The 72,089-nt window shown below is 40.7% G+C and overlaps 1 protein-coding gene across 3 annotated transcripts; it reads left to right on the forward strand.

Annotated features, from left to right (window-relative positions):
* The first annotated feature begins 2,728 nt into the window (after positions 1-2,728).
* On the forward strand, positions 2,729-30,463 carry ZCCHC8 (zinc finger CCHC-type containing 8). Of its 3 annotated transcripts, XM_044673310.1 has the most exons (15): positions 2,729-3,031; positions 3,077-3,179; positions 11,023-11,065; positions 12,664-12,738; positions 13,405-13,510; positions 15,490-15,567; positions 17,284-17,387; positions 17,517-17,582; positions 18,534-18,594; positions 19,193-19,335; positions 19,523-19,665; positions 21,491-21,609; positions 23,921-24,007; positions 24,922-25,042; positions 28,995-30,463. In XM_044673310.1, exons 1-15 carry the CDS (start codon positions 2,936-2,938, stop codon positions 29,804-29,806), a joined length of 2,157 nt encoding a protein of 718 aa, XP_044529245.1. In that variant the 5' UTR covers positions 2,729-2,935; the 3' UTR covers positions 29,807-30,463. The 3 variants fall into 3 exon arrangements, with proteins under 3 accessions (XP_044529245.1, XP_044529237.1, XP_044529252.1); XM_044673302.1 differs by having other exon boundaries at positions 2,729-3,179; XM_044673317.1 differs by lacking the exons at positions 17,284-17,387; positions 17,517-17,582; positions 18,534-18,594 and having other exon boundaries at positions 2,731-3,031.
* Positions 30,464-72,089: the final 41,626 nt, after the last annotated feature.

Here is a 72,089-nt window from a genome sequence, read left to right on the forward strand (position 1 = left end):
CCGTCCCTAACTTTCTTTACCCTATCCTTCTTCAGCTTTCTTTTATGTTGTCTTCTTCATTAAAAGATAGGTTCCTTGAGGGCAGGGACTATTTTTCATATTTACATTTACTCCAGTTTTTAACACAGTAACTAGTTCATAATAGATACAATACATTTATTGACTGACATGCAGAAAAAGGTTCTTTGGTTCATCCCAAGAGCCAAGTGAGAACTTTGATTACTCCTATCTTCACAATGACCTCCAAAATCATAAAAGGTTTTGGACTAATTTTTCCAATTGTAAATATACTATGTTGTAGAATGTCAGCTTCTTAAGGTCAGGAACTATTTTGTTTTTAGCTTTGGATCTTGAGTACCCAGCAACATGCCTATATATGGTATATGTATATATAATAATGTATATAATAGAGAAAAAAAATTAATCTAGTCTTGTATTGGCAAACCTATGGCATGTGTGCCAGAGGGGGCTGCTCTCTTTCCCCTCTCCACCACACCTGAGGACATTTCTCATATCACCCACCTCTCTGCCCAGCCCTAATTTTTGGACATGGAATTCAGGTAATTTGACAATTCTTAATTTGTTTTCTTCTCAGTCTGTTTTCTAGGTAAGTTGTTTATGCTATGAGATGCCTTACATCTTTTTTTTTTTTGTGCAGTCTATAACTTTGGTTTATTATTTATTTTATCATGGAGTCATTGGCTTCTGGATGATTCATTCTAATTTTCAGGGAGTTGGTTGTTTGAGAAAGGTTTTATACCTCTTCTGGTAAACTGTCCATTCATTCGCTTTTCCATAATTCTCATTTCTTTTCCAATTTTTCCTTCTAGTGAGCTCATTGCATTGACAAAAACTTTTAACTTTTATTTAAAACTTGCTTCATCTCTTCCAAACTTCCTAATTGAATTTGTGCCTTTGTTGCACTTTTCTTTGAGGTTTTTGCTTGTAGATATTTTGGAGTCATTCTCTTCTGGGTTTCTGTCTTAAGCATCTCTGTCACCCTAACAGTTTTTTATGGTGAGACTCTTTCCTTTGTTCACTCTTCCAGCCTACTTCCTCATTTGACTTGAGGTTAGGACCAGGCTCTGTGCATTTCCATTGGGAAGGTCTGGATTGGTCCTTTTGTTGCTTTCTTAAGATACAAAATATTATCCTCCCCAGGCTGAGAATCTGGATGCTTTCAGTTCTCCTAAAGTGGTATGATTCAGAATAAAGGCTAATTGCTGTCCCACTGATTAGAGCTCTACAAGCTCTTGATTTGGGTTTGGGTCTAAGTAACAGTTGATAGTTGCTAGACTCTGTGACTATCAACAAGCTGAGGAACTCTGCTGTTCAGTAACAAAACTACAGACTCTCCTTGGTTCTGGAATTCCTATCCTTGTTCTATACAGCCCATGGCCTGTGCTAGAGGAGGTAGGTGTGGGACAGATCCCCTTCTGTCTCATCTAGATGCGTGACCCATAACTCTAGGCAACCAAGCTGTTCTGTTGGTACTTGTCCCTGCTGTTCCCTTGAAGGGAAGATTTCCTCTTCCTCCTTTACATAGCTTCTCAAGCTGAAATGCTCCCCATAGCTGGTGGATTCTATACCATATGTTATCCCCAAAGACCTGTGTTATCCTATGCAAGTCCAGGCTGGAAAAGTAAGTACATGACTTTGCCTGGGATTTCCCCATCAGGTGTGTTTTCTAAAACTGGAGGAACTGAGGAAGGGAAGGGGAGGGAGCTCACAGTACTACTTCCCTCTAGTGGGAAGATGACATATCACTTCTCTCACTTCTGTGTGAAGAGACCCACATGCTATTTGACAGGATTGGTACGTTTAGTTTTGCTCCTCTGCTTTTTTTTCTTCATTCTTCTTTTTGGAAGTGATGATTTTCTGGGAGGGCAAGGGGAAAATACTGGGAAATAAAGGGGATCTTTAAAAACCACATCAATAAAATTTCAAAATAAAGAAGCAGGTGTTGCCACCTCAAGCAAAAAATAAAATTGGGAATAAATACTAAACAAAACTTGCTTTACATTAAAAAAAAAAAAAACTCTTACCCTCTGTCTTAGAATTGATCCTAAGTATTGATTCAAAGGCAGAAGAACAAATAAGAACTAGGCAATGTGGGTTAAGTGACTCACCCAGGGTCACACAGTTAGTTAAGTGTCTGAGGCCATATTTGAAACCAGGGCCTCTGGTCTCCATGCCTGGGTCTCCCACTCTCCCAAGCTGCCCCTTATATTTACACTTAAATCAGAAATTCTTAACTTGTTCTGTGTCTCAGATCCCTCTGGAAATCTATGGTAGCAAACAGACCCTTTCTCAAAATCATATATTTAAATGCACATAATTTTATAAAATACATAGGACCCGAAAGGAAATCAATTACAATGAAATAGCCATTAAAATGTTTAAAAAACAACTTTACAGAGCCCAATTTAAGCCCTCCCCCGCCCCCCATTAAATTTCTTTTTCTGTCGCTCCCTCCCCCACTGTGCATTCTTTCTCCATCCCTTCTGCCGCTCCACGGTCGTGTTCCGCTGATGTTCTGAACTTTCTCCTCTTGCTTCACATTCCAAGAAGGCCTCTCCAGAGCTACGTTCCAAATGCGCCCCTGCGCATACGGTCCGGTTCCCGGGATTTCCGAGCCACCAGAGCCAATCCCAGCATGCAATGTGAACAATGGGCGCCCAGATTCTTTCCCACCCCTCCCAATCCCCTTGTACTGTGTCAAACCACAAGTCCCGGCATGCCTGGCGTCCCAACCATCCCGACTCCCGCCTTCGGCGGACTATTGTCTTCTGGGAGGTGTAGTCCAGCTAGCTAGTTTAAAAGCAGGTCTTCAGGAAGCTGGCCGTTCCGGGAAACCGTCCTCAGTGTCCCTGGTCGGAGGCGCCGCTCTTCCCCGTCGCCCCGCCCCTTCTCCCGTCTCTCCCAGAGCGCCAAGATGGCGGCCGAGGTGGACTTCGGTGACCGGGAGCTGTTCGAGGCGTTCGGTGGCGACGACGAAGCGCCCCGGGAGCCCGTTCACATCCGATTCGGGGCGGAGGAGAGCACTGAGGAGATGGCTGAAGGCGAGAGGGACGAGGACGACGAGATGCCTCAGGCGGAGGCGAATGGCGTCGAGGACGAGGAGCTGCGCGAGCGGCTGCGCCGCTATGAGGAGACCATCGAGCAGCTCCGAGCCGAGAATATCCTTCTGGCCCAGGGTCATTCTTTCTGTCTGTCAGTCCCGCTGCTCCGAGCGGCAGTAGCGAGGCTGGGCAGAAATCCACCCCGCCCGAGGAGGCCTCGGGGCCCGGTGACGTCAGGCCCGCCTTCCCGTCTGGGCGTCCCCCGGGGGCCGGCGGGAGGGGTGGGTTTGGGGGACCCCGCGCCTAGAGGCCGCGCCTCTGCCTGCTCGCCTTAATTAGGCGCCTGCTGTGTGCGTGCTCCCCGCTCTCCAGGCGCTCAAGTTGCGACAAGAGAGGAGACCACGTGTAAGCAGATGAGTTATAAATTAATCAGCCTGCTTTTATTAAGCGCCTGCTGGATGACAGGTACTGGGGGTGCCCCTCCTGCCCTCCAGCTGCTTAAGGTATGCGGGGTGGGGAGACCGCGGATAAGTAAATAAGTTAATCAGCGGGGAAAGCTAAGTGGCCCCGTTGGATAGAGGGCCAGGCCTGGAGACGGGAAATCCTAGGTTCAAATTTGATCTCAGACACTTCCTATCTGGGTGACCCAGGGCAAGTCACTTAACCCCCATTGCCCAGCCCTTACCGCTGTTCTGCCTTGGAACTAATTCACAGTACTGATACCAAGACGCAGGGTAAGGGCTTAAAAGCACATTGATTAATTTTTTAAAAAAATTTAAGCGCCTGCTGGGGATCTGACACTTGGGGTGGGTGTGGGGGTAGGGCTTGTCTTTCCTAGAAAGAGAAAATCGAGTTAGCTGACCAGTACTAGTTAATTCAATGCCTACTATAGGACCTGAGAATGTCCCCCTGACTTCTCACTCCTTACATCTGTGGGGTAGAGACAGAAAGAAGAACAATTGAGTGCCTCATAATCTGCAGATATTTACTCTTGATTATTCCCAGCTTTTTTCCATCTATAACTTGTTCTTGGATAGCTGTTTGCATGTTACCCCTATCTCCCCAAGGTCAGGGACTTTTTTTTTAAACCCTTACCTTTTATTTTAGAATTGATACTAAGTATCAGTTCCAAGGCAGAAGAGCAATAAGGGCCAGGCAGTTGGGTTTAAGTGACTTACCCAGGGTCTTACTTACAGCTAAGAAGTGTCTGAGGCCACAATTGAAATCCAGGGCCTCTCCATCTTTAGGCCTGGCTCACTGAGCCACCCAGTTGCCCCTTAGGGACTCTTTTTGCCTTTCTTTGTACTCTTAGGGTTTGCCTAGTGCTTGGCATGGAGTAGGCAAGTGATACATGTTTATTGATTGACTCTCAATTCCCTTATACTCCAGGAACCTGGGGAGTTGAGGGAAAGAGAGAAGAAAATACTGAAGCAGATGATTATTAGCTAATCCAAAAACATTTATTAAGCCCTTACTGTGCCAGGAATTGGGGACCCAGGGATGAAATTTGGCCCTTCCCTTCCAGTTCTACTGATGGGAAGACCATCTGTAGATATAAAGATAATTAGTTAACCCAACAAGCATTTTACTAAATTCTGAGGATGCAGAGACCAGAATAGTCCCTTCTTTCCTCGAACTTATGTGCTACTGGTGGATAGAAGGGGAGAAAATACTCCCAACAACAAAAGTATACCCAGATGGATGAGTATATCCTCCTGGTCATCCCATGAACAAGAGACTATTTCTTGTCTCTAGACATTTTCTCTGGTTGTCCCCCCATACCTGAAATGCTCTCCCTCCTCTTTCCCTGTTGACTTCCCTGGATTCCTTCAAGTCTCAATTAAAATCCCACCTTCTACTAGAAGCCTTTTCCAACCCTCCCCCCTTAATTCTAGAACTTTTCTTCTGTCATTTCTTTCCTATTGATCCTGCATATGCTTGATTTGTGTATATTTATTTGCTTGTTGTTTCTCCATTAGACTGTGAGCTCCTTGAGGGCAGAGCCTGTTTTGTTGTTGTTGTTTGTTCTCCCCCTCCCCCTTCTTTTTGTATCCCCAGTACTTAGCACAGTGACTGGAATAATTAAGGGCTTAATAAATGTTTGCTGAGTCAGCAAACTGGGGGTGCCCAGCCTGAAAGGATACACTAGATACACCTCCCTCCCCTCCCCCCCAAAAAAAGGTGTGTGTGTGTATTTACAAGCCCAGAGATATTCCTTTCATATCAAGGGATTAGGGGTATGGTGCCCTTGTGATTCAGAAAATCCACATAAAATTTTGCTGGTTTTTTAGTTCTTTTTGCAAATTTTAACTTTAAAAAAGAAATTGTTTACATTTATGGTATTAAAAGATAAAATGTGTTAATATTATACACTGCTATACATATGTCATGCATTTGAGTTTCTAAACTTTTTCTGTGTCGTCTGCAGCTTCCACAAAAATTCCTACTTAATTTTCTATGCCACAACCTTCAATATATTGAAACCCATAATAGGGAAAGGATAAATTTGTGTACTATTGTATTTGTCTGGTTATTTGTTTGGGGACACCTGGTAATTTTTCTCCCAAGCGGGAAAGTGCAACTAGGGTGGGTACTGTTTAGCCGAATCCAAATGACTTGATAATGAAGGTGGTTTGAAGATTTTCTTTTTCTATATGACTGGTATATAGTGGGCAGCCCAGTGCTCTGAACACACCAAGTTAGGTTTGTTTTCTACCTAATTAGAAGCTTAATGAGGATAGATAACAATCTTATCTAGATTTTATATTTTCTCTTGTAATTTTCCCACAAGTAGTCAATTCAGTTTTTCGAATGTTTAGTTAGTGTCTTCTATGTTCAAGTACTTTAAATACCAAACAGCATTTTATATTTGATTCTGGAAGTAATAGGGAACCATTGGAGTTCAATAAATAGCTGGGAATCACATGGTTAGACCTATGCTTTAGGAAAATTTGGTAGCTTAGTGGAAGAATGGATTGGAATGAGGAGAGACTTGAAACAGAAAGGTCAATTAGAAGATTTTTTTTTGTCACCATCCAAGTATGAAGTGATAAGAGTATAAACTAGGGTGTTGGCTTTGAGTGTAGAGAAGGGGACACAAACAAAAAATGTGACAGTAGTAATAAGAGTTGGATATGGATTAGACACATTGTGTGAGTAAAAAAGAGGAGCCTTGATAAGTAGAAAGAGTTTTGGCTATAAATATACTATATAAATATACTTTTGACTATAAATAAGAGAGAAAGGTTTGAGAGGAACCTGAGTTCTGTTTTGGATATGTTGCATTTCAGATTTTTACAGACAAAAGACAGTTGGTAGTGTGGGATTAGAGCTTCGGACTAGAAAGGTAGGCTCTAGGAATCATCCTCATAGAGATGTTAATTATGTGAATTGATGAGATTGACTATGGGTAATAGTTTAGAGGAAGACTGGGACCAGGACTGTCTTCAGGGACACCCATTTTTTGGGGGGAGGGGAGATGACTTGAATGAACTAAAATATTGAGAAAGCAGTTAGAGGGAAGAGAACCAGGAGAAAGCAGAGGGGACATTATTCAAGGGAAGATAGATGATCAAAAGTGTCAGAGACAGTAGAGAGATCAAGAAAGAAGAGGTTTGAGAAAAAGCCATTGAATTTGGTGGTTAGAGTACTGGTAACATTGGAGAGAATAGTTGAATGGTAAAGTTAAGAAGCCAGATTACCAAGGGTCTAAAATTGAGAGGAAAGGAAATGGAGGTCCTCTGGTTTAGCTGTGAAGAAGGGGGAGAGATATGGACTGATAGATAGTGGGGATGAACAGATCAAGTGAAGATTTTATATGGTTGAGGGAGAAAGGAGAGTGTTTGTAAGCCTTGGAAGCAGCCAGTATAGGGAAAAATAATAGAGCAGAGAATGTAGGAATAATGAGCTTGAATCTCACGGTTGCATAAGAGAAAGATTTGCCATAGTAAGTTGGGGGGGGGTGGAGACACCTCTTCATATGAGACAATAAAGGAAGGTGTCTAAGTGATGGGAAAGGAAAGAGCTCTCAATAAATGGTCTCAGTTGTTTGGTCAAATATGAGAATGAAGGGGTGATGCTGGAGAGGCTTGCAGAAAGATGAAAAAGTTTGCAACATCCTCTGTGGCTGGCAGATCCAATCAGAAATGTAAAAAGACTACCTTGCTGTGGTGAGGACCTACTTAGTAGTCTAGTAGCAAATTTATAGCAGACCCAGCTGGTCTAGTTTCATGATTTTTCTCCAGCTCTGAGCAATGTGAAGTGAAGGTAGACTGATGATGGAAGTAATCCCAGGCTACAGAAATGTAAAGGGTCATTTTTCCTGCACTTAGGAACTTAACTTGGGGAATAAGTGAGGGGGAGAAATGTGGGGACGTCAATAAATCAGTCAACATTTATAAAATTTCCACTATTTTCTAGGCAACTGTGCTAAACTCTAGGAAGATGGACAGGAAGGGTCTCTGAAATTACCAGTAACTTAATTCTTAATTCCAATAGATTTTTATCAGTCTTCCTCCTTTTTACAGTATTAGACATTTGATAAGTTAGCAAGTAATAAAACATTTTAAAATTACTTACTGTATGCCAAGCACTATGCTAGGCCTTGGGGATGCTAATGTAAACAAGCAAGACACTGTCTCTCCTTTCAATTTTTGAATGAAAAAGACATATAAAAAGAGTCTGGAAAGGGGGCAGGTAGGTGATAGATTTGGAAATAGGCAGGAGAACCTCATTCATCAGAGTCCTTGGATCCAGGCAAAAGGGATTGAGGAAGATAGACGGTCAGAGTGTAGGTGATATGGTCTGGAAATGACACTATCGGAGCATGTTTAGCCCATACTTGTAGTCTCTGAATCAGCAAGGGCTTGTGACTTGGGATCTAGCAGCCTATTAGTCTTAATCTCTTCCAGCCAGGAGCTTACTAGTTATCGGGTGTCCCCACTAAGTTTGCCTTTGATAGGGTGAGCCCCTGGGAGCAGGGGCAGGTGAACCTGTGCAGGTCAGAGTGCCATCAGGCCCTTGTGTGGCCTTTACGCTTGCAGCCCTGGTGAGCTAGAAGGACCCAATCTAAAAAACCAAACTCTCCCTCCCATCCTCTATAGTCTTATTAAACTGGGATTATTCTCCCTCTGGTCATCATGCCCCTCCTCCTTCTACCTCTTAGAACTACTGGCTTCCTTCAAGGCTCCCCTCAAGCTCCACTCCTCCAGGAAGTCTTTTGGATCCCGCTACTGTGGATCCACTGAAATGACTTGGTGTTTTCTTTGTATACATTTTGTATCTCTTATTTTTGTATTATTATTTGTATTATATTTGTATCCTTAAAGGTACTGTGTTCCCTCTTGATAGAATGCCATTTCCTTTTTGTCTTTGTTTCCCTGGTGCTCCTTCATCCAGCCCTCACTCAGCCCTTGTTGATGCCGTGATTAAAAACAGGGCCAACCTGCTGGTGACTTAGCACACTTGGGAGTCCCTGATGCCAGGTGCTCTCCGTGTAAGAAAAGAGGTGGTTGGCCCAGCCCTCCAGGAGCTTCTGCTCAGCCTTTGGTCCTTGTATACACAGACTCATATATTTCTATTACAAGTCAGGGGTGGTAGACCAAAGGGAGAGATGCAAATTCTGTAGGAAAATTCAGGAGGAAAAGGCTTCTTTTTCATGAGTGAGTCAGCCTCTGGTCCTGAGTCTTAAAGAGAAGAGAGCAAGGTCATGAGAGGCAGGGATGAAGGCCAGGCCAGTTTTTGTCTGCTGCATTGAAAGGAGAGTCCCAAGAATGCACTACACAAAGCTCAGGACAGAAGAGGGAAGTAAGTAGTGTGACCCAGACTGAGCATGCTGAGGAACTAGCGGGAGGGCACGAGTCAGGGAGGGAGGAGCAGATGAGGCTGACCTTGAAGAACTTCAAGAGATTTGAGTTCTCAGCAGTCTTTTAATTGATGATCCATTGTCTTTACTTTCTGACAAGCTGTAAGGGTTATGTGACCTGTAAGTAAATAGTAAGCACAGTAATATAAAAGAAAAACTTTGCAAGATATCTTCAGAAGGGGGCAGCTGGGTGGCTCAGTAGATTGAGAGACAGGCCTAGGAATGGGAGGTCCTAGGTTCAAATCTGATCTCAGATACTTTCCAGCTGTGTGACCCTGGGCAAGTCACTTGACCCCCATTGCCCAGCCCTTGCTACTTTTCTGCCTTGTAACCAATTCACAGTATCGATTCTAAGGTGGAGAGTAAGGGTTTAAAAAATAAATTAAAATTTAAAAAAAATATCTTCAGAGCCAGGCTTGGAGCTAGGAGGTCCTGGGTTCAAATGTGGCTTTAGATGCTTCCTAAGAGACACTGGGCAAGTCACTTAACCCCAGTTGCCTAGGCTTTGCTACTCTTCTCTTAGAAGTGATACTTAGTATCAACTCTAGAAGGAAAGGATTTAAAAAATAACAATGAAAGATATCTTCTAAACTGTCAAATCTCTTTTAGATAGTAAATTCCTTGAGAGCAGAGATTATTTTGTTTATTTGTATTTGTATCCCCAGCACTTAGCACTGTTCCTGGTGCATAGTAATGGTAGAAGTGCTCTGTCTGCCCATCAAGGCTGATGAGTGCAGTGATCAACCTTGTCTCGGAGGGGCTCTCTGTGAAACATCTCTCTCCTCTTAAAAGAGCAGTGGGGAACTCTGAGCCCTGAATGAGCTATGCACCGTCACATCTGTCTGTTGTGTTGGCTTGTTTTGCCTTTGGTAAGTGATAGTGATGTAAAAAGAAAGAAAAGCATCAATAAAACTTGTTTTTAAAAGAAATCTTGCAGAAGGAAGCATTCTTGCTGGGGTTTTTTGTTTGTGTGGGACGATGCCTAGCACTTTTCACCCAAGTCTTTAATAAATGTTTATTGAGGAGGATCCTGGTCTCCTGAAATATTTTTTAAGAGGACTAGAGATTTCATTTTGATAAATTTCAAAGAATAAACTTCTGCAATAAGCACTTATATATAACCTAATTAAGAGTTGAGATAAAATTTAAGGAGTTCTTCCTGTTTGGAAAAGATTCTTGACTCATGAAAGTGCATCTCCTGATTTTAAAAGGTGCTGAAGTGGAGCAGCAAGGTGACTGGATTGAGAGCCAGGCGGACCTGGGTTGAAATGTGGCCTCAAGAAATTTCCTTCCTGTAATCCTGAACAAGTAGTCACTTAACCCCAACTGCCTAGCCCTTGCCCTTCTGTCATAGAGCTGTTACCAAGAAAGTAAGGGTTAAAAATAAATAAAAATTAAGAGTGCTAAAGTGAATGGATATTTTTCTAAACTCTTAAGATACTAATTTTTCCTCTTGTGATATTTTTGAGGATATTAGTTCATGAAGGGGAGTATGTATGTATTGTGTCTTTGGGGGCAGGTGTGGCTATGTCTTCCTGGTCTCTTTGTGGTTCTCCTGTGGCTCTTGTAGGCTAGGTTCTTTTAAGTGATTGATTTGGGCTTAATTTTTATTAAAAATAACCAGTGCACTCACCCAGCATTTCATATTTTGCTTTCCATATGACATCTCACCAACACTGACCAAGCCCCTTTTGTGTATCTTCCCCACTTTATGTCATTTGTCTCTTTATGTGTATGATTTAGAATATATGTTGGAAGGGATTATCTCGAGGAGTGGCTCAGTAATGGTGTTCAAGATGAAGGGTTTTGTTGGATTCATTTTAAAGAATTCTTAGAGCACTTTGCCCTCATCATTTTCTACCCTGTCAGAATACGGATTAAATCTCCACTAATAGATGATAAGCTCCTGGAGGGTAAGGACTTCACTTTTTACCTTTTACCCCACTCCTTAAGGAAGTGAATGTCTTGGTCCCAGAAAGCACTTGGGGGAGGGGATGCCAGCCACGATATTCTAGCAAACCTTTGTGGATCTGTGGGCTTGTCAGACCTTCAAACTGTGAAGATTCTTCTATTTGAATTCCTTAACAAATAATTAACATCAAGAACTGAAAAGAAAGCTGAGTGTTCTGTCTCGACCAAGGTATGAAATCATGGAATCAAACCTTAACACCAGTGTCCTGTTTCTCATGTTGACAAGAGTGACTTGGTAGAAATAACGTTTTTTGGTTTATGCTTTTGTTTTTCCAGACTCTCTGGAATTTTAGAAAATTCAGTACAGTCCATCTGAATTGACCGATTTTCTCATTCCTCTGCCTTTACTTATATTCTTATTAAGCTTTGTTAGCAGCTTTTGGAAAACAACACTTGTTGAGCAAAAATGTTTGTCCAAGTTTCGTATCTTCCTCACCACCTAACCAGTTGTCAGCTCTCAGAAGGTGCCTAATAAATCCTTATTGAATTAAACAGCCCCTGTTTGGCTCATTTTAATTTACTTAAAATACATGCCTACTGCTTCTGAAAAGAGTACAAAGGCATACCAGTGCCTCAAGGTAGCTGGAGCGCTAAGTAAAGAAAGTAAAAAAGTAGTTTTGAACAAATCTTTTTAAGTCTCAGTCTCAGTTTCCCCATCAGTAAATGATAAGATGTAGACTACCTGCCTCAGAAAATTTGGAAAGGTTGGTGAATTTCTGCCCTTATTAAATTTGAACCTAAGAGACTTTCAGCATCATGATTTAACTGAAATCTTACTCTTACAGCTCAAAAAATACTTATATTCTCAGAAGCATTCAGTTTATTTCACAGTTTGACATCAAAGGTCTTATATGCAGCAATTGTTATGAATAGGTTTTTATGTACAACTTTAGCATAGTTTTTCTAAGTTATCTTAGGGGATTTAAAGGCCTAATTATAATATGAATGTTGGGTCTTAAACATTTCATTATTCACAAGAAATTTAATAACAATACTTTTTTTTGTCATAAAAAAAAATCCAGATTGTGAGGGTGAGTGGTTCATCAGGAGAGACATAGATTTCCTCAACTCCATTCCAAAAATAGTACATATTTACTGTTTGACAATGATAAAGGATTGTGCTAAGTGCAAATTTTCATTTATTTATTTATTTGCTGTTTTGCAATGCCTGTTAAGGAAACTACTGGCCTCCAAGCAAATAAATCTTTAAATTAGGAAGTGAAAATTAATGGAATTTAATTTGTTGATTGTTTTCTTGCTGTTGATAAGGTAATTAAGATAATCATACTGTTTTGAGTATTCTGGTCAATTGGTGAAACATCTTTTTCAAACATAATTCAAAATGATTTTCTGTGTTTTAAGCCAGTTTCACAATATCCTGGGCTTAATTTTTCCCCTATTGTAATATTTATTTTGTAAGTATTTTTAATTTATGCATAATATCAATAATTTTGTTCTTGTTGATTATATTAATTCTACAATTTTTATTTTATTTATTTTATAGTGGGAGTCAGTGGAAAATTTAGATTCACTTTTTTCTAGGAGTTCCCTATTTTAAGCAAGAATGCCTAGATGTGGAATACATGTACCAGCTAGAGTTGGCCAAAATGTAGGTTGTTATTTCTTTAGGTATGCAGAGATTAGTTGTATAAAATGAAGACTCGAGACCTAGCATATTAAACTGTAGCTGATTAAGTACATAGTATTATATATGTTGATAAATCCTATTGTATCTACTATAAAAGTGCATTCTAAATTTTCTTTTAGTGGAATTTTGGTGAACAATTCTAAATTAGATGGACCCTTGCTACAAATTTTATTTATGAACAATGTTATCTCGAAGTAAGTAACTTTTAAAAACATTTCATATATTTATTAAAGTAATACCTTTCCTTTGCTTCTGTGAATGTCATTCTCATGATAAAGTATTTTTTTAATCCCTGAAAATTCTCTGGATAGGAAATTGGTTAAATTGTATGGTTTCTCCTTTAACTCAGTTTTTTCCTCTTTGTGAAACAATTTATAAAAACTATCTAAAATGTGATTAACTTGAACAAAATATTTCATTCATAGAATACTTTTACTAGTCTCAAATCTTTTAGTACTAGATGGGTTTTTTTATTGTTTTTTTTTTTAAACCCTTGTACTTCGGTGTATTGTCTCATAGGTGGAAGATTGGTAAGGGTGGGCTATGGGGGTCAAGTGACTTGCCCAGGGTCACACAGCTGGGAAGTGGCTGAGGCCGGGTTTGAACCTAGGACCTCCTGTCTCTAGGCCTGACTCTCACTCCACTGAGCTACCCAACTGCCCCTAGTACTAGATGTTTTTTAGAAAGTGTTATCCATTCTTTACATTATCAGCAATTTTAAAAAATTTTCCAAATTTATACATAACTTTATGAAATCAGTATTTCAATAAACCTTTTTTAAAACCATGCAGAGTATTGTATTTTTGTTAAATATTTAATCCTTGAGATATTATGTTTATTTTGTTTGTTGTCTTATATAGGCAGTATCATCAAGAAATCGAGGAATTTGTTTCTAATTTAGTAAAACGATATGAGGAACAGAAGAAAATTGATATTGAGAGGACTGCCTTTAATGTGCTGCCCCAGGTATGTCACACGACAGAGGCTCTATAAATATTGAGTTCTGTAGGTTCAGATCTGGCCTCAGATCCTAGGTAAGTCATTTAACCCTCATTGCCTAGCCCCCTTACCTGTTCTTCTGCCTTGGAATCAATACCCAGTGTTTAAAAAAGAATATGTTGTTGATTTCAAATTTAGAGTCCTTTATGTTATCATTTGCTGACCTCTAATCAGGGACATCTGACCATTAAGCATCCACACGCTATCCAGACTTTTTAGTTTATCAAACTATCACTTTACAGAATAGGAAAATAGGACCTAATGGAGGACTGGGAGTAGGGAGGTGGGGCACTAAGGTGAACAAACTAGAGGAGAAAAGGGAATCCTATAACAGATACCTGGAAGGGAAAACATGCTTCTAAGATCAGGGATCTAAAAGGGGGAAGAACATCCAAGATCAAAGTCCTAAAAGGGGGAAAGACCATCTAAGATCAGGGTCTCCTGATTTTCCAACTACTCCTTTTCCTTGCTATGACAGGGACATCTAAGAGTGTGCAAAGTTGAATGAATGTAGGTATTTAGTTATATTCAGGGTCAAGTGGAAAGATGAACTGATTTGAAATTGAAGGGTTAATAGAATTTAACCTGGGTTTCACTTCTTGTTGTGTTACTACCTCTGTGATGTTCCATTGATGGCTCTATCCTCTCTGGCCTTATTTTCTTCATAACAGTATTTGATAGTATTTGAACTAGATGATACCTCTAAGGTGTCTTCCACCTCTAAATTTTTTCAGCCTGTAAATTGATCTTAGACTGCCAAGATATTTGGCCACAGTAGAGACTTTGGGTCAGGTAATAAATAGAGCTTATACTGGACAACTTCCCAGACCCCTTCCAAGTCCAATTCTATGATCCACTCAGCTAAGATTTTGAAAACAAATGGTTATGCATCAGGTTTCACTTTTCCCATATCCCCATTTAAGTGACTAGTTGATCACTCAGCTACTCCTGCTATGGCTGTTGAAGCCCAGAATTAAGTATTTGGTTTTTTGCTTTTGCCTCCTGCCTGTTAAGACAGGGCAGTACTACGGTGCTAGCTACCTTTTTATTTAAATTTTTTTTTAAAAGTGAAGTAGCACTCAATATACTGCACACATAAAGTGATCTGGTAAATTTTTTTTTTTTGTAAATGAGAGCTGTTGTCAAATGTGAAGATAAAAATGACTCCAGTTTAAATTATGCATTTAGCACTTTGTTTAGCTATTTTCCCTACTGTACTGCTTTAGGAAACGTCAGAAAAATACAAAATATAACCTCAAAGTAATAATAATTTGATGTTTCAGTGAGTCAGAAAGCACTTTGTAATTTGCAGCGACTCAGAGTCATCATTATGAAGTTCATTTCTCATTATATTTGGGTACAAATGATGGTTATTTTCATTTTCCTTGTTTGATTTCTGGAAAATGTATTCTACTTGTTTGAATTTTTGATCCATCCAAAGTCTCTAAATTACCACTTATTAAAATAAGATTCAAATACATTATTGTTTTCACTAAAGACTTGTGCTTTCTGTACCTGCTGTTTTCTTGTTAACCCATTGCTGCAGTCTGTCCTTTTGCACTAACATCCCAATCTATGTAAATAAGTAACATGTCAGAATTATTAATACACGTTGCATTGTATCCTTTTGAATAAAGGAATGTCTTCTTTAACACTTGGATTTTAGAATTTGGTACTCATTAAAATTGGGGATCTTAGGGGGCAGCTGGGTAACTCAGTGGATTGAGAGTCAGGCCTGGAGACGGGAAGTCCTAGGTTCAAATCTGGCCTCAAACACTTCCCAGCTGTGTGACCCTGGGCAAGTCACTTGACCCCCATTGCCTACCCTTACCACTCTTCTGCCTTGGAGCCAATACACAGTATTGACTCCAAGACGGAAGGTAAGGGTTTAAAAAAAAAAATGGGGATCTTACAGTGAGATTTGTTTTTTTTTTTTCCCCTTTTAGCCATCCAGTATTGTGTTGGAAGAGGATGGGAAAGTGAAGAAATCAAAAGCAGTAAAAAAAATTAAGGAAGCTTTTAGTGTAAGTTATTTTAAGTTTTTATATTTTATTTTTCTGCAAATAGGTTTTTCCATTCTGTTTTTCATGTGGAATTTAATGTAATAATATTTTTTGATAGTTGTGTCTCAGATTTCATAAAATGATTTAAAAAATATTTTCCAAGGTATAAAATCTTTCAAAGGGGAGACATGGTAGGTATCTGATTAATTTTTTATGACTATTAAGCTACATCTTTTAGGAAAGAGAGGTATTGATTACACTAGATTTTACCATTGAGTAGGTACCATATAAAGGGTTCAGGCCTCTTTTTGGCTAGGTAAGTGACTTGGTGAATACATATTAAAGTGTACTCAGGGGTATTAAAGTATGTTGCAGATGACATGACGTGAGAAAAGTGCAGTCAAGATTCAAAAAAGTATGACAGACAAATGGCAGGCCGACACAGTGACATTTAATAAGGATAAATGTAAATACCTGCATTCAGAGGCTTAAAAGTTAACTGGCCCAGTAGAGACATAAGCGAAAGAGAGCTTAAGAACAGTTCATATGAGGGGCAACTCTTCATAGGTAGCACAATGGATAGAGCACCAGACCTGGAGGTCCTTGGTTTAAATCTGGCTTCAAAAAACTCTTGTGTGACCCTGGGCAAATCACTTAACCCTAATTGCCTAGCCTTTGCTGCTCTGTTTTAGAACTGATACTAGGAGAGAAGGTAAGGGTTTCCTCCCAGAAAAGCAGTTTGGACAAAAAAAAAAATCTGTTGGCTTTACATGTTTGGAAGCTAAATCTGAGCTCGCTTTGTCCAATGAGAGCATAATGTCCAGACCATAAAAAGTTACTGTTCCATTGTACTCTACATTGTTCAGCCTGCAGTTGGAGTATTTTATTTGTTCTTCTATGCCAGGTTTTGAGAATGGCATTAATAAAACTAGAGGGGTATGTAGATGCTTACAATCAAAGTGGCAATGGGCCTGGGAATCTTGATATGGGAGTAGAATGATTGGAGTTATTTGTTTTGGAGAAGAAAAGAAAGATAGCAGCAGTCTTCAAAGATTGGAAAGACTATTGTGTTCTAAGTCAGAATAGACATTCTCTATTAGTAAAATAAAGATAGAACCAGGACTTCAGGTGGAAATTAGAGTGAGGCAGGATTCAGTCCTTTAAGGAAGAACTGTATAATATAGAGCTGTCCAGGAGGGATGCCTTCTGAAGTGCAAGTGAGATTATCATCACTACGAGTATTCAGGGAAAAGTTTGATGATAGCCTGGAAGTGACATTATCAAAGGAATTCTTGTGATCGTTGGGAAATTCTACCAATTTGATTCTCTAATATTATGTTTCCCAACCTAAGATTCACTGATTGTACCCATGAACACCCCTAAGTAGAGCTTTGAAACAGCACCCTCCAAGAAGGTAGGGGAATCTAGAGATTCGTATTTGTTTGTTTGTTTGTTTTTCCCCAAACCCTTACCTTCTGTCTTAGAGTGATACTTACATATCATTTCCAAGGCAGAAGAACAGTAAGGGCTAGGCAGTTGGGGTTATGTGTAGAGATTAACTTTAATTTACATAGCAAGATCTGATTCACTAAACAGGATTTATACTTCTGAACCTATTAGAAAAAAATAAAATGCATTTTTAAAGTTCAATTTAGTTATTCTTGTGTCATATTAATTCATCTATCTACTTTATATTTTTACTTAAATAGCACTATTTTTTGACTTGTTTTTCCACAGGTTGTAGGAAGTGTCCTATATTTTACCAATTTTTGCCTTGATAAATTGGGGCAACCTCTACTAAACGAAAACCCTCAGCTTACTGAAGGATGGGAAATACCCAAGTATCCTACACAATGAAATAAAAGAAGATTTATAACAACTTGCATTATTTACTTCTGCTTTAAGTGCGCCTTTGATTTAGAAATTAAAAATGTCGCCATATAACTATTCCTTAATAAAATCCACTAAAGATACCAGCAAGTCTTCAGCCAGATTGTTTCTCTAGAAGGGCAAGACATACAAGTAAAGGCAAAAAGGTTTGTGCCAAGAGCTCTTAGTTTTCATTGTTTATTGAACCCATAAAATCCTTTAGTTAGAAAAATATATACCTAGTGCTTTCATGTTGCTGGGTTATGAATGGCTAAGTCTTTATGAGGAATAGGGCAGCTAGGTGACTCCATGGATAGAGAGCCAGGCCTGGAGTTGAGAGGACTTGGATTCAAATCTTGGCCTCAGACACTTCCTAGCTTTGTGACCCTGGGCAAGTCACTTAACCCCAGCTGCCTAACTCTTGCACTTCTTTCTTAGAGTTGTTACTAAGGCAGAAGGTAAGGGTTTTAAAGAAAAAAAGTTGATCAGGAAGCAAATATCAGGGGGACCAAAGGTGACATGAATACCACTCTCAGTACACAGAGAGATCTACTGATTGTTGGAAATGTTTCATACCTAATTACTTGAGAGGTAGGGCTTAAAACTTTTTCATATTATCTTACTACTTTATAATGGAAAGTATCTGTTATTTGCCTTTTTCTGTGCTACTTATACTTAAACTGACTTTCGGAGACATCTTGTGTATTCTTCTGTTGGTCTCTGTGCAATGATTTTCTCCAAACTTTCCAAGGTCTGAGGTAGAAAGTAAAGAAAGAGCACCCAAATTCTTAGGCATTACAACATTGCAAAATGCTTTACATATTAACATTATTTTAAATATTTGGTTGTTTTTTTTAAGATTATCCTTTCATCATGTGATCTTTGGCAAGTCTCCTTCACCTCTTTTGGTCTGTTTCCTTGAAATCTGTGATGTGAGGTAGTTGGACTACATGATCTCCAAGGGCCTCTCTAGCTCTCATAGTTTATATTATACTCATTCTAGTAGGTTTATTCTTATTTTTTTGGTGCACAGACAGTGTTTTAAACACCACACAACCATTTTGTTATTTTTGTTCTGGTAGTTACATTATGTCTCTCTCTCTTTTTTCAACTTATAGACCAAAGGCTCACTGTTTCAATTGTGGTTCTGAAGAACATCAAATGAAAGATTGTCCAATGGTAAATTTCCTTTATATAAAGACATCTCTTTGATGCTCCAGTTTCTTGTTTTCAGTATTTTATAGGGGAACAGTACTCAATTACTTTTCAAGACATCAGTTTCAACTAATATAATCTGTTTCAATATAAATGTTGTATAAGAATTGAAATTTTAAAAGTCTTTTAGGAATTTGATGCATTTTAAAGATGAAGTTATACTGTAATTACCTTAGAGCAGTGGTTCCCAAACTTTTTTGGCCTACCACCCCCTTTCCAGAAAAAATATTACTTAGCCCCCTGGAAATTAATTTTTTTAAATTTTAATATCAATCAATAGGAAAGATAAATGCACCTGTGGCCATCACCACTCCCTGGATCGCTGCAGCACCCTCCAGGGGGCGGTGGCGCCCACTTTGGGAATCACTGCCTTAGAGCAAAATCACTTTCTTCCCCTTCTTCTCCTTCCTTTCCTTATTTTGTGCCTTTAAAAATCTGCACTCTGTTTTTCTCTAGAGAAAACATTTATTTGTCTGACCCAGCTCAATATGTTCATTATTTTCAGGTAATTTCTGAATTTCTGAACCAACTTTAAATTCTTTTCAAATACATTCTGTTGTAGCCTCGGAATGCTGCTCGTATAAGTGAGAAGAGGAAAGAGTTTATGGAAGCCTGTGGAGAGGCAAACAACCAAAACTATCAGCAGCGGTACCATGCAGAGGAAGTTGAAGAAAGATTTGGAAGATTCAAACCAGGAATTATTAGGTACATCTAATTATTCTACTTTTTATAGAGACGTTTATTTTTTTCCTTACTATATTATATTCAGAATAATTGAAATACTACATACAAATGTTATCCAGTAGTCACCGAATTGATGTATAAAAATGTAAGGAAAAATAAAATCTCACCATGTTAAATTATTCTTTTTATCTTTTTTTTTTTTTCATAGTGAGGAACTTCAGGATGCACTTGGAGTGACTGATAAGACCCTTCCCCCATTTATATATCGCATGAGACAATTGGGATATCCCCCAGGTTGGCTAAAAGAGGCTGAATTAGAGAATTCAGGACTTGCTCTCTATGATGGAAAAGGTAGAGGTTTTTAAGTTTAAAGAGCATTACAGTTATAGTCTTAGTGTTCTTTTGTTGAAGCAACAGCATATTAAGTACCTTGTAAGCATCTATGGAACCACTGGATGAATGTTATGATTTCACCAACTGGCAAATGGCCTTATATTACAAGAACCAGATAGAACCCAGGGAAGTAATTATACTGAAGCATCCAGAAATGCCAGCTTCTAGTCAGTGAATGACTCTTTAGTTACTTTGATTTTGATCTCCTGATAGCCAGTAAACACATCTATAGGGACACACAGATTCCTTCAGTCATTTGCAGAGTGCTTAATTTTGTGATGCTCTTATTACTCATGTTTTTGACAATGTTGACAAAAACTTAGCACCTTTCTGATGATTTCTTTTTTTTTTTTTAAACCTTTACCTTCTAATCAATACTGTGTATTGGTTTTAAGGTAGAAGAGCAGTAAAGGCTAGGCAATAGGGGTTAAGTGACTTACCCAGGGTCACACAGCTGGGAAGTATCTGAGGCCAGATTTGAACCTAGGACCTCCCATCCCTGGGCCTGGCTCTCAATCCACTGAGCCACCCAGCTCCCCACCCCCCCCACCCCCCATTTATTTATTTTAAACTCTTTACCTTCTACCTTAGAATCAATACTTGTATTGATTCCAAGGCAGAAGATTGGTATGGGCTAGACAATGGGGGTTAAGTGTTAAGTGACTTACCCAGGGTCACACAGCTTGGAAGTGTCTGGGACCAAATTTGAACCTAGGATTCCCATTTGTTTATTTATTCATTTGTTTTTAGGCCCTTATCTTCCATCTTAGAGTCAATACTGTGTATTGGCTCCAAGGCACAGCTGGGAAGTGTCTGAGGCTAGATTTGAACCTAGGACCTCCCGTCTCTAAGCCTGGCTCTCAATCCACTGAGCTACCCAGCTGTCACCGCCCCTCCCCCCCTTCCAATTTATTTTCAAGTTGGTCATCCTATGTAGATGGTCCTTCACTGTTACTCAGGTTCTCTGCCTTGTACATCAATGTGAAATCTTTATAAGGAAAAAACCAAGAAATAGAAGTACTTGTCTTAGGCACCAGAAGGTAGGAATCCTCGGTTCAATTCCTATCCGCTTTGCTCTTTTTTGTTATCTTTATCAAGCTGATGGCATAACTATTCCATGACCATCCTAGCCATAACATGAGTTAGTTGTTGGATTCATTTATACCAATGATTCCCAAAGTGGACACTACCACTCCCTGGTGGGTGCTGCAGCGATCCAGGAGGGTGGTGATGGCCACAGGCACATTTATCTTTCCTATTAATTGCTATTAAAATTTAAAAAAAATTGTAATTTCCAGGGGGCTAAGTAATATTTTTTCTGGAAAGGAGGCTGTAGGCCAAAAAATTTTGGGAACCACTGGTCTATACCACAGTGTTGATCAGCAGAGACCTGGAAATATCATCAATTGCATTGCTGAAAATAAAATAGCCTGATGGCAATATCGTGGAATGATCAGCTGATAGACTTAGCTATCATCGGCAAGAGTGATCCAGGACAATTCTGAGGGACTTTATGATAAGGAATGCTATCTACCTCCAGAGATCTGTTGGAGTCAGATGCAGATGAAAGCTTACCATTTTTTGATTGTTTATTTGTGTTTGTGTTTGGGGGTTTGTGTTTTATAAGATTACTTACAAAAATAAACATTAAAAAAAATAAAGCAGCTGATAATTAATTTGACCTAAAATTATGGTCAGAATAAATCTTGAAACACTTTTGTTGTCCTTAGTCTAACTACATTTGCTACCATCTGCCAACAACACTTTTGATGGTTTATAATAGATGCTGCTGATGGGGAAACAGAAGCAGGCGAGTTGCAAAGTAAATGTGTCACTTATGATCTCTCCAAATTGGTCAACTATCCAGGCTTTAACATATCTACTCCCAAAGGAATTTCAGATGTAAGTATATTTCTTTTTTATATATTATATTATCCCTTTAAAAATTGATACTGTTAAAATTTTAGTTTAATTCTTTTGGTAATTTCATATTTAAAAAATCTATTTTTTCAGAGGGAGAAAAAAAGTTACCAGTGTACATTTTGGGGTATTTTCTTGTTGTTTTAACCCTACCTTTTCTCTTACTAATACATTCTAAGACAGAAGAGCAACAAGGGTTAGGTAATCAGGGTGACTTATCCAGGGTCACCCAGCTAGGAAGTATCTGAGACCAGATTTGAATCCAGGTCCTACCACTTCCCAGCCTGGCCCTCTCTATCCACTGTGCTACCTAATTACCCCATGAATGTATTTTAAATCAATTGTCTCAGAACATAAGCTATATACAAAAAAAAATTCTAATTGGTGAGATGATGAGCATTTTATGTGAAATTTATCTTATACCAATATTTAGAAAGAGGCAACATAAACTGTATGGGTAAGTGAATGGGTGTCTCTGTAGTCACTGCTGCTGGGGAGGCTGAGGCTGAGGCTAAGGCTAATGCTGATGCTAATGTATTGCTTGCTTGCATTGATATGGTGCTGCAGTCAAGTTAAAGCCAGTGAGTTGTTTGCATTAATTCTCACTCTGATATCATGATCCCTTTGGTTTGGAAAATTGCTGAGCTGCACTGCCAAAAGAGGGGGAAGCGGTTTAGTCAGAAAAGTAGAATAAGTTCCATACCAGCTAAATCATATTGGGCTATCCTGAGTGGCTGCTGCACTTCCAGCCTGGGCAAGAAAGGGAAATCAAGTCTGGGCAGGTCAGGGATGAGGAGGGGTAGCAAGAGGCGATCAGACGTAGAAGTCCAGGACTTGTATTCAAGACCAGCCTCCACATGTACCTAGCCTAGGAAAAGATAGTTAGCCAACTCTTAAGATCCCTACTCTCACCTTTGAAATCAAACATTTCTATAATTTTCCTCTTTCTGCGTCATATTCCTTTAAAGAAATCAGTGAGTAGTAATAGCTGAATCTTTTTGAGAATCCTTGCGCTAAGGCCCAGTCTTCAGGAAGCTTCTGATCTTCTTGAAGAAACACAGGAGTGGGCAGCTGGGTGGCTCCATGCATTGAGAGCCATGCCCAGAGACAGAGATCTTGAGTTCAAATTTGGCCTCAGACACTTCCTAGCTGTGTGACCCTGGACAAGTCACTTATCTCCCATTGCCTAGCCCTTACCACTCCTCTGCCTTAGAATCAATACACAGTACGGACTCTAAAACAGAAAGTAAGGGTTTAAAAAACATATACAGAAAATAACAGCTTGTAGCCATTTAAGACACAAGCATATTAATTTCCCTTGGCCTGTATGCGCTACTCTGAGGCAATTACTCAGAGAAGGCTTCATGAAGGAAGTGGGGCTTGAGCTGATCTGGGAACAGTATGTTTAGTCTAGCATTGCAAAGGGAATATTGTACAGTGGGACAAATCCTAAATCTGGAGGTTCAAACTCTAATTTGGCTTCTCTCTAGCTGTATAAATTTGAGAAGTACTTCCTCTCAGGCTCCTTTTTAAAATTATCTTTAAGTGAAGATGCTTGGGCCTGATCTTTTCCGAAGTCCCTTACAGCTGTATGTCTTAGAGTCTTGGGAAGAGCCAAGAGAAACACACCTGCTATTCTGTGTGTCTGAGAGAACAATTAGTGAGCCAAGGAGCTAGAATGTTCTTCCTTGTGAGACAGTGAGAAGACCAGCCTTATCACGACACATTTGGAGGAGTGGGAGGTAAGGTGGGTGAGGTCAAATTGGGTAGGTCCTTCGTAAGTCAGAAGAGGCATTTGGTTTGAAAGCAGTATTAGCCTGTTATTAGTATGTGGGACGTGTTGAAGGTGTTGATGCTGAAGCTGGTCCAATTGAGAGGCTGCTACAGAACCTGGTGAGGAAGACCTGGATTTCTCCTGTATCCACAGACTTCTATTTGGCCAAATGAGAATGTCAGATGTTTCCTGGCATACAAGCTTTTTGTGGGATTCATTTTGGAAGCATCGTTGTGGTCCACATCACTTCTCTGTCACAGGAAATTGACACATAAGGAAGATTAATAATTTGAGTCTTCTGTTTGCCTCCTAATGATGCAGCAAATGATCAATAAATAACTTGTTAACAATTGAAAGAAAAAAGGCAGAAGCACATGTTCTATTCCCAGTGAGGCAGGAAATCTAGAGATTGTTTTTTTCTGGATTCATGGATGCAAGGGATGAAAATGTTTTCATCGTGATGGGAAGCAAATCACCAAGAACAATGTTCATTAAATATTCCTGTTTTTCATTATTTAGGACTGGAGGATATTTGGCTCTATACCAATGCAGGCATCTCAGCAAAAGGATGTTTTTGCAAGTTACCTATCTTCCAATTTCCAAGCAGTAAGTAGATATGGTGTGTTTTAATATGTTATGTGCCCATTCTGTGTCTTTTCTGAGTCCTACTTATGTATGCTCAGACCGCCTCTCAGGAGTGGCTCTTCTGCTGGCTGAGCATAAGAGTGAGGTTAGTTTTCAGGTGGGCCCTGGGGGTTCTTGACAGCCATCACTCCCTACCCTACCCCCACCTCCCGGTGATTTTTCTCTTCACTAGTTTCCATTTCATAGAACATAGATGATGGTATTGAGATATAATCACAAGGTTGTAAATTTACAAATATTAAAGTGCTCTACAATGAGTTAATTGATTATCCTAGATTATTTAGCTGGTTTAGAAATCCTCTACTCAGACTACCCTCTGATGCCTTCTCCTCATATTGAGGTGGCCCGAGGTTGTCTAAGGTCCTGTCAGTAGAGTGTGGACTCTGACTACTTAGACTTAAGGTGGGGTCCAGTGACCAACTGTCTGCCAGTCACCAATGGGCCAACCTGTGGCTAAATTGGGAGGGATGCTCCTTGAATGGGGATGATCTATCAGGAGACATGGGGTATAAAGAAAGACCGTTTACTAAGACAAATAGTACTTTCAGAGAAATCCAGCTCCAGGAAATTTAATTATTCAAGTTTTGAAAACTTGTGATAGTTATCTATAAAGCATGTCTTTTTTTTTCTTTTAATTTATATGATATAAAGAAGAAACAGTAGAAAAATCCACAAGAGATAGCTACCCTCAACTCAGTAGGCCTACAAGCACACTTCCTAGCATGTTCAGTTTAGAGCTGCCCCTCACTTGTTTTCTGAATGTTGTCGTTTATGGGACTGAGAAGTCAAGCCCAGCTTTTGTCAGCAAGGGGCTGGGGTTGGAGGATTCTGTGGTGCCTCACTGTTCTAAGAGCTGGCTTATGTTACCACTTTAGACAAGTCCTCAGTGTGGCAGCAAAAGGGCCGCATCTCAGTCTAGTCCTCGAAGCCCGAAGAAACAGAGGAGGGGGAGCAGTACAACAGCCTCCTCGGCCACGGACATGGACCTTGACTCAGGTAAGTCTGATTTCATTCCAAAACAGAAGTATCGGTCTATGTACTTGTTGGCTCCTCAAAGGCAGAGTCCTAGAACGATAGCAGGCCAATTCTCCTGAGAATCCTCTGCATGTTAGATAGCCCCAACACCTGAAGGCACTCCGCTCCCTTTGCTCTTCCTCCAGAAAATATTGTTATTAGCAAAAAAGATGTTTGGTTCCATGGGGACCTGAGTTGCATGCGACAAAAGTTCTATGCATTTTTATATGTGTTTGTGAATATGTATAATACAGATCTCTACAAATATATATTAAATTTATTGTACATGGGTTTCTGTAAAATCTAATGACCAAAAAAATTTTTTTCCTTCTTTCTTTTCCAACTCTTGATAGTTTGTGTTTCTGAACAGTTCTTCTATTAATGGACAGATGAAAACTTTGGTTAATCTCTTTAGTGGTTTAGTATTTTTAAAACTTTTATTGAGGGGCAGCTGGGTGGCTCAGTGGATTGAGAGCCAGACCTACAGACAGGGGGTCCTAGGTTCAAATGTGGCCTTAGTCTCTTCCTAGCTATGTGACCCTGGACAAGTCACTTAACCCCCATTGCCTAGCTCTTACCGCTCTTCTGCCTTGAAACCAATATACAGTATTGATTCTAAGACAGAAGGGTTAAAAACACACACACACACACACACACACACACACACACACACACACACACACACACACACACACTGCTTGTTTTTCTGTTGTCTTCAACAAATAGCCATTTCCTTCCTACCACCCAACAAGTCCTTCCTTAAAACTAAAATTTTGGGAGATAATCTAGTAATCTAGACTTCAAAACCTATAAACCCAAAACACACACATTAAAAAGAATGTGCTAGGGGCAGCTGGGTAGCTCAGTGGATTGAGAGCCAGGCCTAGAGACGGGAGGTCCTAGGTTCAAATTCGGCCTCAGACACTTCCCAGCTGTGTGACCCTGGGCAAGTCACTTGACCCCCATTGCCTATCCTTACCACTCTTCCACCTATAAGTCATTACACAGTAGTTAAGGGTTTAAAATGAAAAAAAAAAAATACAAAAAAAAAAAAAAAAGAATGTGCTGGCTCTTTCATTGAGAAAAAAGGAAACAAATGCTCTTTGCCATAGCAATTGATAGAAATGCTCTCTGGTTGGTGAGTTTTTGATATTTTCCAGTGGCTCAGAGGAGTGGGGCTGCTGTGGGGGTGCCTGGGTCCCACACGACTTGCATGAAATCCCATCACCAAGAAGCTCTTGGTCATGACTTTTCCAAACAGACACTTTTTATTCATAAAGAGCTTGGCAGATTCATTATTTTTGTGATTAGCTTGGAGTTGGGAGCAGCTGGAGAGGCGTGAGGTGGGGGCCATAGTGAAAGCAGACTGCTACTAGTCATGAACCTGGAGTCTGCCCCTTGCTGCCTCTGTCACCTAGGGCTAGCCACCTCCCCACTTTGGGCCTCAGGCTCCTCCATTTGTAAAACAAGATGTTGAGATTAGACAATGCCTACTACTCCTCTAGCTTGAGGGTGATGATTCTTAGTGGTGCAGTTATAGAAGGTACTGCTGACTTTGAAGACAGTTTAAAAAACACACATATTATGTTTTAGCCTTTGTTTGGATACCATGTCTAAGCTTTTTTTTTTTTTTTAAACCCTTACCTTCAGTATCAGAATCAATACTATCAGTTCTAAGACAGAAGAGTGGTAAAGGTTAGGTAAAGACCCAATGGGAGTCAAGTGACTTGCCCAAGGTCACACAGCTAGGAAGTGTCTGAGGCCAGAATTGAACCCAGGACCTGCTGTCTCTAGACCTGGCTCTCAATCCACTGTGCTACCCAACTGCACCCTGCCTTTTTTTTTTTTTTTTTTTTTAAGAAGTATATGTATTGGGGGCAGCTGAGTAGCAGGTGGGAGGTCCAAGGTTCAAATCTAGCCTCAGACACTTCCCAGCTGTGTGACCCTGGGCAAGTCACTTAACCCCCATTGCTTAGCCCTTACCACACATAGTATTGACTCCAAGATGGAAGGTAAGGGTTTAAAAAAGAAGAAGTATATGTATTAAGTTAAACAAGGTAGTAACAAAATTGCTCTATTCATGTCTCCTTCTGTACTTTAAAAAGCAGCTTTCTCTTGTAACACGTATGTGTAATAAAGCAAAACAGAGGAATACAACGACTGAGTCTCATTCTGGCCCTTGTCACCTCTGCCAAAAACAGGGGAGCTGTCTTGTCATCATCAGTTTCTTGGAGTTCTAACTGGCTGCTGCCTTGGGCAGAGTTCTCATGTCCTTCAGAACTGTTTGCCCTCACTTGGTCATTGTGATTATCACTCAAATCATTCTGATCTTTTCACTCTGCAGCTGGTAACACAAAACTTTCTGGCCTTCTCTGCACCTCTCACCTTCACCTTGTCTTCTTTAGCCGTTCCCCAAAATATGGAGACCCTTTTTATTTCTGTTTCTTGCTATGACAAAAAGTGCTGCTGTCGATATTTGTATACTTGTGGGTCCTTTCCCTTAGTCCTTGATCTAGCAGAAGTACTTGTTAGCAAGCAAATTCCTTAGTTTAGCAGCAGTTCCTTATATGTATTATTTCTCTTGGTTGCTTTGCCTTCTTCCAAGTTATCCAAGCCTAAAACTGCTGTCTTTGACTCTTCTGTACTCTACATATTTAGAATCTTTGGATTCATTATCTTGAGTACTCTCACTTTCACCATAATTCATGCAGGCTGTTACCCCTTTCCTTAACTTCTTAGGTCTCAGTCATCTCCTAATGATCTTTCTTACTCCAGCCACCCCTACACTCCCCCTCATCTGATCCATCCTGCAGGACCAATAAAAGAGTGCTCTTTGTGGTGCAAGGGTCACAGGTCTGGTCATGGCACTGCTCTGCCCAATGAGGATCAGCCCAGAGAATTGAGAATGCATTGCCTTATGCCCTCTGGCTTCAGCCTGTCTTTTGTGTCTCACTTGGTGCCCCTCCCTTTAGCCACTTCTTTGTGGCAATATGACTTGAGAGCCCACTGATCCACCACTCATCCTATTCTTGCCATTGCACTGTACCAAAGTCACCATCCTCCTTGAAAACCTCCCTGATCTCCCAACCTTGTTCCCCTAAACTCCAAGATCCTCTTTGGATCTCTCAGAGTAAAGGTATCCCCCCCCTTCCATGTCCTGGCTTCACTATATCACAGGGCCACAAATGAAATGAAATGGGACTTTTGGGAGAGTTTTGCTGAAGCTGCAGACAATGCGTGAAGGCAGCAGGTGACAGGAAAACTTTAGAAACTCAGAATGCATGAAATAGCCTTTGACCACATACATGACCCAAATTTGAAAGATGGTACCATGAACACCCTGTAAAAGTAAAAGAAAAAATTTCAGACTTCTTCTCCGATACAAAGGGAGGGCCAAAAATTTTACAGGAATCTTCCAGATTATGGGCCACTGGGCAAGCACCGCAGTACAGAAGGAATGCCTGCACTTTGCTTCTACATGTCTCGTGTGTGTGTGTGTGTGTGTGTGTGTGTGTGTGCGCGCGCACGTGTGTGTGCGCGCGTGTGCGTGTGTGTGTGTGTGTGTGTGTGCACGTGTGTGAAATTTATACTTTTTTTCTCTCTCTCAGTGCAGTGCATATAATCACCGTTAAGTACAGAAGCCCAAACCCGGTGTTCGTGGTCAGAACACAGGGTCATCATGGTTTTGATCATGGCAGTTTTCAGTAACTGAGCCACGAAGGGGTTATGGTCTGCATTAGCAGAGGGGAGGGAGGCCCAACATTGATGAAGCCAGAAGTCTTTGCAGGGAGTGCAATTGGATCTCTGGAATTCCATCCCAGCTGTAACTGACTAATGGCTCTATCCCCAGATAAGAGTTAAGTCATAGTACAAATATTGCTCAGTCACATGTTAATCATAACTTCTGAAAAAGCCTCTTAATTTTATTTTTTAGATATGGAGATACCCCATGGTTCTCATCTTGGTGAAGGATTTCAGTTTCAACCCCCACTGCCTCCTGGATCCCCCTTAATTAGAACTCCTCCTCCACTACCCCAAGGGACTCCTCCTTGTACCCCTCCCAGCTTTACACCTCCCCTCCCCAGGGGAACCCCTCCTCCCACTCCTGGTGACTCTACTCAGACCAGAAGTGGAGCTGGATCCATGGATGAAGATACTTTGACCTTGGAAGAGCTGGAGGAGCAGCAGAGGCTGATCTGGGCTGCCCTGGAGCAAGCTGACAGTGCAAACAGTGATTCCGACCTGCCCATCGACACACCTTTGACTGGAAATTCTGTTTCGTCATCCCCCTGCCGGAATGAGCCAGAAACCCCTGTTGCAGAAGAAAAAATTCCTGGAAAGCAGATGGCAACTGACCTTGGTATATTAGACTCTTGTGTGCAGGTCTGTGCATCCGAGCCTTCAAAAACAATTCCTGACTCTGAGGAGGGGATGCTTTGTGAAGAGGCAAAGAAGGAGGAGCCTGCCCAGGCAGGCTCTGAGCATGGGCTGGACAATGGTGCTGTTGGGTTGGACTGTGAAGTCATCGAGGTCAGTGAGGGCAGCAGGCAGGACGTCCTCCCAGTGGTCACCAACACAACCTCATCCACCAAGACAAGCAGCCCTATCCCAGACATGAGCAAGTTTGCAGCTGGAATAACCCCATTTGAGTTTGAGAATATGGCAGAATCTACCGGTGTCTATCTCCGAATACGAAGTTTACTAAAGAACTCACCCCGGAACCAGCAAAAAAATAAAAAAACTTAGGATTAGTGACTTGGGGAGTTAGTCTGAGCAACACTGACCTTCATCCTCACTTTGTGTTCTTTGTTGCTTGGAGATGAACAATGTGGGCAATTCTTCTTGTATTGTTCTTTTCCCCAATGTTTAAGAAAGAGCTATCCAGAACTGGATGCTGGTGGGAGCCAGCCCTGGCTTAGCTTAAGGCAAAGTTTCCTTTAAAGAAGGGAAAGACTGTGGATTTGCTCATTGAGCTTTTCATTCTCTGTGATAAAAAAAAAAATGGGAAGAAAAAATGATGTCTGAGTTCATTTAATTGATCGTTAAGGTTTATACCATTTTTTTGACCTGTGAGTTTCAGGAGTGATAGTTTTAAAATCTGTCCTTTGTACATTGTTTTCTCTTTCTACATTTTGCTAATTGTCATTGTAGATATGTTTAACAATAATACCAATTTTTTAAAGCTCTGACCATTTTAAATTTCTCATATCTTGATGTTGGCAGTCAATTGAGAATCAGGGATTACTAGCTTTGGCACCATTTGACGTATTTTTATAAGTGATTTTCCTGGGTCAATTTTTAATATCCCTTTTACTTTTTGTAACCTCATTCTTCATGTAAATTCACTGCACAGATATGTTCATTCTTGTGTACAGAGGTTTAATAAATTAGTTTTCCTATAAATCTTAAGCTTCTACTACACATAAATGCTTCATGGCTACTGGAATGTGAGCCGGATTTTGAAGTAAGTATCCTGCTGTTTAAACTAATTAGCTTCTTATACTCCGTGCTCACGAGAGAGTGCCCTTGTGTTACAGAAGCTCTCCCAGGGAGGGAGCTTCAGTTTGGAGAATTTCTTGGAGTCACTAGTCAAAAGCTAGAGCTTTTGAATTGGCCAGCTAAAAAATAATTAAAGGGTCCAGCTGACTCAGGCCAGTATCCAGAAAGGAGAGTTGTCCAGATTTCAATTGAAGCATACAAATATAAAACTAAAAGAAAGGAAGATACTTTAAAAAGTTTGTATCTACCCTTGTTAAATGGAACTAAAACTATGCTAACTTTGTTCTTTTCTGGGAAGTGTCTTCAAATGTCAAAAGACCATTTTTGTTCTATATCTAGAAAGTCATGGATGTCCTTTTTTCCTCTGGAAAAGCTCCATGGAGCTATATAATATTCTCACACTTCCCAAAGGCTGAGAATTGCTTAAGTTCCTTAAAAATCTTGACTTAGCCTCACAATGATTTAGGTCTTTGTTTATGCCATTTTGCTGCTATGCTGACAGAGTAGAATTTACCATTCCTTTAAGGATTTTTTTTAACTTAATTTTATTTCTCTCAAAATTTAAAAAATGTTTTAAACATAATTTTTTTTTAATTTTGAGTTCCAGATTCCCTTCCCTAAGAAGGCAAACAATTTGATATAGATTATACAGGTGAAATAATGCAAACATTTCCACATTAGCCATGTTGCAAAAGAAAACAGACCAAAAACTCCCCAGAAAAAGTTTAAAAAGTGTACTTCAGTCTCCATTCAGACTCCATCAGTTCTCTCTAGCGGCTGGCATCATTTTTCTTCATAAGACCTTCAGAATGGATCTTTCTATTACACAGAATACAATTCTCAGTCATTCACAGTTGATCATTGTACAGTTTTGCTGTTTCTGTGTATAGTGTTTTCCTGACTCTGCTCACTTGACTTTGCATCAATTCATAGAAGTCTTCCCAGGTTTTTCTGAAGCCTTTCAGCTTGTCATTTCTTACAGCACAATAGTATTTCATCACAATCAAATACCACATTTTGTTTAGCTTTTCCCCAATTGATGGGCATCCCTTTTGAGGGAAATTAATTGTGATAGTTATAGTATAATCTAGTCTCTCTTATAGATATTAAAACAGACTTTTGCTTGGGGGCAAAAGGACTTGCATTTGGCAAATTTAGTGGCTTTTAGAGAAGGTTTTTCTTCTATTTTTAGAAAGGCAGCTAGAAGACAGTGGATAGAGTTCCAGGCCAGGAGTCAGGAAGATTCATCTTCCTGAATTCAAATGTGGTCTCAAGACACACATTAGTTGTGTAAACCTCATTTGCCTCAGTTCCTCACCTATAGATTTATAAATTGAGCTGGAGAAGGAAATAGCAAACCACTCTTTTTGCCAAATAGGGTCATGAGGAGTTGGACACAACAATATCAGAAATAAAATAGAAAATAAAAGTACTTTGACCCATGTTCTTGCTGGTTAAGGTGTATTCTAGTCATGTTGCCAAGAATGCCCATAAGGAAAGATAGCTTAAATGTCTAACCTCTCCAAATTTCCTTAGTTCATCTTTACAAGCGTTTATCACCAGCCTGTTACCTAAAGGGTACTGTGTATCTAAAGGTACCTAGCACAGAATCAAGGTTTATGACTTGGTTATAGATGCTGGGGACTCAAAGCTTTTTAAAACAAACTGGCTACCTCCAAGGAGCCTGTATCCTATGAGAGGATCCAACATATACAAAACTGAGAATATGTAAAGTAATTTGAGAAGAAAGAACACATGAGAACTAAACAGGTCAGAAAAGCTTCCTGGAGGAAGTGTGTCTAAGCTGAGCTTTGAAGGAAGCAGAAGCTTCTAAACAGTGTAGGTTCTGCCAGCTTTGGAGAACAAGTGAGACTGGTTTAAGTGAAACATAGATGCCATTCAAGAGCAACTATTTCTAAGGGTCCTACCCATGATGCCTTAAAATAACAATGAAATGATCCCATTTAAGCCAATCAGAAAAGATGCTATCCTCAAATTTGAAATCTATTGTGTATGTCACCTGTGGGTGGGGCAACATCTGGGTGGAACAATATCTTGCTGTTTAAACTTGTCTGTGATGATCAGTCGCTAGGTGTGAGAAGTAGTGGTAGTAACCTAGCAAGAACCTTGTGCATGATGGAAGAGTTTGAAGCGGGTGGAGAATTGTTTTTAATCTTTGCCTTGGGTCAAAAGGAATGTCACTTACAATACAGGTTATTCAAATAGGGAGGGAGCCTTATGTCATTTACCTGTAGAAGTATGTAGATGGAAAAACAGGCACGCCCCCATGGAAATACAAAATAACCGGGAGGGGGGGGCTCCCTTAAAAAGTTGAGTTTTCTTACATTATACAAAGTCTTTATCCATTTTCACTTTGTCATGGAGAAGCTTCCTGACTGATAAGGAGGAAGAAGGCAATAACTGATAGGCTTTGAGAACTGTGAATTGCTGTATCTACTTTATATCAGTTGATCTGGGCAAGAACTTTAGAGTTCTTTTTAGGGACTAGTTGTCTCCATCTGAGAGATGAGGGAACTAAAACTTGAAAGAGAACCTAAGTGACTTGCCTATGGACACGCAACCAGTAAGTGTTTGAGGTGAGATTTTAATCCAGGCCTTTTTGATTCCCAAGTCCACTGTCTTCCTCCCTTTCCTTGATAGAGTCTGCCCTTTTGCCTGATAATTGCTGGTGTGAACCTACATAGCAAATGGAATATTGAAGTTGTTTGTGAGTCTTGAATTACTCAGGCTCCGGAAAACTCAGTTGTGTCTATTTTGTTGTTGCATAAGTCTTTTACTCTCCTCCCAATCTCTCCTCCAAACCCTAACATATTTGGTGGTGGAATTACAAAAATAGATTATGTAGTTGAGCTGTTTTTCAGGGGTATCTGATTCTTTGCAACCTCATTTATGGTTTTCTTGGTAAAGATACTGGAATGGTTTGTCATTTCCATCTCCAGCTCATTTTATAGATGAGGAAACTGAGGCAAACTGGTGAAGTAACTTGCCCAGGTCACATAGCTAGTAAATTTAGGCCAGATTTGAACTCAAAGATGAGTCTTTCCAATTCCAGACCCAGTACTCTATCCACTGTGCCACCTAGCTGCTCTTCTAGGATCAGTCTACTTGTTTGCTATTTCAAGTTCTTCATTACCTGACCCCTAACTATCAATCAGTGAACACTTACTAAGCTCTTCCTATGTGCCAGACACTGTACTAAGTGCTGGGAACACAAAAAGAGGCAAAAGACAGCCCCTGTCCTTGAAGAGCTTACATTCTAATTGGGGGAACAACAGCAAATATACATAAAACGAGCTATATAGAGGATAAATCGAATATCATCTTAAAGAGGGAAGGCACTAGGATAATGAGGGATTGAAGAAGGCTTTGTGGAGAAGGTAGGATATTAATTGAGACTTGAAGAAAGCCAGAGAAGTCAGCAGTCAGAGTAGAGGAGGGAGAGCATTGTTCCACCTTGTAAGACAGCCAGAAAGAACGATCAGAGCTGAAAAAGTGTCTTGTGCATGAACAGCCACAAGACCAGAGTCACTGGTTTGAAGAATATGTGTCAGGAAGTAAGTGTACAAAGATTGAGAAAGTAGGAAGGGACCAAGTTATGAAGGGCTTTGAATGCCAAACAGCATTTCGTATTTGCTCCTGAGAGCAATAAGTAGCCACTGGGTTAATTGAGAGGGGGATGAAGGGATGACATAGTCTGACCTGTGTTCTAAGAAAATCATTTTGGTGGCTAAATGGAGAATAGACTGGAGTGGGGAGAGAGACATGAGGCAAGCAGACCTGCCTCACTCTCAGCAGTTATTGCAAAAGTCCAAATGTGAGGGGATGAGGGTCTGCACTAGAGGGGCAGTGTCAGAAGAGAGGCGGGGCCATAATTGAGAGATACTGCAAGGAAAAATCCACAGGCCTTGGCAATACCTTGGGTCTGGGAAGAGGAGAGAAAGTGAATTGTCCAGGACAACTCCCAAGTTGGGACCTAGAGGGATTAGAAAGATGGTGGCACCCTCTACAGTAATAGGGAAGGGGAATCTACAGGGGGTGGATGGGGGTGGAACTCTACTGAAAGGGAAGGACTACAGAATAGGGAAGTAGGAGGGGAGAGGGTTTTAGTGGAGGTGAGGGTGGTAAGGTAATGAGTTATATTTGGGACATATTGAGTTTATGGTGGGTGTCTACTGGAATCCAGCTCAAGATCTCTGGAAGACAGTTGGAAATGCCAGATTGGAGGTCAACAGAGAAGTTGGGAATAGGTAGACTTGAGAATCATCACCATAAGGGATGATCATTAAATCAATGGAAGCTGATTAGATCAACAACAAGTGAGAGTACAAAAAGGAGAAGAGAGCCCAGGACAGAACCTTTAAAGATTCCTGATCTGTATGAGAAGCTAGCAAAGGAGACAAAGAAGGAGCAATCAAATAGGTCAGAGGAGAACTAGGAGAGAGAAGTGTCCCAAAAAACCTAGAGGAGAGTATCCATCCATCTTATGCTGTACTCTCTTCCAGGGTTGGATTTTCTGGCAATATTGGTCTGTTTGCAGTGCCTCAAGCAGGACACTCCATTTCTCATCTCTGTGCTTCTATGATGACTGTGCCTTCTGTCTGGAACACCTTGCCACCCTACCCACTACCTTTTAGGTTTTCAAAGTTCAGCTCAAATCCCACTTTCTGTAAGACATCTTTTACATCCTGGTCCCTGTCCCATCTCCTGCTACTAATTATTCAGATTATCTTCATCTACTTTGTGGTGGGGGGAGATAGGAGAGAGGGGGGGGGGAAGAGAAAGAAGATAGAGATGAGAAAGAAGGAGGAGAAAGAGACAGAGATAGGAGAGGGAGAGGAAAGAGAGAGGAGAGAGAAAGATGAGAAAGAGAAAGGAGAAAGAGAAACAAGAGAGCAAGAAAGACAAAGAAAAAGAAGAAACAGAAAAAAAGAATCAGCTTATTTAGATGCTCTTTCCCCTACTGGAATACATGCTTCTTGAGGGCAATGGTTTGGGGTTTGGCTTTCTTTTTCTTTCTTTCTTTCTTTTTTAACCTTTCTTTGTACACCTAATGTTAGACACAATTCCTGGCACATAGTAAGTACTAAATTAAGACTTCTTGACTGACTGAGAGTATTTAATTACATGAAAAAGAAAAGTATATATAAATAGAATTTTAAACACAGAGCTCTCTCTGTGTGTATGCATTTCCTTAATAATTTAGAACTCTTAAAAAAATGAGGTAGAGAATGTTTTGTAAATGTATTTAAATCCAACTAGAAATTTTCAGATAAAGAAAAACACAACTTGTAGTGCTGATCTAGAAAAAAATGTATCTACTTAAAAGTTGTCTATATATAGAGTGATAAATTTGTGTAAAAAAAAAAAGTTGGAAGTAACTTTGAGTCCAAGACATCTTGACTGAATTTATTATCCTATATTAAACTCAAAGGAAATTTCCCCCACCCATTCCATCCCATTCAATCACTTTCCATCAGCATTTGGTTATGAAAATGAATCTCTCTCCCATAGCTTCCTTAGATACAAAAATTTCCTTTCCATAGGATCATGGTTTTTAGATCCGAAGCAAACTTGGACGTCATCTCTTTCCACCTCCAAAGCGACCTGTCCAAGGTCACACTGATAGTGATCGAGTCAGGATTTGGACCCAGATCCTCTGATTCCAGGTCCAAGACTCTCTCCATTGTGTCGTGCTGGCTTTCCTTTTTCTCAAGCTCACCATCCACCAATAGGGTAGGCTTGCAGTTTCTGGAACTGGTATTTGAAAAAGTGTTCATTTCCAAGTAGTCCCAGAGAAAGCACAATGGGTGTGACCCGTATTCAGCCTTACACCATTCCTTGCTGCTGAGTTTTCTTCTTTCAGTTTGTGACATCATCCCAGAGAGAGTTGTTTTTCCTCTTTCCAAGGTGTAGAGACAAGGTCATTAGTCATAAGAGTAACTCCTACTGCTGAATTCAGACAAGCCCCAAACAAATTTCCCACAAGTTTGTAGGAAACAGAGCCTACTTGCTACACCCATCTTTAGTTCTCACCTCTCCACACCAACAGAATTACAACATTGTTTGGTACCTGGGTGGACCCAAGTCCAGTGATTTTAAGCATAGATAAATGGGGAGGAAATCCAAAGGCTTCACTATGTTTCTGCAGTGATTGATTGCAAGTTTACTTATGTTCTTCTTAAACCTGAAATCAATTCATTTCATCAAGAATTTTATAAGCATCACTTCCTAGTTGTGTAACCCTGGTCAAGTCACTTAACTCTCATTGCCTAGCCTTGGAACCAACACACAGTATTGATTTTAAGATGGAAGGTAAGGGTTTAAAAAAAATTATTTTAAACCCTTGTACTTCGGTGTATTGTCTTATAGATGGAAGATTGGTAAGGGTGGGCAATGGGGGTCAAATGACTTGCCCAGGGTCACACAGCTGGGAAGTGGCTGAGGCCAGGTTTGAACCTAGGACTTCCTGTCTCTAGGCCTGACTCTCACTCCACTGAGCTACCCAGCTGCCCCGAAAAGAATTTTATAAATATTTACTCTGTGCCAGATACTATGCTTTGGGGATATAAAGGTATGCAAAAAAATGAAAAAGTCTTTGCCCCCCAAAAGCTTACATTCCACCCTGTCTTAATTTGAATATGCTTCTTTTTCCCTCTTCTTGCCCCTTCCTCCATAAACTCTTTTGAGCCTACTATGATGGCATTCGAAAGCCCACCTGACTCATTGACAAGTTAGTCAATATATATTGGCCAAGAGAAGAGGATCCAAAAGGATCCACACCAGATATCATTCCTGCCAGAGCAACACTATCCTCCCAGGAGCCATCCTGGAGTCCTCACTCTCTCACCACCCCAATCACATCCATGCTGTGGATTTTACCTTTGCAGCATCTCTTGAATCTGCCTCCTCTCCCCTGACATTGTCACCCCTCTGGTGCAAACCCTGGTCATCTCACACCTGGACTACGGCAGTAGCTGCTGGTGGGTCTGTCTGTGTCTCAAGTCTCTTCCCACTGCCATCCATCCATCCATCCTTCAATCAAACAGCAAAAGTGATTTTCCTAAAATGCAGATCTAAGCATGCCTCATCTCTACTCAGTAAACTCAAGGGCTCCTTACTACCTTCAAGATCAAATGGAGAATGCTCTGTTCGGAGGCTTCTCCTACCTTTCCAGCCTCCTTACACCTTCCTCTCTCTCTCGGCTGTGTTCTCTTGGATACAATGGCTCCCCGCCATGTTCCATGAACAAGAGACACTACATCTCTCAGCTTTGGGCATTCTTTGTGGCTGTCTCCCAAACCTGGGATGGTCTCCCTCTTCCACTCCAATTACAGATCTTAATTAAAATCCTACCATCTACAGGAAGCCTTCCCCAACCCTCCTTACTTCCTGTGATTTTCTTTTAATTTTTAAAATTATTTCCTATTCATCCTGAATATCGTTCATTTTCATATTGTCTCCCTTATTTGACTGTAAGCTCTTTGAGGGCAGGGACTATCTTTTGCCTCTCTGTGTATCCCAGTGTTTAGTACAGCGCCTGGCAATTAAGAGGTGTTTAATAAATGTTTATTGATTGATCAAGAGCTGTACCTAGCAATCCTGGGATCCTAGTCAAACAATACAAAAACTCCTTCAAATTAACTTAAAAAATAAATAAACCCTTACCTTCCATTTTAGAATCAATACTATGGTAGTTTGATAGGTATAAATACTTATTCAATGCCAGACCTATCAAACTACCAAGAAGCTTTTTTACTGAATTAGAAAAAAACTATAACAAAGTTCATTTGGAAGAACAAAAGATCAAGAATATCAAGGGAAATAATGAAAAAAAATGGGAAGGAAGGTGGCCTAGCAGTACTAGATATTAGACTATACTATAAAGCAGCGGTCATTAAAACAATATGGTACTGGTTAGGAGGCAGAAGGGAGGATCAATGGAATAGATTTGGGGTAAGTGACGTCAGCAAGACAGTCTTTGATAAACCAAAAGAGCCCAGCTTTTGGGACAAGAATCCACTGTTTGACAAAAACTGCTGGGAAAATTGGAAAACAGTATGGGAGAGATTAGGTTTAGATCAACATCTCACATCCTACACCAAGATCAGTTCAGAATGGGTGAATGATTTGAATATAAAGAAGGAAATTATAAATAAATTAGGTGACCACAGAATAGTATACCTGTCAGATCTTTGGGAAAAGAAAGATTTCAAGACCAAGCAAGAGTTAGAAAATATTACAAAATGTGAAATAAATAATTTTGATTACATTAAATTAAAAAGGTTTTGTATAAACAAATCCAATGCAACCAAAATTAGAAGGGAAGCAACAAATTGGGGAAAAATATAACAAAAACCTCTGACAAAGATCTTATTACTCAAATTTATAAGGAGCTAAATCAATTGTACAAAAAATCAAGCCATTCCCCAATTGATAAATGGGCAAGGGACATGAATAGGCAATTTTCAGATAAAAAAATCAAAACTATCCATAAGCACATGAAAAAGTGTTCTTAAATCTCTTATAATTAGAGAAATGCAAATCAAGACAACTCTGAGGTACCACTTCACACCTAGCAGATTAGCTAATATGACAGCAAAGGAAAGTAATAAATGTTGGAGGGGATGTGGTAAAATTGAGACATTAATGCATTGCTGGTAGAGTTGTGAATTGATCCAGCCATTCTGGATGGCAATTTGGAACTATGCTCAAAGAGCTCTAAAAGACTGCCTGCCCTTTGATCCAGCCATACCATTGCTGGGTTTGTACCCCAAAGAGATCATAGGGAAAAAGACTTGTACAAAAATATTTAGAGCCGCGCTCTTTGTGGTGGCGAAAAATTGGAAAATGAGGGGATGCCCTTTGTTTGGAGAATGGCTGAACAAATTGTGGTATATGCTGGTGATGGAATACTATTGTGCTGAAAGGAATAATGAACTGGAGGAATTCCATGTGAACTGGAACAACCTCCAGGAATTGATGCAGAACGAAAGGAGCAGAACCAGGAAAACATTATACACAGAGACGGATACACTGTGGCACAATCGAATATAATAGACTTTTCTACTAACAGCAATACAATGATCCAGGACAATTCTTAGGGACTTATGAGAAAGAACACTGTCCACATCCAGCGAAAGAACTGTGGGAGCAGAAACACAGAAGAAAAACACCTGCTTGATCACATGGGTTGATGGAGATATGATTGGGGATATTGACTCTAAATGATCACCCTAGTGCAAATATCAATAATATGGAAATAGGTCTTGATCAATGACACATGTAAAACTCAGTGGAATTGCATGTTGGCTATGGGAGGGGATAGGAAGAAGGAGAGGGAAAGAACATGAATCTTGTAACCATGGAAAATTTTTCTTAATTAATCAATTAAAAAAAAAAAGAATCAATACTATGTATTAGTTCCAAGGCAGAAGAGTGGTAAGGGCTGGGCAATGAAGGTTAAGTGACTTGCCCAGGGTCACTCAGCCAGGGTTGAACCCAGGACCTCCCATCACTAGTCTTGACTCTCAATCCACTGAGCCACCTGCTCCAATTAGCTCAAACTAGCTGCCCCACTCAAATTAACTTTTTAAAAAAAACTCTTACTTTCAGTCTTAGAATGACTTCTAAGATAGAAGTACTACAAGAGCTAGGTGATTGGGGTTAAATGACTTTCCCAGGGTCACACAGCTAGGGCGTATCTAAGATCAGATTTGAACGTACTGATTCCAGGTTGGCACTCTATCCACTGTGGTTCTTAGCTGTCCCTCAAATTAACTTTTTATTTATTTATTTATTTTTATTTTAAACCCTTAACTTCTGTGTATTGACTTATAGGTGGAAGAGTTGGTAAGGGTAGGCAATGGGGGTCAAGTGACTTGCCCAAGGTCACACAGCTGGGAAGTGTCTGAGGCCGGATTTGAACCTAGGACCTCCCGTCTCTAGGCCTGGCTCTCAATCCACTGAGCCACCCAGCTGCCCCCTCAAATTAACTTTTTAAGATAATCCAGTTGAGGAAGAGAAAGCCCCCAGACCTTGGTATTGTGGAGATTAAAATTAATATGCAAAAGCTAAGCATTACATTTTAAAAGTTTTATTAATAATAAATAATAAACAACTTCATTAATAATAAAAATAAAATCATTAATAAATAAAATTTATTAACATTTTAAACGTTTTATTGATAATATTATTAATAAGAAATTAATAAGCCATATTTTAAAAGTTTTATTAATAATAATAACAATAGAGTAAAAAGGTGCTAAACTAACTTCAGCCATGCTTTTGAAGAAAAAGAAGGAGGAGTTTTAGAACTTATAAACCAAAATGTGAAGATGTAAATGTCCACAAAGGGAAAAGCATTCTAGGTAATACAGAAAGGAATTTTGGGTAATGTAGTTTTAGAGGTTCACGATTTTCCAACTATACAGTATATAAGGGCTCCATGGGAGGATCTTTAAGATACTGAAGGTACTGCAAACAGTCTTTAAGGAGACCACCCCAGTGGGAAGGAATAGAGGCCAGGCTGGGCCTGAGGTGTGGGCCGGATGCAGCAGAGACTCTGATAATTTCCCATTCTAACGAATTATTCTCACTAAGTATGAAATTCAGTTTTTTTTGCATTCTGAAGGCATCCAGAAGCTATTGAATTTCAGATCATATCCCTGGGGCAGAGCTCCAGGTGCCCTGCCCTAATTGCAGCCTTGAAGGAAAGATGAGCCATAAAAATATCCTTCCAAAGGACCAAGATGAACACTGATATTATAGGGATAGGGAGCGAGTATTTAGAAAGGAAACAGTGACCCCAAAGAGCCAGCGTGGCTTCCATTTCTCCTGTCAGGAGGCCAAGAGACGGATGGTTTACCTAAAAGTTAGTTATAATTCCTACGATATTATGAACACGATGGAAGAAGTGGACTCGGTGATGATCTAATTCATTGGATTTGGAGCTTTTTGAATGACTAGACCCCCCAAATCATGAAAGATTCAATGTCAAACATGCTGTCTGGACTCTTTTCTGTTCTTTGTGTACTGAAAAATATTCATAGCATCAGAGAACTAGAGCTAGACACCATCTAGTTCAACCCCCTCATTTGGCAAACGAGGAAACTGAGGCCAAAGAAGGCTATAGTCATAAAGGTAATAATAATAATAGCTACCACTTATCTAATATGTATTATGTTCCAGGCACAATGCTAAGGGTTTTAGAAATATTAACTAATAAATAATTAGAAATAATTTAGTATTCTCTTCCAGCCATGACCAATATGGAAGTATGTTTTGCATGATAATACATGTATAATCCAGATCAAATTGTTTGCCATCTACAAGAGGGGAGAGGGAAGGAAGGAGGGAGGTGATCTGATAATTTTGGAAAACATATGTTGAAAATTGTTATTACATGTAAATGGAAAAACAAAATGTCTGAATTTTTAAACCATTAACTCATTTGATCCTCACAACAACCCCAGAAGGTAAATGCTATTATGATCCTCGTTTCATAGAGGAGGAAACCATGACAGACAGAGATTAAGTGACTCGCCCAGGGTCACACAGCTAGTCAGTATCTGAAATCAGATTTGGACTCAGGATTTCCTGGCTACAGGTCCAGTACTCCAACCATCACACCAGTAGTAAATGGCAGTGGTAGAATTTGAACCCATTTGAATTTCGAAGCAACATTTGATGATTTTTAAGTTTGTAATAAAAAAAAAAAGAAAATGTATATTTTTAAAAATGATTCAAGGGGGGGCAGCTGGGTAGCTCAGTGGAGTGAGAGTCAGGCCCAGAGACAGGAGGTCCTAGGTTCAAACCCGGCCTCAGCCACTTCCCAGCTGTGTGACCCCGGGCAAGTCACTTGACCCCCAATGACCACCCTTACCAATCTTCCACCTATGAGACAATACACCGAAGTACAAGGGTTTAAAAAAAAATGAAAAAAAAAATGATTCAAGGGTCAGCTAGGTGGCACAGTGGATAGAGAGCCAGGCTTGAAGTCAGAGAGGACCTGAATTCAAATCTAAGCTCAGATGTTTTCAGCTGTGTGACCCTGGGCAAGTCACTTAACTCCATTTGCCTAGCCCTTATCCTTCTGTCCTTCAGTCATTACTAGTACAAAAAGCAACGGTTTAAAAAAGAATGGATATGTCATCTTGGAAAGAAGTCTCTATTCCTGGCGTCATGCTGATATTTTTTTTTTATCAATGATGTGGATGAATAGAAGACACACCGAGAGGGACAACAAATGCCCTAGAAAATTGGGCCAAATCTCAGAAGAGAATGTTAAATAGGAACAAATAGAAAAAGTCTTAAACTAGGGTTCAGAAAAATCAGCTTCACATATATGAAAAGGGGGGAGGCGTGGTCAGACAGCATTTTGTCTGAAAAAGATCTGGGGGCTTTTAGTGGTCTGCAAATTCAATATGAGTCAACAGTGTAATAGGATGGCCAAAAAAGCTAGTGTGGTCTTAGGTGGTGGTGGAGGCGGCTCCGATGCCAGCACCCTCTTAGTTCAGGTTCCAACTTTGTCTGAAATGAGGCATTTACCAGCCATTAACTATTTTTTTTTAAATCCTTACCTTCTGTCTTAGAATCAGTCTTGGTGACAAGGCAGAAGAACAATAAGAGCTAGGCAATTGAGGTTAAGTGACTTGCCCAGGGTCACACTGCTAGGAAGTGACTGAGGTCAGATTTTGAACCCAGGACTTTCATCTCCATGCCTGGCTCTGTCCTCTCGGCTCCCTAGCTGCCCCACAAGCCATTAACTGTTAACCAAGGGAGGTTTACTTTGCCCTAACACATAACAGATAAGCAACACGGACACTGTGGCACAAGGTCCCCCTTGCCTTCCAATGGAAAGGCATCTGGTCAACAAGCCAGAATATGGTAGCTTCCATGCTCTTTGGGAATCCATCAAGTCTGAGGCTTTGAATGAGCCTTTTTATGTCCTCAGGTGACCAGGCACCGACAGGTTTGGCTTCTTTGAGGGAAAATCAGTAGGAGGAAAGGAGGCGAGGCGCGAGTCTACTGCTTGTTGCGAATGAGGGGGAAAGAAGTTAGGTCAGGAAAATATTGGTAAATATTAGGTCAGTCACAAGTGGCATTAAGATAAGCAGAGGACTTTGGATCCAGGACTAGGGAGCTAGGTGGCACACTGGACAGAGTGCCTGGCCTGGAGTCAAAAAGACCCGAGTTCAAATCCGGAATTCAGACACTTATTAGCTGTGTGACCCTGAGCAAGTCACTTCACCCTGCTTGCCTCAGTTTACTCATCTGTAAAATGAGCCGGAGAAGGAATTAGCAAACCACTGCAGTATCTCTGCCAAGAAAACCCCAAAGGGAGTCACGAAAAGTCAGACACGATTGAAATGACTGAACAACGACAACGACATCCAAGAATAGAAAGGGTTGGTCTGGTTGTTCTCTTCACTGGTCAGACCATATCTGCAGTCTTTGTGTCTGGTTTTAGATGCCAAGAGGGAGGAGTGGAGAATGTAGCCATTCCTTTTTATTTTTTAACAATGTATTTTATTTTACTTTTTATAGTTGATAATTTAAATTTTTTTGTTTTTTATTGTCATGCAAAACACAATTTGTAAGAGCAAATTCATTCGTGGCCAAAACCCCAAAATAAAACCATAAATATACTGATGTGAAAGACGACTCCCACAGCATACTCCATCATAAGTCTTTCAGGATTGTCCCAGATATTTGATAATAGTTTTCCCCCAATTACATGTATAAATGCCTTTTGCATTTGTTTTATAATCATTCTTTTAGAAGATTTGAAGTAGTAGAGTGGATTGAGCACTAAGCCTAGAATCAGGGATACCCTGGTTCTAATATGACCTCAGATACTTCCTAGCTGTGTGACCCTGGACAAGTCACTTAACCCCAACTGCCCAGCCCTTGTTGCTCTTCTGTCTTGGAATTGATATTAAGCTAGAAGGTAAGGGTTTAAAAATTTTTTTTGAAGTGTTTGAAGTTGGAAGACTTGTTCTGCTTGGCTCCAGTGGGCAGAACTAAAGAATGAGTGTGTGTTAAGCTTTAGGCTTCAGAAAAAGGGAGTCCATTGATTCTTTTTTTTTTTTTTAAACCCTCACCTTCCATCTTAGAATCAATACTGGGTATTGGTTCTAAGGCAGAAGAGTGGTAAGAGCTAGGTAATGGTGGGGAGGCGGGGGGAGTAAAATGATTTGCCCAGGGTCACACAACTAGGAAGTATCTGAGGCCAGATTTGAACCCAGGACCTTCCATCTCTGGGCCTGACTCTAAATCCACTGAGCCACCCAGCTGCCCCCAAGCCAATTGATTCTTTTTTTTTTTTAAACCCTTACCTTCCATCTTGGATTCAATACTGTGTATCGGCTCCAAGCAGAAGAGTGGTAAGGGTAGGCAATGGGGGTCAAGTGACTTGCCCAGGGTCACACAGCTAGGAAGTGTCTGAGGCCAGATTTGAACCCAGGACCTCCCATCTCTAGGCCTGGCTCTCAATCCACTGAGCTACCCAGCTGTCCCCTTCCATTGATTCTTTTGTGTGTGTGTGTGTGTGTGTGTGTGTGTGTGTGTGTGTGTGTTTCCTTCCATTGATTCTTGAATGATCATTCCATGACCTGTTTTCCAGATCAGTTGTTTTTGATATCAGTGATGTCCAACTTAAATTGAAATGGAGCCACTTAACTGTACATAAGCATCCCTCTTGACTATGGCAATAGTCAGATTTAGAAAACCACATAGTAACATTATCCATGTTCTATCGTATTTTCATTTACTTTGTTAAATATTTCCCAATTATATTTTAATCTGATTTGGGCAACACTCTCCTCTGGATATGTGTTTGACACTTTTGTCTTTCATTAGCTTCTCTTTTTAAAATTCTAAAAATTATTTTCTGATATTCCTGATGGTCTCCTAGAGTCATTGATTTTCTTTTAAACCCTCACCTTCCATCTTGGAATCAATACTCTGTATTAGTTCCAAGGCAGACGAGTGGTAAGGGTTAGGCAATGGGGGTCAAGTGACTTGCTCAGGGTCACACAACTGGGAAGTGTCTGAGGCCAGATTGGAACCCAGGACCTCCATCTCTAGGCCTGGCTCTCAATCCACTGAGCCACCCAGCTGCCCCCAAGTCATTGATTTCTGATGGGCATATCCTAAATTTCATGGAGTTTGTTCCTTGAAAGCTAACCACTTTCTCTTCTAAGCTATGTTTTCTTTTTATTTCACTGTTTTGTTTTTTACTTTATTTCTTCTAGGGATTCATCTAATCCTTGTGGAAAATTCATTTTTCGCTTTGAGTCACTGCTTGTAATTGTTATGGAGTTACTCCATAAACCATTCCAGACTCATTTCACATCATTCCCCCAATGAACAGTCTACGTTCCAGCTGAACTGGCCTGCTTCCTGTTCCTCATACAAGTACATGGTGTTCCTTGTCCAGCCACTATGTCTAAACACTGGCTGTCTCCCATGCCCAGGATGTTCTCCTCTCTCAGAATCCCCGAGTTCCTTCAAGGCTCGGCTCACGTGTATCCTCATCACTGGCAGCCACGATCTGTGAGTTCTTTCTGACTCAGAGAACCCGTTCATCCAGGCCAGGTCAAGCTGTCAAATCAAAAAACATTTGTTAAGTGCCTACTATGTTCCAGGCAAAGGAGTCCCTGCCTTCAAGGAGCTCCCAGTCTAATGGGGAGATAGCACAGGTGGAAAATTTGCCACACCTGAGCTAAATTCCCAGCATCCTCTTAAGTATGTCTTCATTTGACATACAGGGGCTTGGGAGTTAAATTTGGCTGAGAGCCACACTGCCGGGCTCTTTTTGGGAAGCTTGAGCTTTGTTTTGGTTAAGGTGTGGGTCTCTAGCTCTGTGCTCTGTTCGCTTAACTGAAGAAATCCCTTTCCCTCTTTTTACTATCTCTCTTTTGCTATAATAAAGCTACTAAAAGCTAACAGCCTCATAATTAAAATTGTAATTTTGTTACACACCAAAACAACTACATCCCTACAAGATAGAGGCAGGATAAATCAGAGGTTAACCTCAGGAAGGAGGATGCTGGCATTGAGGGACACTAAGAAAGGCTTCTTGCAGGTGAGATTTGAGCTGAGACTTGATGAAAGCTGGTGGAGATGAGGAAGAGTGTTTAGGTTTTTTTTCCCAACTCACTCTCACCCTGGTTGGTTGCATCCCTGACTATTTCCCCAGGTTCTAGGGATAATCCCTGGGGATTGTGGATTTTAATTCTCTCATTCACCAACTTTTTATGTCTTCATTTTCAATTTAATTCTTGTTTCCCTTCCCTCCTGAGCCGATTCCCCCTGTAGAATTTCAATCCGTGGATTTCTACCCATCCTTTTTCTAAATCCCTTGAAAAATGCCTCCTCTAAATGTAAGGTAGATTTCAAACTGTGCCTTCTCCGTCTCATACTCAAGAAGGGAGAGGTCACTTCCTCCCAAGGTTCTCATCATTTCCACTTCAGCAACCAGTTCCTTCCTGTTGGTGGAAAACCAGATATAGAATAGAATTTCCCCTTGAAGGTTCTTTCGGCTTTGGGAAGATGAAACTTTCACTAAGGAAAGTCCAAGCATTATTCATTCCTTTGTTTTTGGCAGAGATAGCTCTAGGAGGCCTTCCTGCCACTTTCTGGCCACCATTTCTAAACCATGATATCTACACTCTAGCCATTGGGCTTCATCCCCTCTCCCACCAGAACTTTGGATTCTGATCCGATAGTCATTCTGAGTTTTGATCACTGAACTTTTGCTTATCTTGTCTAACCAGGTCTCCAGATTACTTCCTGACCCCCATTTCCAAATCCTGTAATGAGTAGTACCCCTTTACAGTTCTCTTTTATTTATTTAAACTTTAACTTCCATTTTAGAATCAATATTATATATCAGTTCCAAGGCAGAAGACCAGTAAGGACTAAGCAATGGAGGTTAAGTGACTTGCCCAGGATCACACAACTAGGAAGTGTCTGAGGCTGGATTTGAACTCAAGAAGATGAGTCAGATTTTAAGCCCAGTGCTCTATCTCCTGGGCCACCTAATTGTCCTTCCTTGAGAGTAAGAACTACTTTTTCTTTTGTCTTAATTTCCCCAGTGCCAAGCACAGTGCTTTGTAGCAACCAAATGCCTGTTGAATCTATCCCCCTTCAGCCTCCCTCACCCACAGATTTCAACAAGATGCAACTTTCCCTGCCACCGTCACCTAGTTACTTCTTTCCTTTCCTTTTTTAAACCCTTACACCTTCCATCTTCGAATCAATCCTATGTATCAGTTCCAAAGCAGAAGAGTGGTAAGGACTAGGCAATGGGGGTTAAGTGACTTGCCCAGGGTCACACAGCTAGGAAGTGTCTGAGGCCAGATTTGAACCCAAGACTTCTAGTCTCTAGGCCTGGCTCTCCATCCACTGAGCACCAAGGTGCCCCTTATAGCTCTCTTTTATATGCTGTCTTCCTCCAGAAGAATATAAACTCTTTGTAGGTAGGAATAACATTGCTTGATTTTATTTGCATCCTCTGCATCTCTCAATCCACTGAGTTACCCAGCTGGCCCCCCCACATCATTACTATTATGTCTTGTCTCTGGACCAGTTTTGTGATCTGTGGCCCCAATTCCTCATCTAGTTCTTCTTTCTACCTTGGTAGTCAGTTGTATATTCCAGTTTGATCTTCCATTGACCTTCACCCAAACAGAGCAAATATTCTCCACCATACTTACTCCCCACTTCTGGCTCCTAGATTTTCTCATAGAAGTTATACTTTTTTGTGACCCATTTTTTATTGTTTCTCAATTACATGAAAATTTTTTTTCTTAACATTTAAAACAAATTTTGTGTTCCAAATTTTCTCATTCCGATCACATTCATCTGTCTGCTCTTCTCTTCCTTCCTTGAGAAGGCAAGCAATTGATATAGATTATATATGTGTGGTCATGCAAAGCAGAGAAGTATATACCTTGTTAATATAAAACGCTACCCCATCCATCAGCCTATCCTCTTAACTCTCGTTTTTTCTTTCTGTAGCAATCTCTCTGGACTCACTCTCCCAAATCCAACTTCCACTGGCTACCTCAGAGGGGTTGTGACTTTTAGTATTCTCACACTCATAGGCCCTCACCGGATGCTCCCTAATAATAATCAGCCAGGTGACATCAGTTAGCTTTTACAAAATAAGATATTTACTGAGAAAATCTAGCTAGGATAGAATCTTTTTTTAAGCCCTTACTTTCTGTCTTAGTAACAACTTTAAGACAGAAGGGCAAATATAAATAAACAAGCAAATTAATTAATTGAATGATTGAGTGATTAAAAAAAAAAGACAGAAGGGCAAGGCTAGGCAAAGTCTAACTGACTTGCTCAGAGTCAGACAGCTAGAAAGTGTCTGGAGTCACATTTGAAACCAGGACCTACAGACTCCAGGCCTGGCTTTCTATTTACTGAACCATCTAGCTGTCCTCCCTACCCCCACCCCTCTTTTTTGTTTCCTAGTGGATTTTCTAGCTTTTCAAAGCTCACAAAGTTGCATTGTATTGGTGAATTCTATCTCTGAATGCTCATTCACCTAAGATCAGGAAACAATAAACCCCAAAGAAGCAGAGGCTCCATGTAATCATGGAGGATGGGAGCTGGGAGCTGGGAGGTGAGGCCACTGCTGCTTCAATCTGCTACCTTGCAGTCCTCCTTACTTGAAAGTTGCCTGGGAAGAGTATGAGATTCTCTGCTCCAGCCTTTTAATAGGCAACCGTCTCCTTTCAGCCTCTTCTCTGTAATCAATTCTTCTATCTCCTTAGCCAACCAGAAGGCAAGATGCTTTGTTCTGCCACAATTGTTTGTTTAGTCATTTTTCAGTAGACCCATTTTGGGTTTTCTAGATAAATATACTGGACCCATTTTGAGTTTTTTAGAGAAATATAGCGGACCCATTTTGGGTTTTTTAGAGAAATATACTGGACCCATTTGGGGTTTTTTAGAGAAATATACTGGATCCATTTGGGGTTTTCTAGAGAAATATACTGGACCCATTTTGGGGTTTTCTAGAGAAATATAGTGGACCCATTTTGGGTTTTCTAGAGAAATATAGTGGACCCATTTTGGGTTTTCTAGAGAAATATACTGGACCCATTTTTGGGTTTTCTAGAGAAATATAGTGGACCCATTTTGGGTTTTCTAGAGAAATATACTGGACCCATTTTTGGGTTTTCTAGAGAAATATAGTGGACCCAATTTGGGTTTTCTAGAGAAATATAGTGGACCCATTTTTGGGTTTTCTAGAGAAATTTACTGGACCCATTTTGGGTTTTCAAGAGAAATATACTAGACCCATTTTGGGGTTTTTCTAGAGAAATATAGCAGAACCATTTGGAGTTTTCTAGCTAAATATACCTGATGAGGAAACTGAGTCAAAGAGTGTTGTGACTTTCCCAGGCTCACACAGCTAGTAAGTGTCTGAGGCTGTATTAGAACTCAGGTCCTGCTGACTCCAGACCCAGGGCTCTATCTATTGCCCCTCCTCCAGTGCCAGCCCCTTAGTAGGTCATGGCAGCTCCCCAAGCCACCAAGTGTTGGATTGAAACCAAGCAGGGAATATTGTATGCTCTGGATTATGGGGCAGGAAGGGGCCCTTCAACACAAATGCTTCAAAGGAAGCCCTCCTCAAGTTTCCCTTTACTTGCCTGGAATGCCAGCTGAGCATCCCCCAAGGCAGGCAGAGGGGATGGGGGGGACATGAGGAGCCTTTGAATAGCATGTACCCATCCAGAGCCACATTCTGGTTAAAAGCACTTGCTGACAACATGGTTACGGTTTTATTTTAGGGTTTGGGTTTTGTATGAATGCGCTCTTAAAACAATAACCAATTGGGAAGCGTGTTTTTCAAGATAATAAGAAGAAAAGAGAATCAAAGTAATTGCTGAGAGGTCCAATTTGCTTTCCCGTATTAGAGCCTCTCATTCTTCTATGCTGCCTGGAATCTGATTTTCTAGGGGGAAAACTATGTGTGTATGCACTTCTGCACAGTACCAGCCTCACGATTGCTTCCTTAGCAATTGCAGGTTCACGAGTTTAGAGATTAGCCTCATAGAGAAAGAGAAGAAGGGTTTCTGGGTAGAACCAGCATCATGATTGCCTCTCTAATAACTCCAGCTTTAAGAATGGGAGGATCCAGTCTTCTAAAGAGAGAAAAGGGGATTTCCTGGATAATGACAAGTTCCAGGGGATTTTGGGGGTGGGGAGCTGGGGTTGGCCAGCTTCTTGGATAGGATATGGGAGTTTTCCTGGGTAACATTAGACTTTGAATCTGTATAAGTAGAAATTTTATATCCTTTGGACTTCATCTCCCAAAATTCTCTCCTGGTCCCAAGGTTCCTTTTTCCCCCTCTTTGTTTACCTGCATCCTTTACATTATTGTAGTTAAGTTCTGGGTAATGCCTCTCTCTCTCTCTTTTTCCATGTGAGGAGCCTGGGTAAGCCCGCACTATCTTCTCTAGCTCTCTAGTTAAATATTAATAACATTTTATAAACATTATACTTTGGAGATATTGAATATTCATTTTTAAATCTACAAAGCCTTTTCCCAGACTCCCAAGGTGAAGCGTTCCAGGACCCTGTCTTCTAGAGACAGAAGGTAGAATTCCATGGCAGTGCCAGACTTTTGGGAAGGTGAAGGGGAAAGCAGGGAAGAATATTCATACGTGGTCCCTCCCTGGTTAGGAAAAAAAATAGCAAAGGGACAGAGCCTCAACATGGGAGAGAAAAAGACTCGCATTTTTTTCTCCTCTATTACTGTGAGTTGTCCAGACAATGTAGAGCTTCTGGGAAGAGAGTTGTGTCAGCAATTCCAAGTATGTTTTCCTTTTGGCAGGGAGTTCAAGGCCTTAAATGGTACCAGAAGGCTGCAGTCCTGTATGAGTTCCTAAACAAAGGGATTCACTGTAATGTTCAAATATGCCTTGCTGGTGACCACAAATTCATTTTCCTTCTCGGGAGCACTTCCAACCCATAGGAAAATAACATCAGGCACTTACTTATGCATTTCTGGCACTTACCAGAATTTCAGGGCATTGGTTTAAAAAAAATTTTTTTTAATATTTAACTTTCAGTTCCAAATTCCCTTTGCTCTTCCCTCCCCCACCCACTGAAAAATCAAGAAATATGATAGGATATACCCATTCTATATATGAAGTCAGAACATTGCCTTGCTAGCAGCCCCAATTTTTTTTTTCCCTTCAGAGGGAAGTCCAAGGCAACTAGCTGACTCATTGGATAGAGTGCTATCCTGGAGTCAGGAAAACTCATCTTTCTGGGTCCAAATCTGGGCTCAGACCCTTATTACCTGGATGACCCTGGGCAAGTCACTTCGCCCTGTTTGCCTCAATTTCCTCTTCTGTAAAATGAGCTAGAGAAGGAAAGAGAAAACCATTCCAGTATCTTTGTCAGGAAAACCCCAGATGGGGTCATGAAGAGTTGATCGTGATTGAAAACAACTGAAGAGAACTGTGGGAGTAGAAACACAGAAGAAAAACAACTGCTTGATCACATGGGTTGATGGGGATATGATCAGGGATGTAGACTCTAAACGATCACCCCAGTGCAAATATCAGTAACATGGAAATAGGTCTTGATCAATGACACATGTAAAACTCAGTGGAACTGGGGGCAGCTGGGTAGCTCAGTGGATTGAGAGTCAGGCTTAGAGACAGGAGGTCCTAGGTTCAAATCCGGCCTCAGCCACTTCCCAGCTGTGTGACCCTGGGCAAGTCACTTGACCCCCATTGTCCACCCTTACTACTCTTCCACCTATAAGTCAATACACAGAAGTTAAGGGTTTAAAATAAAAAAACTCAGTGGAATTGCTTGTTGGCTACAGGAGGGGGGATGGAGGAGGGGAGGGAAAGAACATGAATCATGGAACCCTGGAAAAATTTTCTTAATGAATCAATTAAATAAAATTTTAAAAAATACAAAAAACTGAAGAACAACAATAGAGAAGAGTCCAAATCATAGGCTAGTCCTGTTAACCTGGAGGACTCTATAGGCTCAGGGGATAAGATAGGTAGACTCATTTGAGAAGGAAAAGAATTATATTGATTGTTTATGGGCTACAGGGAGTCCTTTGTGCTTTCTTGTTTGCTTGCTTTCCTTCTTGCTTTCTTGCTTTCAACTTTTACCTTCTGTCTTCTTAGTAACAACTTTAAGGCAAAAAGGCAAGGGCTTTTAGGTAAGTGATTTGCTCAGGGTCTCCCAGCTAGGAAATTCCTTTGTGCTTTCTCCAATTACTGTGGGTTGAAATAAAGGTTGTCTTGTACCTGATTTGAACATGATTGTCTTGAGCACTTGTATGCGACCCAAGGACCCTTTCCCTATCATCTTTTTAAGCTTAGAAACAAACTTTGGTCAAGCTATTTTCTTTCTTTTTTTTTTTTTTAAACCCTTAACTTCTGTGTATTGGCTCCCAGGTGGAAGAGTGGTAAGGGTGGGCAATGGGGGTCAAGTGACTTGCCCAGGGTCACACAGCTGGGAAGTGTCTGAGGCCGGATTTGAACCCAGGACCTCCCGTCTCTAGGCCTGACTCTCAATCCACTGAGCTACCCAGCTGCCCCCAAGCTATTTTCTTGAAGAGAATTCCCACAGTGAACTCTAGGTGGGGGCAAAATGAACCGGAGTTATGACTTTTGGAGTGACTTCAAAGATTGCCTTCCTAACATAACAGAGAACCTCCCAAGACTTATCCAGGCAGATGACTACTCTCCACTGCTGAGAATTCATGGGCTGTTTTTGTCTCCTAGATCCAAGTCTGTGAGCTTATGACAGAATCAAAAAAGTATTTCTAATAATTACAAAGTCTTGTGTATCTCTAAAAGACTAGAGGACCTCAGTGGCTCACACACACACACACACACACACACACACACACACACACACACCCCACTTTGTTTTTTATATACAACATTTCCAGATACCTATTGCTCTCCTTCCTTTCTCATGACCATCTCCTCCTCCTCTCCCCTCACAAACATACAAGATCCCTTCTGCTTTTAGCTCTTTTACTCTCATCCAGTCTCCAAAAAGTTAAAAAAAAAAAAAAAAAAGAAGAAGAAGCTGACTCCCTTTTCATACGCCAGCACAAAGGGCTGGTTCCTATCCCCCAACAATTCCAAACAATTTATCCCAAACGGATACAATCCCATTTAGGCAGTTAGGTGGCAATAGCAGGTAAAGCTTATACCTTTTAGTTAAGAAGACCAGAGTTCCCATCCTGCCTCAGACTCTAAAAGGGTGACTCCTAAGTAAGCTGCGTAACCTGTCTCAGACTCAGTTTCCTAGTCTTTAAAGTGAAGATAATAGTACCTACCTCATAGGATTGGTGTCAGGATCAAATGAGATTTCAGCTCTTGATATAAAACCTGAAAGTGCTCTATAAATAGTAATAATGATGATTATGCAGTAGACAGAGCCCTGATCTCAGAGTCAGGAAGACCTGAGTTCAAATCCAACTTCAGGCACTTAATTAACTGTGTGATTCTGGACGCTAAGCCACTTAATCTCTGTCTGCCTCCATTTTCTCTTGATCAGAGGATCAAATTAGGCTATATTTGTAAAGAGCTTTGCAAACCTTAAAGTACTATGAAAATGCTGGTTATTGTTGTTGTTGTGAGGTTCCAGCCAAAGACTTACCACATTGTGTGTTCATCAGATCCATCAAGGGTCCAGACCCTGACCAAGTCTACCATGTACTCAATAAATGAGCTGCACTAAGTTCCCTTCCAGTTTCAAGTTCAAATCCCATGGCCGCCCAACAGGGCAGGACTCGAGAAAGAAATGGCAAGACAAAGGAGAGGGGTTGCTGTTGTCCTCATCCAGAAGAGTCGGCCTTTTGTCTGTGCACAGATTCCCAGATCTGGGAAGGTTCCATTCAGAGAAGAGTTAACAAACTGGAATTACTTCTTTCTCCTCCTAGCCTAGCGTCACTGTTCTCAGTAAAGGCTTATTTACAGACGAGCCCTTGACAATCCCGTTCTACTCAGGATTAGTCTGCTCTGGTCTCAAGTCCTACCCAGGACCCCGCTCACCCCCATCATAGACTGAGAACTGGGAGGCACTTTAAAGTCTACCCTTGGACCAAAATGTTAGATCAACTAGATGGTGAGATGGAAAAGAATGCTGGCTGTGTGACCCTGGGCAAGTCACTTGACCCCCATTGCCCACCCTTACCAATCTTCCACCTATGAGACAATACACTGAAGTACAAGGGTTTAAAAAAGAAAAGAAAAGAAAAGAAAAGAATGCTGGACCTGATCCAGGGAGAGCTGATTCAAATCCACTTTCTAGGTGTGTGGCAAGTCCCTTCGCCTCTGTGGATGGGTGTTCAAGAAGGATTGATGGCTCTGGTGTACGGGCTTCTTCTCATCCACCTTTGGTGTCATCTTTTACCCAACTCTCACCTGTGGCTTCAAGAAGCTGTAGCATGCCCAGCAGCCATACCCTATGGTATGCACAGCGGCGGATGGGCTAAACCAGTGGTTCCCAAACTTTTTTGGCCTACCGCCCCCTTTCCAGAAATTACTTAGCCCCCTGGAAATTAATTGTTTAAAATTTTAATAGCAATGAATAGGAAAGATAAATGCACCTGTGGCCATCACCGCTCCCCTGGATTGCTGCAGCACCCACCAGGGGGCAGTGGCGCCCACTTTGGGAATCACTGGGCTAAATCATGAGGAAGATAACCAATGAGCCACAGACCTGTCAGTGAATTAGGAAGGTGTCTGCCCCAAACATGTAAAGACTTCCCCCAGCGGAATGAGCAGATGAAAATAATTTGTGCCAATGGCCATGAAGGCAGTTCAGGAAGGCACTATGGAGCATTAGAGCTCAGTCAGATGTCTAAGGCTCCAAGGACATCCACGGCATCCTGGGCCATCCCCACTTGGCCTGACTTTTGTCTTGCTACTGGACTTGGACGGCTCTGGAAGAGAGAGTGAGACTGGCAACTCGGTACAACTCTGCCTCACTTAAATCCAATTCACAATTGAGTCAAGATATCACCCCATGGTGTCATTGGTTAGGGGAAAAAAAAGGACAAACAACAACAACAACGTCTATCTCAGTTTTTACATCTGTGAAATAGGAATAAAAATAGCACCTACCTCCCAGGGTTTTGGTGAGGATGAAATGAGAAATTTGTAAGGGGAACCCCTCGTTTGCAACTCTTGTTGTTATTCAGTTCTTTTTCATTTATGTCCTATTCTTTGTGACCCCATTTGGGGTTTTCTTGGCAAAGATACTGGAGTGGTTTGCCATTTCCTTTGATAGATGAGGAAACTGAGGCAAACAGGGTTAAATGACTTGCCCAGAGTCACACAGTTAGTAGGTATCTGAGGCCAGATTTGAACTCAGGAAGATGTCTTTCTGATTCCAGGCCTGGCACTTTATCTACTGAGCCTTCTTGGACTGAGCCTTGGACTCTTCTCTGAAGGGAAACAAAATTGAGGTTTCTAGAAAGGCCATGTCCTTATTCATATGTATAATGGGCATCTTATCATATTTCTTGACTTCAGGAAGAGTTGAATTCAAGTCCCATCTACCACATACAGGCTGCATGACCCTGGGCAGATCATATAATCTCTGCGGACGCTAGACAACTCTTTAATGCTATGTAGGTTGTAAAAGCAAGTCTTCCTGTGTAGGTGGAGGGACTTCCTTCAGGAGAGTTCCCTATACCAATGTAATTACAAGTCCAGTCAAAAATCAACATTTAAATGACACTTTATGATTTTTAAAATACTTTACGTATATTGTTTCATTGGATATTCATGATAACCTTGGGCTATTATTAACCCCATTTTACAGATGAAGAAATTGAGGCTCAGAGAAGTTATATGCTTCGTCCATTGTCACATAAACTGTTTCATATCAGGGTCAGGAATTCCACATCCAGCGCTCTTTCCACTATCACATTCTGCCTCCATAATATCATATTCAAAAATCAGCCCATTCATTGTAGTGTCTGAATATTTAAAGGCATTTCTACATTGGTTCCTGCTACATGATAGGGAATAGCTGTATGAAACAAAGTTTATGAAAAATTCAGAGACACATGGGAAGCCTTATGTGAAGTGATGCAGAGAAAAGTCAGCTGAGTCAAACAACTACAACCACGAAATGAAGACAACACCAATCAGCCATAAACCCAGGTCAGACCAATGGACAACGTCAGTGCCCAATTATTTAAGTTAAGGCACACATCCTTCTCTTCTGGCACTTGGTAGTGAATGACAGTGAGGAAAGAATGCTGATTTGGGATTCTGAGAACCTGGGTTCAAATCCTGTGCTTATACAGAGTAGATACTCTGATACTGCCTGTGTGATCTTGGGCATTTACTTAAACTCCCTGGGACTCAGTTTCCTTAAATGTAAAATGAGGTTTGGGACCAGCTGTCATTGAAAGTTCTTTTCATTTCTAAACCTATGGTGGGACTGAGGGGCCCTTTTCCTTCCCAATTCAGTGAATGTACAGGTATTCTCTGACCACTTCTTTTTTTCCCCCAAACCCTTCACTTCTGTGTTTTGACTTCTAGTTAGAAGAGTGGTAAGGGTAAGCAATGGGGGTCAAGTGACTTGCCCAGGGTCACACAGCTGGGAAGTGTCTGAGGCCATGACCACTTCTTCTTGACTCAATGGGCACTGACAAAAAGCATTTGGCTGCTGGGCCAAAACTGGGTAGGCATAGAAAAGGTTAGATAGGAAGATCTCTGTCTCTGTCTCTGTCTCTGTCTCTGTCTCTCTCTCTCTCTGTGTCTCTGTCTCTGTGTCTGTCTCCCCCTCTCCCCCTACCCTTCTCCTTCTCCCTCTCTCTTCTCTTTCTGTCTCTCTGTATGTCTCTTTGTCTCTCTGTCTCTGTCTCTGTCTCTCTGTCTCTGTCTCTGTCTGTCTCTGTCTGTCTGTCTGTCTGTCTGTCTGTCTGTCTCTCTCTCTCTCTCTCCCCCTTGATAGCTTTCCATTGAGAAGGAAAAAAGCTATGGTCCTCTAAATAGGAGAAGGGCTAATGGAAACACCAGTGGTACGCCATGCATTGGCTGCCTTATCTCCCTACCCAATTACCATGTGGCTATAAATGTACAGCAACTTTCTTTCCTTTTTTATTTTATTCTTTCCTGACCTTAGGTGAATAAATACTGGAGATGAAACAGTCTACATTACAGCACTGAACTTAGAGAGGCCATTGGTAGCCGTGGAAACTGAGTCTGGTGACGATCCATCCCTAAAGACCTTGATAAAGCCCAGTAGTAAGTAGTCATGGCAATCAAGACACTGTGTCTTGCAAACAAGGAAGATACTCATCTATCAGCTATGCCACACCTGGGGAAAATACTTGGTACTACAGCTTTACGTTTGAGCCCAGTCTCTTAGGAACCGAGTGAGTGTAGAGGGAAGAATGCAGTGTAGATCAGGGAGTTGTTGTGTTTCAATACCAGATATGCCTTCTGATTAAATGTTCTTTTGTAAAAGTTATGTAACCTGGGTTTCAAGACTGGAATATTTGCATCTCCTTAATGGTGAGGAGAATGATTCAAAGCTGTGTGAGGAATGGGATTGTTGGGAAAGCTTTGGAGGCAATGGTCTTCATTCCAGCTTCAAGGGAAGACAGACAAGATTCTAGAGCAGTGATTCCCAAAGTGGGCGCCACTGCCCCCTGGTGGGTGCTGCAGTGATTCAGGATAGCAGTGATGGCCACAGGTGCATTTATCTTTCCTATTAATTGTTATTAAAATTTAAAAAAAATTAATTTCCAGGGGGCGAAGTAATATTTTTTCTGGAAAGGGAGGAAGTAGGCAAAAAAGTTTGGGAACCACTGTTCTAGACTCACTTTGGAACTGAGTCTAAGGAATGAGGGAAAAGACTTTGGGGAAGCATCAGAAATAGAGCCAGTGTAGATGGGGCACTGAAAGCCCTCTCTGTGGGCACAAGCACAGTTGCCCTAGAACAGAGTTCAACAGATTTTGTTACTAGAAAGCCAGAGGGATGTGGGGCAGGGCTACTCCCCTCCCCCTCTCCATGCACACCTGAGGACATCACTCACCCCTCTAAAAGGTTCTCCATCACTGCTCTAGAGTATGTTTCAGGCCCCTCCGATAGTTTCACCAAAGGGAGGAAAGCACATAGAGGCATCACCAACTTGCCAATGTCATGTGTCATAAGAGTGAATTGTCAGTTTCCAGGTGACTCCAATCTTTAACTGTGCACCTCCACATTGATTCCATATTATGGCTATTTCTGTAATGTGAAATAATCTGATGGAAGATGGACTCATTCCTGCCTTTGTTCTGGGAAGCTATGTGAATATATAAATCAATAAATTTTGCTCTTACTAACTAAAAAAAAAAAAGAAATAGAGCCAGTGTCACTTTGTCCCAGATTTCCAGTTTGTTTCCCTAAAGACTTCAGGGAATTTCTCCTGGAGTGAAATCAGAGACTCTGTCTTGGTTGAGTTATCTCACTTGCAATGGAAGAGTTTCTTCACTTTGTGTTTTCTGGTAAATACTAGTTTATAGAACTCATCCAGTTTCTGTTTGACTCTGGTTAAATGGGTTTACTTCCTATTCACTATTTGTCATACTCTTTTATATAACTAGTATTTGTCGGGAAAGAATCAAGTGCTGGACAGAGGGGTGGGGCATGCAAAAAAAGTCCTAGTGAGCTGTGGAGAGAGAGAACGGAGCAGCCCCCTCCAGCATGCCAGGGCACATGTGCCACGTCTTCGCCAACACAGCCCTAGACTAGCAATATTTAGGGGAGGCAGGTAGCTTTATTTCTAATCCAGTCTCTGTCTCTCTCTGTCTCTCTCTCTGTCTCTGTCTGTCTGTCTGTCTGTCTGTCTGTCTGTCTGTCTGTCTCTCACACACACACACACACACACACAGAGCAGCTTAGCCTGATGGTTTTGTCTCCTGTTCCTCCACCAGGTGAAATCAAAGTCTCCCTTGGATAGGTATGGGCAAGATTCCAGAGATATCTATCAATGCTTCCCTTCAAGTCTCATTTAGCCAACCCACATCAACATCAACATGCATAACCTATGTGGGCAGTATATATACCTTACAGCTAATTGGTGTTAATTGGTCAATTAATATTGAGGTGATGGTAACTGGCTTTTGATATTAGGGTCAAAACACTGGCCAAAGGCTTGTGAATGAAAGGAATAGAGGACAACTAATCCCTCGGGGTTGTTCCTAGAACTTAGAGAGGAGAAATAATAGCCTTACTCTGAGGATCCAGACTTCTAGTGTTAGAGTGATTGGGAGAGTGAGCCCAGAGGCTCTGAAGTACACCTGTATTATCTCATTTAAGTCTCACAAAAGCCTTGTGACATAATTATGACAGATATTATTGCCTGATTTTATAGATGGGGAAACTGAGGCAATGAGGAGCTAAGTCACTTGCTTAGAGCCATTTAGCTGGTAAAGGTCCGAGTTGGATTTTTTTGGGTTTTGCTGTCCTTTGTATTCAAAGAGGATCAAAAAGCCATTATGATGTTGGGGTCACAATGTACAGTGTGTTTTACAACAACTGATCAGACCAACATAAACTTGGAAGGCTCTACCACAGGCTGGGCACAAATATCTGAGTTAAATGACTCTTGGCCCAGCCTTCCATCAGCATCATGTTGCCTTTATGTCCCAGGCACTTTTGGAGGTGATTTTGTATCCTCTGTGTGTGTGTGTGTGTGTGTGTGTGTGTGTGTGTGTGTGTGTGTGTGTAGTGGGATCATTTGTATGTTTTGGGGGAATTTGTGTGTCAAACAAAATTAAAAATCATCAATTAAAGAAGAGCAGAAGTACAGATTATTTCTATGTAGCTTTTTATACCTAGGAAACCTAGTGGTACAAAAAACAATTTAGTGCTAATAAGGGCTTTTTTTTCTGAGAAATTAAATGGCTAGGAGGCAGCATAATACAGCAGGTAGGATGCTAGATTTTTAGTCTAAGGACTTGGGTTCAAATCATGACTGCCACTTACTAGCTGAGTGACTTTGGGCAAGGGGGCTCAATTTCCTCACCTATAAAATGAGGGGATCAGATGATCTCTAAGGTCCCTTCCAGGGCTAAATCTATGACCCTGTAGACTTGGGCAAGGCATTTAAATGTCCCCGTGCTCCGTTTCCCCGTCTGTAAAGTGAGACTATTGGACCAGCTGTCTTCTAAGGTTCTTTTTGGCTCTCAGTCTATGCTCTTAGGAAATATGCCTTCTTCCTCTCAGTAGAATATAGTGGATATAGACTGTTAGTATACCCCCATCGGATGTGGTTGCTGTGGCTTTACCTAAATGTTTTTCTGTTAAGCAAAGGTTCAATTTGGAGGGGCAAGTGGTGGAGGGGAAATGAATATGTGGCCAAATAAAAGGCAACAATAAAACTATTTTTCAAAAATACATCATGAGTCCTGCACCGATAGTACCAAAGAACAGATAAACTAATTTTTTTGGAAAAGCTCTCATGGTCTACCAAGTAACAACATAAACTTATGACCAAGAAATTATTAAACTGAGCTTTGGCTTCAACAACTGACTCACTCTGTAGCCTTGGGCATTTAGTCATTTAGTTTGCCTGGCCTTGGTTCCTTCAACTGTGAAATGGGCATAATAATATTTTATCTTTGGGCCCCTTATAACATGTTATAAAAATTAATGAGCCTTTGCTTTATAATTCTGATGCAGAGATCTAAAGACTCATTGTGGCTGAGTATTCTCCTGGTATTTTTAGCTGGAAGATTTGGAAAATTCTAAGTGGACAGGCTCCCTGCTGTCAGCAGAGTGTGGAATCTCTTGATGGTACCCTTTAAAGTAATTTGTTCTGCCAGAAGGGCCACCTTTGTCAGAAGTTTTGGCAATATTTTCTTTTTTCTTAAAAGAATAGAAGCATTCTGGCTACCTTGTTTCCTATGTGTTTTCAGGAGTCACTGAGATGTGAGAAAGAATATTCCGATCCTTACTCCCTTTCGCTTAAATGAAAACTGTCCTTGATTTTGAAACTGGACATTTAGTTTTAAGGGGGTCATCTTAGAATCAATACTAAGTATTAGTGTTGAGACAGAAGAGTGGTAAGGGCTAGGAAATTGGGGGTAAGTGACTTGTTCAGGATCATACAGTTAGGAAGTATTTGAGGTCAGATTTGAACCCAGAATCTTCCATCTCCAGGCTTGACTTTCTATCCACTGAGCCAACTAGCTGCCCTGGGGTTGTAATTTTGTAAAGAATTGTATGAAGTATGGCAATTAACAGCAATACAATCATCCAAGACAACTCCAAAGGACTCATGATAAAAAATGTTATCCATCACCAGAGAAAGAACTGTTGGAGTCTGAATGCAGATCGAAGCATATCATTTTCCACTTTATTTTTAGTGATCTATGTCTTCTTCCAAAACATGATGAATATGGAAATATGTATTACATGATAACACATGTATTACCCATATCAAATTGCTTACTGTCTCAGGGAAGGTGGGGAGAAAGAACTTGGAATTCCAAATGTGAGAAGAAGAAGAATGTCAAAAATTGTTTCTACATGTAATTTGGGGGCGGGGATAAAATATTACTGAGAAAAAAATTATATAAGGTAAGGGAGAAATCATTTCAAAACTTCCAGGTTTCTGGATAGGTATTATGTAGAATCTAAGGAAATACCCCCTTATCCCATGACTTTTTGGAAATTCTTTGATTCTTTTCCAGCTTATTTGGCCATTTCTTTGGTGTCTCCCTTGTTGTGCCATTATTTCTTCCTATCTCTGAGCTTGGATGTTCCTCCAGGCTTTCTTCTGGGCCTTTTTTCTTTTTATAATAATAGCTAACTAATTAATAATAATTCAATAATAATCTAATGTTTTGAGGTTTGCAAAATACTCTACAAACATTTCTTTTTATCCTCACATCAACCTTGTGAGATAGGTGCTATTATTATCCTCATTTCATAAATCAGGAAATGGAAGCCAAGGAATGCTAAGTCAAGTTTACCCAGGATCACACAGCTAGTATCTGAGTCTGAATATAAAATTAGCTCTTGACTCCTAGGCTAGTGCTCTATCCACCCTGCCACCCAACAGCCCTAACCAGTTTTCTTATTCAGTCAACAATATCCTATAATGCGCATTGGCTGGTGTGCTAAGGGAGATATTTCCAAATAGTTAGAGCTGTCCAAAAGAACTATATCTGGAAAGAGTGGGTTACCCATCATAAGAAACTTTAAGCAAATGCTAGAATGACCTAGTATTGGGAATGCATTGAAGCATAGGTTGGACAAGATGGCAAGTTCTGAGGTTCTAAGATTCTTTGATTAGAGATTCTTGTAGACAGCATTTTGTGGGATTCTGGTTTTTTAATATACTCTGCTATCCTCTTTGGTTTCATGGGTGAGTTCATCCCATTCACACCCACAGTTATGATTACTGTGTATTTCCCTCCATCATATTTTCCCCTTGTTTATCCTTGTCTTTCTCCTTTTAGCCTTTCTGGGTTCACAGATATTTTACTTCTGATCACTGCCTTCCTCAATTGACCCCTCCCTTTTGTCTGTCACTCCTTACCCCTTCTCTTATTCCTTCTCCTCTCCTATTTCCCTATTGGATAAGATAGATTTCTATGGCCACCTGAGTGTGGGTGTTGTTCCTGATCTGAGCCAATTCCAATGAGAGTGAAGTTCAAGCATTGCTGGTCTATCCCCATATCTTTCTATCCACTCTATTAAGTCTTACTTGCCTTTGAATAGAGATTCACAATAGCCCCTTGTTGGGGATGCATGAGGGGCCCTTTCCATCTTTTTATGCCCCAACCAGTTCCATTCAGATTATGTGGAAAATATCCTCCGGTTGTTTCCTCTCAGCCATGAAGGTTCTTAATTGGCTGTTCAGTTAGAGATCTGTGGAAATACTAAAGGAGCTATTCCTGCTCTTCATGTCACTCTCCTTCTACCCTGGCTTTGAGGTGTAGGGATTTCTTTCTGAGGGTTAATGGAAGGAAGACTTTTCCCTCTTCTGCACCAGGCTGAAAGCCATGAGCCTCTAATGCAAGCCTGTGGCAGGGATGGGACATCTTCCTGTTTGTGGCTTCTTCCTTTTGTTAGATGAATTCTTCCAAGACTCACAAAGCACTGGGGCAATGGAATATGGGTTACCAGAACAATTACGTTGTAAATAGCAGCAGCAGACTAAGAAAGAAAGATCTGCCAAGAAAGAGAGACCCAGGAGGCAACTAGGTGGCTCAGTGGATAGAAAAGCAGGCCTGAAAAAGGAAGGTCCTGGGTTCAAATCTAGCCTCAGATATTTCCTAGATCTGTGATCCTAGGCAAATCACTTGACCCCCATCACTTCTAACTAAGTAGCCCTTACTTCTTTTCTGCTTTAGAATCAATACTGTGTTGATTCTAAGGTAGAAGGTAAAACAAAAAAGAGACACAGAGAAACAGAGACACAGAGACAGAGGCAGAGAAAAAAAGAAACAGAGACAGAAATAGAGACATGCCCTCACCACTGAGTAGGTGGGTAATGGGACAGGGACAGGGGAAAAGAAATAACCTATTTAATGCTGATTGTATTGTACTGAGTCAAAGTAAAATATAAATCATCCGATGAGAAATAGTGTTGCAAATGTCTCAAGGAGTCCTGAAGACTCTCAACGGATGCTAATCATTCCAGGATTCTTGCCTTCTTCCTATTTCCCTTCCTGTGGGGGAATAAAACTGCCTGCTCCAACCATATCTGCTTCCTATTTGTACTGAGGGCACCTTCTTTTTTAACCCTCCTCCTTCCTCCTCTCTAGGCTAAAGCCCAGAATAGAATTGTTCCTCAAGGATCTGAAGTCAGGGTGGAATTGAAGCAATGGAAGCTCTTTGCAGAGAACATTTCAGAGCAATGGATGGACCCAAGGCAAACTGAAGCAGAGGAATGGGTAAAAAGTAAAATAAAAAACAACAACAAAAAAGAGGACAAAGGAATTGAAAGCCAGACCTAGAGACAGGAAGTCCTGGGTTCAAATGCAGCCTCATACACCTCCTAGCTGTGACCCTGGGCAAGACACCTAACTCCCATTATTACTAACCTTTACACCAATTCTGCCTTGAAACCAATACTTAGTACTGATTCTTTTTTTTTTTTTTTTAAACCCTTAACTTTTATCTTAGAATGGATACCAAGTATCAGTTCCAAGGCAGAAGAATGATGTCATATATTCTTATAATAGCTAATTGGTATTAAAAAATACTTACTTTTCATCTTAGAGTCAATATTAAGTATTGGCTCCAAGACAGAAGAGTGGTAAGTGCTAGGCAAGAGGGCTAAGTGACTTGCCCAGGGTCACCCAACTAGGAAATATCTGAGGACAGATTTGAACCCAGGTCTGCCTGTCTCCAGGCCTAGCTGCACTCTTCACCCAACCCCCTCCCCAGTATTGATTCTAAGACCAAAGATAAGGGTTTATTTAAAAAATAAATAAAGGACATGTACTAGAAAATCACTTCTCTGAGATAGTTTCCTCACCTGTAAAACAGAGGGATAATAATTTGGTAGATAACAAACTAAATCTAGAGTTGAAAGAGATAGCTAAAGACAGTTTAACCCTCTCATCTTTTACAAATGAAGAAACTGAGTCCTAGGGAGTTTTACCTAAGATCCCACAAGAAATACCAGAATGTCTACTATATGAAAGCACTTAGTAAATAAAAGTGGCTATTCCCAAGAATAATTTTTTAATATTAAATTTTATTTGTTATTATTTATGATTATTTTAGGAAAAGGCAACCTTTACTTTGATTTATCCAAATCCCTTATTTCAGAATTTTTTTGAAACTGATCGGGATTTACCCTGAATCAAAATTATTTTACCTCTACTTGGTGCTAGAATGATTCAGCATTCCCAACTGCAGCTCATATGATTGTGATTCTCTCATGCCCAGTTGGCCCATGCCCATAACTTGATGCAGTCATTTTCTTATTTTTGGAATTAAGAATTTAGAAAGAGTTAGTCATTTGCTGTGAACAGAGCATCAATCAATCAGCAAGCGCTTGCACCAGTGATTTAAGAGAAAAACAGTTTCTGATTTCAATGATCTTACATTTTATCACATTTCTCTTTATAGCAGGTTCTCTGGTGCTACTAACCCTAATTTCCACTCTTATTGACTAGTAAATGCTCTAGAGCCTAGCTACCAGAATCCCTCAGATATGGTGTGGCTCTTTCTCTGGGCTCTTTGTACATAAAGCCTTAAATCCATGTCCCATCTGTTCTTGGCTTCCAAAGCAAGACATTGCCATGAGTTACTCTAGGGATGTTGCTAGGATGTTGAGGGCAAGATGTTGTATCCAAAATTTAAAATCCTGTTCCTATGAGTATGTTCTGACCCAGCCTTCCAGAGTTAGGTTGCTATGTTTCTCCTTCAGGGTTTGACAGGTGCCCCGAGAATTTTAGGAAGTTACATCTCTATGGCTATTTGTTCCCCAAACTCTTGTACGTTCCCCCAGATTCCCCTTTAGTGACTCACTTGTAACCCAGTACCATTTAATTGTTTAATACCAATTAGCTGGGGCAGCTGGGTGACTCAGTGGATCGAGAGCCAGGTCTAGAGATGGGATGTCCTGAGATCAAATGAGGCCTCAGATACTTCCTAGCTGTATGAAGTTGGGCAAGTCCTTAAATCCCAATTGCTTGGTCCTTACCGATCTTTTGCCTTGGAAGCAATACTTAATATTGACTCTAAGATGGAAGGTAAGGTTGTTTGTTTTTTTAATACCAATTAGCTATTAAAAAGAGGTATTTACTTGGAAGATATTACACTAAAAATGTTACAAACATTTCCCCCAACACCTCTGGGCCATGTTTTTCCCTCTAACTCCTACATCTTTGGGAAGAATGGGTTCAGACTTAGCACATTTTCCATAGAGCATCAGTCCTCCCAAGTTCTCATCCAGAAGCAACATGACTTCTAGATGAATACTTATCTCATCCACCACTGAGTTGGCGTTTTAAAATTCACAAGGTCAGGGGACAGCTGGGTGGCTCGGTGGATTAAGAGCCAGGCCTAGAGATGGGAGGTCCTGGGTTCAAATCCGGCCTCAGACACTTCCCAGCTGTGTGACCCTGGGCAAGTCACTTAACCCCCATTGCCTAGCTCTTACCACTCTTCTACCTTGGAACCAATACACAGTACTGATTCTAAGACGGAAGGTAAGGGCTTAAAAAAACAAAAATAAATAAATAATTTACAAGGTTAGACCCTCTAATTGCTTTACCTAAAACAAAAAAGAATAAAAGGGAAGGCAAAAGGACCAGGTCCATTTTTGTGGGCCAACATGTCAGCTTCAGAGGGGAAAAGGTCCAAGGCTTTTCTCTTTACTGAATTGTTCAATGACATCAATGACAGAGTTTAACAAAAAGAGTATGGCCAAGGCAGTTCCATTTCATTGACTGTAGCCAATCAAAATGTCTTCTTCTGACTTTGTGAATAGCAGACTAAATCCAGTTACAAAATATCTATATATTCTCCAGAGACTCTTTAAATACTCTATTACCCATGGTTATGATGCTCCCAGAAATCTGACTGATTCAATCAAGACCTCTGTTCTTACCTGATAAAAATATGGATTGGGATGGGGTAACTTGCTTGGTTTACTCAATCAATACTCCTATCCCCATATCCCCATCCTTATATTTACTAGAATAGAAATGTTTCTTTTGTCATATTGTATCTTAGATGATGAAGGAAGGAAAGAAGAAAGGAAGGAAGGAAAGAGGAAAGGAAAGGATAGAAGGAGGAAAGAAGAAAGGAAAGGAGGGAAGAAGGAAAGAGGAATGGAGGGAGGGAGGAGGGAACAAAAGAAGGAAGTAAGGAAGGAAACAAATATTTACTGAGCACTTACTGTGTGTCAGGCACTGTATTAAATGCTAGTGATACAAACACAAGCAAAAAGATTGATAGTCTGCCCTCAAAGAGGACAAGAATTTCTGTCTTTCTAGTGGGCAAAAACAACACAAAAGGGTAGGTAGAGAGATGAAGGGTATAGGAACGTGATTTTGAAGTCCACAAATATAGGAACAGGGAACAGTAAGAAAGGGGAGTGAAGGTAAAGCCCCTCCATAAAAATGAGTACTGTAGGAGGAAATCACCAATGGGAGAAGAGGGACAAGCCTTGTTGAGGAATGTTCCAGGGCAAGAAGGCCCCAGGTGATTCCAAGAGGGGAAAGCAGTAGCAGTCCAATTTTAGAGTCCAGACAGTCAGGAACAGGAGTTACAATCAATCAATTAATAAGAATTTATTGAAATCCTACTACATGCCAACTTCATGGAATCATAGAACTTTTGATTGGTAAGGGAATCTGGAAGAGAACATAAATTTCTTCTTTTTTTAATTAAATTTATTTATTTATTTGATTAAATTAGAATATTTTTCCATTGTTACATGATTCATGTTTTTTCCCTCCCCTCTTCCCTCCCCCCTCCCAGAGCCGACCAACAATTCCACTGGGTTTTACATGTGTCATTGATCAAGACCTATTTCCATATTATTAATATTTGCAATAGAGCCTACATCCCCAATCATATCCCCATCAAACCATGTGATCAAAGAAATATTTTCCTTCTACTCCCACGGTTCTTTCTCTGGATGTGGATGTTATTCTTTTTCATAAGTCCCTCAGAATTGTCCTGGATCATTGCATTGCTGCTAGTACAGAAATCCATTACAATCGATTGTGCCACAGTGTATCAGTCTCTGTGTATAAGGTTCTTCTGGTTCTGTTCCTTTCACTCTGCATCAGTTCCTGGAGGTCATTCCAGTTCACATGGAATTCCTCCAGTTCATTAGTCCTTTTAGCACAAGAGTCCATCACCAACAGATACCACAATTTGTTCAGTCATTCCCCAATAGAAGAGCATCCCCTCATTTTCCAATTTTTTGCTACCACAAAGAGCGTGGCTAGGAATATTTTTGTACGAATCTTTTTCCTTATGTTCTCTTTGGGGGTACAAATCCAGCAGTGGTATGGCTGGATCAAAGGGCAGACAGTCTTTTAAAGCCCTTTGGGCATAGTTCCAAATTGCCTTCCAGAAAGGTAGGACCAATTCACAACTCCACCAGCAGAACATAAATTTCTTGAAGGAAAGGACTGTTTTATCTTCATTCTCAGCTTCCATCACAGTTTCTGGCCTTTAGTATATGTTTGTTGAATTGAATTAGACTAAATCAAATAGCCCACTTCCATAGAGAAACCATCCCCAGTGAGAGCTTTGGTCCACTGGGATAAAAGGCCCAGTTGTGGTTTTTACAGTGTTATTGGGTTCTGACTCTTCATATCATTCTGGCTCTTTATTCTCTACAATGTAGCTTTTGTTTTCACAGAATAGCTTTACTTTGGGGAGTGGATGGCTTCAGACTGAATTATAAACACAGGATACTTTCATCATCTTGCCTTAAAAATCGACAATAGGAAGACAATGGCTAGTATTGTTTATAAGACAGATGTGGATAAATGATTTTAATTTAAAAAATATTTTTTGTTAAACCCTTGTTTCCTGTCTTAGTAACAATTTTAAGATAGAAAGGGAAGGGTTAGGCAAACAGGGTTAAGTGACTTATCCAGGATCCTACAGCTAGGAGGTATCTGAAACCATATTTGAACTCAGGTCCTCCAACTCAAGGCCTGGTGCTCTATCCACTGTGCCACCTAGCTGTCCCATCTTAATCTCTTTTTTTGCATGGAAAATAATTCTCTTCCTTTATTTAAAATTGTTTTTTTAATAGAATTTATATCCTGATATCTTTTAATGATGATCTTAATTTTTTTAAATTTTTTTAAATTTTAAACCCATAACTTCTGTGTATTGGTTCCTAGTTAGAAGAGTGGTAAAGGTAGGCAATGGGGGTCAAGTGACTTGCCCAGGATCACACAGCTGGGAAGTGTCTGAGGTCAGATTTGAACTTAGGACCTCCTGTCTCTAGGCCTGACTCTCAATCCATTAATTTTTTAAAGAAAAAATGCTTTTTGGTGTCTTGTTTAATAAAATGCTTTATTAAACTTTTGCTTATGGCAAAACATATATTAAACTTCTGCTTCATCTTACTGGGAACCAGGCCTCCATATCATTCCCCAGCTATTTCCAAACTTCAGTCAGGTCCTTTTCCTCCTCCCCCTCCCACCAGATCCTGGACTCTGGACTCTGAGAGGAAAGTTTCCACCTTACCTGGCTCTGAATTAGGGCTCAATGTCATTTCCAAATTGAGCCACACTGAGCAGCTCACACCAACCCCTCTTTCTACCTTCCTTTATTTCTTTCCACTAGCATATAAATTCCTAAAGGCCAGAGTCTTGCCTATATTTGTATTCCCAGCACTTATCCCAGGATATGCCTGGAGCATGATAGCACTAAAAAATATGTTTATTAGTTTATTCTTAGTTTTTAGGTTTTTTTTTTTTTAGTTTGTTCAATCGTGTCTGATTCTTCACGACCCCACTTGGGGTTTTCTTGGCAGAGATACCAGAGTGCTTGTTTTACAGATGAGGAAACTGAGGCCAGCACAGTGAAGTCAATTGCCCATGGTTTCACAGCTAGTAAATGTCGGAGGCTGGATTTAGGTCTTCCTGACTCCAGGCAGGACTTCTTGTCTCTAAGATAACATACTCCTTGGCCTGTTTTATAAGACCCTCCACAATCTGACTCTAACTTCCCTTTCTAGCCTTTTCTCACAGTAGGTCATATTCCAGCCAAACTGTCCTTATGACAGTTCCCGTGAATGGACGTTCTCTCTCCAGGTCCCCTGCTTTTCCACAGGCTGTGAATCATGCCTTTAGTGTAGTCCTTTCTCATTTCTGTCTCTCAGAATCAGGGCGCTAACTGAGAATATGGGCATATGGGGAAATCTTAGTTGAGGGGAGGATAGGGAAGGCAGGGATCATCATGTGGTTTCTGAGGGGGGCTGAGAGGGCTCAGGATGCTGATTCCCCTGTTTATCCTGGACATCTATTCAGGTTCAGGTTTCCAGAACAGATGGGCAGGCTGCCCCAGGTGGATGCCATCATGCCAGCACAACAGTGCAGGAAGGCAGGCCTTGGGAGAATGACAGCTCACAGCCAGCCAAGGGAAGGAGTTGAGATTTATTGAGGTAGTGAGAGCCAGCATCGTGGGAGTGAAGGCCAGTGACATATGGAGGAATGCGGAGAGAAGCCAGCTCACCCCATGTTAGAACCCTGGGTCAAAGACTTGTTCACTCCCACACAGGGTCTGGCTCTATTTAGAATCCTCCTCTTTTTTAAGGCTATGTTCCTGCTACCTCCTCTTAGAAGGCTTCCCTAAGTACCTCCCCTACCCAGGTCTTAGTTGCTAATCTTTTTTTTTTTTTTTTTTTTTTTTTTTAAATTTTAAACCCTTAACTTCTGTGTATTGACTTATAGGTGGAAGAGTGATAAGGGTAGGCAATGGGGGTCAAGTGACTTGCCCAGGGTCACACAGCCGGGAAGTGTCTGAGGCCGGATTTGAACCCAGGACCTCCTGTCTCCAGGCCTGGCTCTCAATCCACTGAGCTACCCAGCTGCCCCCCTTAGTTGCTAATCTTATGACCTTGTATTTACTTATTTGTATACCTAATATTTACAATCCTGTAGAATATAATCCAGCAACTTGACTTCCCATTTTTGGACCGATTGTTCCATTGTCTTGGACACAATAGGCAGTTGGTAAATAAATGTTAAACTGAATTACAAGAAAGTGTTTATATTTCCAAAAACCTTAAATAAACTTGAAAAACCCTCTACTATTTCTATTTATACCTGATTTGCCTTTAGAAACTGTTGCCTACCATTTAAAAAACCCCTCACCTTCTTAGAATCAATACGAAGTATTATTTCCAAGGCAGAAGAGCGATAAGGGCTAGGCGATGGGGATTGAGTGACTTGTCCAGGATCACACAACTAGGAAATATCTGAGGTCAAAATTGAACTCAGGACCTCCCTGTCTCTAGGCCTGGCTTTCAATCCACTGAGTCACTTATCTGCCCCCTAGAAAATTGTTAGTTTTTTTTTTTTTTTAAATCCAGGTAGTGCTAGTAGACATTTGAGATCTGCATCTGAGCTCCAGAAGCAAAACTGATGAAAGTGAATAAAAACAAGAGATAGAAGACATTAAAACATTAAAAAGCCTCAGAGTTCTGAAGGTCTAGTCCCAAAGTCCATCTCAGACACACACCACCTCCATGACCCCTGGACAATCCACTTAACCTCAGTCTCAATCTTCTCATCTGTAAAATGGGGATAATAATATGCCATGTGTCACAGGCTAGTCATGAGATTCAAATAAGATAACACATACAAAGGATGATGCCAGCCTTAAAGCCTCATAAAAATGTTTATTATTGTTATTATTATTATAAATTGCAAAGCAGGTGCTGATCTATTTTGATAAAGGATGTTTTCTCACTGGAAGGTCCTCATTCCAATGAAATAATTGTGAAGAAGGGGCCCCTTTCCTATCACTACTAGCA

Source organism: Gracilinanus agilis, chromosome 1 (assembly GCF_016433145.1).
Source record: "Gracilinanus agilis isolate LMUSP501 chromosome 1, AgileGrace, whole genome shotgun sequence".
Taxonomy (NCBI): domain Eukaryota; kingdom Metazoa; phylum Chordata; class Mammalia; order Didelphimorphia; family Didelphidae; genus Gracilinanus; species Gracilinanus agilis.

What these genes read in the sequence shown, in the direction of transcription:
- ZCCHC8 (XM_044673302.1), top strand. Translation starts at nt 2,936, where the DNA reads ATGGCGGCCGAGGTGGACTTCGGTGACCGGGAGCTGTTCGAGGCGTTC. An exon ending in CCTTTAATGTGCTGCCCCAG is followed by an intron (nt 13,511 to 15,489) that starts GTATGTCACACG and finishes TTCCCCTTTTAG; the next exon opens with CCATCCAGTATTGTGTTGGA. An exon ending in GAAGGATGGGAAATACCCAA is followed by an intron (nt 17,388 to 17,516) that starts GTATCCTACACA and finishes AATCCACTAAAG; the next exon opens with ATACCAGCAAGTCTTCAGCC.